Source organism: Canis lupus, chromosome 23, assembly GCF_048164855.1.
Source record: "Canis lupus baileyi chromosome 23, mCanLup2.hap1, whole genome shotgun sequence".
NCBI classification, from domain to species: domain Eukaryota; kingdom Metazoa; phylum Chordata; class Mammalia; order Carnivora; family Canidae; genus Canis; species Canis lupus.
Window position 1 is genome coordinate 3,215,461 of NC_132860.1, and position 72,089 is coordinate 3,287,549.

A 72,089-nucleotide genomic window follows, 5' to 3' on the forward strand; every position below is an offset into this window, starting at 1 on the left:
AATTATTACCTTATGTCTATATCAACTGTTCATCCCAGAAACACACTGGTCAAGTCCTGAGCTACTCTGTGTGTGCATGTGTGCGCGTGTGTGTGTGTGTGTGAGAGAGAGACAGAATGTTTCTTAATCTATTTTACTTTTAAAACAAATAGTAGACAAATTTTGCACAAATAAATTAAATCATTAAGTCATTAAAACCTTAAAATCATTAAAATGTTTTTTGCTTAAGCTATTTTTGAAGACCAACACTTGAAAATAACTTGGGATATACCAATTGTGCTTTTGTATTAAGTATGGCATGAATGATTTCTATACACCAGTTGCAGACATCCTGGAGATGAGAGCTGATGTTTAGCAGGAAGAGATTGGAATTACATCCACTACAAGCTGAATTTCTGCCATTCATCATCAGTCATCAGTGACTTTATCCTGAGACTTAGTTGATTCTCTACCACAAACATAAGTAATTATAGTTATAGAAGACACAGGGTTATCGTATTCACAGTCACTTAATGTCAGCCTTTCTTATATATTCCTATGACTAAATGGTAGTTTAAAAAATAGCTTTGTGTATTCCAAATGTCTCACATGATACTCCCCACCCAGCCACGCTGCAGCATAACATGACATTTGACCGCCATGTGTGTTTCCAGCATAAGGCCGCTATACCTTGGCTCCAGTTTGACCAAATTCAGCTCCTTCCAGAACACACTATGACAAATTGGAGAGAATCTATAATCAGCAGAGGATTTTTGTGGCTTGCAAATGCACCCCAAATTGCCAATAATGAATATTCCATAAGCAAGAAGACTTTTTTAGTTCCAAATGCTATTAGGGAAGCAAAGATTTCATCAAAAATACTTATTTTGTAAATATTTTTGAACTTAGCAAATGACTATAGAGATTAAGCAGAAAGGCTCCAAGCATGAATGCCATTTACATCCAAAGTGGGATTCTCATGTACAAGCTGACTTCAGATGAAACCTCTCAAAAACCATACTCATCTTCCAAAGGAGGGTGTTCATATTTTCCAAAGGTTCAATCTCTTGGTCCAATCAATTTTGTTTATATTACTGGAAGATTTCTATTTATAAAAGGGAAGTGTTCCTGCCAGTGATTAGGGAATAAATTGTTCACTGTTTGGAAGACAACTGACTTTCTCAGGTGGCTAGATGACTTTGCATGCTTTGGGGTTTTGCTGAAAAAGCAGAGTTAGATTAAACAACTTGATTTCAAACAGATATGTCTGGAACATTTTAGAGCTGAAGGCCTTTGAGACTATCTCACTAAGAGGCATGATTTTATTTTATTTATTTATTTATTTTTTTGAGACATGATTTTAAAGATGAGAAAACCAAAACCTAAAATTGAAGGAAATGTATCCAAATTTATGCTGTAAGTTAGGTTGATCTAACTCTTCTGAGTTTCAATCCCTCAGGTACTTCACATTAATGTAGCATTATTCCCACCACCACCCTCATTTTTGTTAGTTGGTTATTTAGGACATAATGCATACCAGGAACTGTGGTAGTCTCTGGAGACACAAAGATGTATGACAGAGTTTCTGTATTCAGAGAGCTAAATGATGTGGGGGGCGGGGGGATGGCAGCCATTGAACCAAGAGTATATTTTAAAAGCTGTTATATTCAATGTACTAGGAGAACACAGACTATGAATACCTTGGTTGGGAGGGTAGGTAAAGGGCTGATAAAGACCAAGAAGAGGACTCAAGAGTTGAGTCTTAAAGGCTCATTAGGATTAAGGGTATTTCAAGCAGAGAGGAGAGCAGGTGCCAGCAATGTGGTGCATTTGAAGGACAGCAAATAGTTGAGTGTATGATGGGGTCAGAAGGAGATGAAGCTGGGGTGCCTGGATGGCTCAGTTATTTGAGCCTCTGAGTCTTGTTTCCAGTCAGGTCATGATCTCAGGGTGGTGAGATGGAGCTCCATCTGCTGGAAGTCGGCTTGGGATTTTCTCTCTCTCCCTCTCCCTCTTCCTCTCCCAGCTCATGTGTGCTCTCTCTCTCTCTCTTTCTAAAATCAATCAGTCAATCTTAAAAAAAAAAGACTCCCTCTTCATCTTCAGCTACTTCTCCTTTCCTTTGCTTCCACTTATAGCACAACTCTTCAAATATCTCTAAAGTTTCTGAACTTTCTTGCCTTCTATTCCTTCAGCAGCATGTGCCACAGTTACTACTCACTTGTTCCTGTCTGAGATACCTTCCTTACCTGAAATCTAGGACACCACTCTCTCGGTGTCTTCTTATGATTCAGTCATTGCTCCTTCTTAGTCTCCTTTGTTAGGTCCTTCTAATCTTTCTCTTTTTTCTCTTTTTTCCTCCCTTCCTTCCTTCCTTCCTTCCTTCCTTCCTTCCTTCCTTCCTCCCTCCCTCCCTCCTCCTTCTTCCTTCCTTCCTTCCTTCCTTCCTTCCTTCCTTCCTTCCTTCCTTCCTTCCTTCCTTCCTTCCTTCCTTCCCTCCTTCCCTCCCTCCCTCCTTCCTTCCTCCTTCCTTCTTCCTTCCTTCCTTCCTTCCTTCCTTCCTTCCTTCCTTCCTTCCTTCCTTCCTTCCCTTCTTCCCTCCCTCCCTCCTTCCTTCTTCCTTCCTTCCTTCCTTCCTTCCTTCCTTCCTTCCTTCCTTCCTTCCTTCCTTTCTTCCTTCCTTCCTTCCTTCTTCTTCCTCCTCCTCCTCCTCCTCCTTCTTCCTTCCTTCCTTTCTTCCTTCCTTCCTTCCTTCCTTCCTTCCTTCCTTCCTTCCTTCCTTCCTTCTTCTTCCTCCTCCTCCTCCTCCTCCTTCTTCCTTCCTTCCTTTCTTCCTTCCTTCCTTCCTTCCTTCCTTCCTTCCTTCCTTCCTTCCTTCCTATTTTTTTATTTTTTTGAGAGAGAGAGAAAAAAAAATGTGCCTGAGCCTGGGGTGAGGAGGGACAGAGGGAGAGAGAGAGAATCTTAAGCAAGCCCCATACCCAATGTTGAACCTGGGGCTCCATATCATTATCCTGAGATCATGACTTGAGCCAAAATCAAGAGTTGAATACTTGATGAACTGAGCCACCCAGGCAGCCTCCTTCTAATATTCTTATTATATACACATTGGAGTATCTCGGAGCTCAGTGTTTGAACATCTCTATCTCATGTATTCCTCAGGTGAGCTCATTCTGTGCCATGACATTAATTACCACTTATATGCTAATAAATCCAACATTTACCTCTAGTCCCAACTTTTCTTTTTAAACTCCAGGCTCACACATTCATTTTCCTTCTGAACATCCTAATAGTTCTATTTTAAAAATATATCCAGGCTCTAACCATTTCTCACCACTTCTGTAGCCGCTATACAAGGCCCTCATCTGTCACCTGAATTACTGTAATAGCCTCCTGTCTGGTCTTCCTGCTATAACGCTGGTCCTTTTCAGTTGTCAACACAGCAGCCAGGTAAATCCTTTAAAACACCTACATTAGATCTTGTCACTGTTTCTGCTCATAACATTCTAAGAATTTTCATCTTCCTTGGGATAAGATCCAAAATTTTAAGCAGGATTTACAAGGCTCTGTTTAATCTGGTCTCTGACCACTTCTCTGACTCATCTCTTATTACCAATTCTTCTTTAGGTGATTCACTGAAGAACTGTTGGTCTCCTTGAACACATCAAGCATGATCCCATCTCAGGCATTTTTTTTTTTTTTCTGCCAGGAAGGCTCCTCCTTATGTTATCCTCATGATTTGTTCTTTTATTTTATTCAAGTTTTTACTCAAACATCATATTTTCATAGTGATTTTGCCTGACCACTCCACTTATCACTACATTACTTTCTGAAGCCACACTGGGTTTTGCTTTTTCCCTTAAAACACTTATCACCATAAATCATATGTTTGTTTGTTTATTTATTGTCATTCTCCCACAATGTAAGCTCCAGCCATGTCTTCAAATGGCTTATGGTCAGCACTCACTTTTTTGAAAGGGCAGAAGGTACTGCCAATGTGATTACAGAATGTAAAATAAAATACACTAGTGTGCCTGCTGAAAAATGATGAACAGCACCCACCCATTTCCTCTTTTCTAAAATAAAATTATTTAATTATTCATGAGAAACACAAAGAGGAGAGAAAGAGAGAGCAGAGACACAGGCAGAGGGAGAAGCAGGCTCCACACAGGGAGCCTGACGTGGGACTCGATCCCGGGACTCTAGGATCACGCCCTGGGCCAAAGGCGGCACTAAACTGCTGAGCCACTTGGGCTGCCCCCCATTTCCTCCTTTATGCTAAAGATAAGCTGTGTATATTTAACAGAATGCTATCGTGAGATTCTTTATGATGTGTTAGTGTTGACATGACACCCCTAATTAGGAGAGCCCTCAGATGCCTGATGAGATGTTGATCACCTATGCAGATCTATAAAGGCAATACTTGAGAATCAGTTTTGTGATTCTCAGTTCAACAAATTCCTCAATAATACCTCCAAAATGGGGTTGGATTGTGTGGGCTCCCTATCTTTCATCTCAAGCCAAGTGCAATGCCTTAAAAAAAAGCATACATGGAATTTGACTGGAGTTTGTGGGGGTAAAGAGACTGTTGCTTGCTTGATACCTAGAAGACTCTAAAGGTAATAGATGATGGCTTTCTAGTGTCATCAAATAGCTGTGTTGGAAGTAACTTCACTTCCACCAATATTAAACCCAAGATGTGTTTTGTTGATGATTCATTTTGGACTTCACAGACAAAGCTCACTTGGGGTCATTTTGGATTCTCCTCCAAGGAAGTCCAGATGAGTAATAGAACATCTATCCCTGCTTAAGCTAAAAAACCCTGGACTTCTGTTTTATATTTTGGGTTTCTATGAGTTTATTGAATAGTTTTGGAAGGCAAACAACAGCTTGCAAGTCACTGATTTGTTCATGGAGGAAAAACAAAAATAATCACCACGCAATTTGATACATGTTCTGTATTCAGTTTTAATAAGGTCTTAATGCCAGCAGAGAGGTGGAAACAAGAAACTCTTCCTGGGGAAGGGCTGGCAAGGTGTTCTTAAGGAAGTGAACTAGGTTTTGAAGAAAGAGAGGAGTAGAGAAAGGAGAGAGGCATTTTGAGTAGAAGGGACACTATATAAAGTCTCAGAAGAAAGAAAGGTGTAACGTTTACAGAAGAGTAAGAAGTCGTAGGGTGTATGGTTGTAGGGTTGGGAGAGTGATAGATGAGATTGAAAAGAAGGTCCCTGGAAAGGGTCACAGGTGAACATGAGGTAAACTGAATTTTTTGCAGGGTTGGGGTCTACAGTATTCGTTGATACTATTGCATGAGCCTCCTGAAGAGTCTCCCTTACTTCTAATTCTTCCTAATCCATCGATGGAAATACAACACATGACACTTTTTTTTTTTTTTTTTTTTTTTTTTTTTATTAAATCGAGCTTGTTATGATCCTTAGGATAACGTAGTAAAATCCTTAAAATGACCTATGATGTTCTGCTCGGTCTCCCTGGGGCCCGCTGCTCCAGCCTCGTGCATCCTGGGGTGCAGTTCTCTGTACTCCTGGCCTGGTGATGCCGCCTTTTATTTCCTGGAATGAGTTGTGCCACAGGGCTTTCTTGTTCCTAGTGCCTGGAATTCACTCATTGGCTGCTTTCTCCTCCCTGACCACTATCTCTACTACTCTTAGCACCTAAATTGATTGCTGTATTCCCTCCATCTCTTACCAGGACTGTTACCTCCTTGGGATGACACCTTCAGAAAATTTCAAGTGCCCATAACATATAGTCTCACTGCATCAGGTACATCTGTCATGGTTGTCATTGTACATTATTTGTGTAATTTCTGTGAGCTCCCTAGGAGAAATTATTATGTATTTTTTTTCTCACCATTGCATCTTGAGTACCCAATGCACGATTTCTAGTACCCTTACACAGTCAGTGTTCAGTAAATATCTTTTGAATGAATTCAGAGGTGTTCAGTTACATACAAGATGAATACAGGTAATGATTTTTGACTATTTTTAAAAAATATTTATTTATTTATTTATTTATTTATTTATTTATTTATTTGAGAGGAGAAGAGTGTGTGTGCAATTTGGGGGGCAGGGGCAGAGAAGGATCTCAGAGCGGACTCCCGCTGAGCCTGGAGCCAGATGCAAGGCTCTATTCCCCCCCCCCCCCCCCCCCCCCCGACCCATGAGATCATGACCCATGAAATGTAGAGTCAGACACTCAACTGACTGAGCCACCAGGTGCCCCTATTTTTGACTCCTTAAAACAAAAACACGAAGTGATAAATATTGGTTAATCTAATATGTCTTGAAAAATCTAATTCTGCTTTTTAGTATCCTTATTTAACATTTTTCTCTTCTCCTTATGCAGAAGGGAAAACATGAAACCGTTTCTGAAGCAATTTTCACGAATCAACATTGAATGCACCACAAAATATGTAAGAGAGATGATCTGCTATGACAATAAAAGTAAATACTTCCACTATGACTTTGAGCAATTCCAGATGGTCTGGTGTGGCATTTTTATGATAGCTTCTTCTAAATTACCCCTGTCAAAAATAATTTATTTTATATAAAACTCTAGTATAGGTTACACCTGAAGCATACAAAAGAAAACTGCCTGGGTTTATAATGGCAAGTTTGCTAAAGAAAATATAACATATGGTTTGAGTAATTGGATAGAAGAGTTTTTATTTCAAGACCTGAACCTAATGCTAAAAGCCAAGCCTTTGTCCCTTTATGAGGGAAAAATGTCATCACTTGGTGATAATTTTTATTATTTTGTGGAATTTAAATGTGTGACTATTTTAATTCCATAATGGGTTTAGTTTAAGCAATGTAACATGTCCTATTTGGGGGGGGGGGGTCTCTCTTCCAGGCCTATAAAGGGCCCATAAAGTTAAAATGGAACAAACTGAGGCACAGTGAGGAGATGTGATTCTTTACTTTATTCATGGAGTCAACAAATACAATAAAGTTCCTTTAATCAGCTTATAGCCTAAGAGAACTAAACAATGGAGATTCAGTCCTCTAATTAATTGACTGGCATTCCCCCTTCCTGCCTCCGCTGTGGTCTGGAGCAGTGCCTCTAGAAACTTATTTTGCATACGAATCACCCGGGAACCTTGTTAAAACACAGCGCCCATCAGGTCGGTCTGCTCAGAAGCCAAAGATTCATTCTTTCTTTCTTTCTTTCTTTCTTTCTTTCTTTCTTTCTTTCTTTCTTTCTTTCTTTCTTTCTTTCTTTCTTTCTTTCTTCTTTCTTTCTTTCTTTCTTTCTTTCTTTCTTTCTTTCTTTCTTTCTTTCTTTCTTTCTTTCTTTCTTTCTTTCTTTCTTTCTTTTTTCTTTCTTTCTTTCTTTCTTTCTTTCTTTCTTTCTTTCTTTCTTTCTTTCTTTCTTTCTTTCTTTCTTTCTTTCTTTCTTTCTTTCTCTCTTTCTTCTTTCTTTCTTTCTTTCTAGCAATTTATTCAGTTAAAAATGTAAAAATCTTAAACATACATTTGAGATTGATATAATGAATGATTATACATCCATCCTTGAGATTTAAGAGAACAATTTAAACAATATTTATTTATTTATTTATTTATTTATTTATTTATTTATTTTTTATTTGTTTTTATTCAAGTTCGATTTGCCAACATAGAGTCTAACACCCAGTGCTCACCCCATCCAGACCCTGAATAGCCGGAGGAATGCTGTAAAGGAAAACCAGTGCCGAGGGCGTCCACATGCCGGGGTTCAGCTGTACCACAAAGCTGTGGTCACCAGGACGGTGAGGTCCTGGCACAGAAAAGGACACACAGACCAATTCTGCATTTCTGACGAGGGCTGCGTGTTGCAGGTGCATGGACCACACTGAGGGGCACGGAGCTAGACGGCACTGAGGCCATAGCGTCGCCGAAGGCTGGGGAGCTGTCCCTCTCGTGGAGCCCCGAGTTCTGTGTCTGTGGGTTGGGGGGTGACCTGGACTTGCACCATGTCCTCTAACCATCTGCGCAGTCGTTTGATTTTCCCGTTCAGACTTGAGCTTCCCCCTGGCTGGTAGCCCTGACTCTCTGAAAGCCACCTCCATCCTCCGGGTCCTGGACCCTTGAGAGCCTCAGGTCCCCCGGACTCTGCAGGCCTTTGCTCTCGCCCTTACTTCCAGTCGCAGGGCAGGTCACGCTGCAGGCTGACCCAGCCCTGCGCCTGCCCCTTCTGTCTCCTTTTTCTCCCCCATCCTCAATCATCATCACCCCACTTACTGAGAACTTCAGTATGTCGGGCTCTTACAGAGGTTATGTCCTTGATGTATTTTAAATCTTAAAACAACCGTTGAGATGGGTGTTTCCAAATTTTAAAATTCATCTTATTAATGTGGCAACTGGCACAGAAAACACAATGTCTCCATTCATGTTAGTAATAAGTAGTGGGGGGGGGTGTAAACCCAAGTCTGTCCGACCGTAGCTATGGCTCCTAACCAATATTCTTGCGGCCTTCCCAACTCTTATCTCTTCCCTTGAGTTCACATTATTTTTTACTAGAACATAAGCAGATTTATTAGTGGTTGTTACAGGTTAAAGATACTATAAGCATTGAAGTCATTGTCCTTGAATCTATTACACACACTGGTACCAGAGTTTCCTCCCCTCGCTCCCTCGTTCCTGCTGGTATCTTCAAGTGCCTCAGTCACTTTTGACATCCTCCACCGTGTTGTCATAACTTACTTTCCTTCACAAACTTTCTACTCCAGCAAAATTGAGATGCATCCACACCTCGGCGCCCTCTACTAGGACCCTCCTTCCCCATTCCAACAATTAAAATCATATCACAGGGGCAGGGCTAAAATATTAGATATCTTCTTCGTGAAATATTTTTTTTGGTTTTTGGACAAAAAACACTTTTTGACTCCCTGGACAAATGTACCCTCTTTTTTACCCTCTTTTGGTGCTTACCATGACGAGGCAATGAGGGACTGTGATTTAGCTTCTAGTTAGAGACCCGAAGCAAGTCAGAGCACTAATAAAAGCAAAGCAGCTCTCTGGGCCACTGTATTCGACTGTGCCGATGAAGGAGAGAATAGGGGCTGAGTCCAGTCTAAGTCTGCATCCAGGAATCCTTCTCATTTAGAGTTTGATAAGGGACTCAAGCTCTAGTGCCCTAAGGCACCCGCTGCGTGCAGTTAAGTAACGCATCTGCTATCCATCTACCATGTACGTACCATCCTTGAATAACTGAGAAAAGAGTTGCTGAAATTATTTTTGGTGTCCTGTGGTTCAGGTGAGGAACTCCACTTGAGACAGGTTGGGAGCATGGGTACACTTTCCTAATTTATCCAGCTGGAAGGGGCACTTTTCTGTAATTTGCACAAGGCCACTCTGTGCAAGCAAAGGCCTTGCATGCCAGAGCTATATATAAGCTTAACTGCTGTGCAAACTGAAGGGGTTACTATTATTTTAATTATTATTATTGGTATTTCCCCTGGTGAGCTGTAAATCCCTTGAGACAGAGGCTATGTTGTCCTTATTTTGCTGCGTGCCTTGCCATTGCCGCTCTGTCCCTACATCTGTATTCAAATGCCTCATTCATATCCAGTTTTCATAATAAGTCTTATGTATTTTCTTTCCTCTGGTTTAAAGAAATATGACCTTGCTACATCCATGTTTTTTCTTAAGGTATTATAAATTATTTTTGAAGCCAGGTAGAACAGGGAAGAAAAAATAGGCAGGAAGCAATGATGAGACTTAGAAAAATAGCACTGTCCTTGTTTAATCTCTAACTGTAGACTTCCTATGCAAAAGGGATTGGAGGACACTGCCCTCCGGCACTTGGCACTAAGCGTGAGGAGCCTTGGGCAGCTTCTCATGTTTTTCCTTATGAAGTACACTCACGTCCAACGAAAGATGAATGGATAAAGAAGATGTGGTTTATGTATACAATGGAATATTACTCAGCTATTAGAAATGACAAATACCCACCATTTGCTTCAACGTGGATGGAACTGGAGGGTATTATGCTGAGTGAAGTAAGTCAGTCGGAGAAGGGCAAACATATGTTCTCATTCATTTGGGGAATATAAATAATAGTGAAAGGGAATAGAAGGGAAGGGGGAAGAAATGTGTGGGAAATATCAGAAAGGGAGACAGAACGTAAAGACTGCTAACTCTGGGAAACGAACTAAGGGTGGTAGAAGGGGAGGAGGGCGGGGGGTGGGAGTGAATGGGTGACGGGCACTGGGGGTTATTCTGTATGTTAGTAAATTGAACACCAATAAAAAATAAATTAAAAAAAAATGAAGTACACTCACTTTCACATGGGTACTGGGAGTTAGAATTATTAACAGGGATGATCCAATGGACTGAGATCTAGAACTAACTTATTTCCTTTTTTTTCTGGGATGAGGTGCTGGACATTTTTATACCAATGGGGCACACAAGAGGATGATTCTTAACAAAAAAACACCTTTTTTTTTTTTTTTTTGTCAACTTGTTGATGAACCTCAGTCTGGATTTAATTTAACTTAGACAAAAAATTTGGGATATCTCTTTTATTCCATATATATCTAGAATTATATATTTTACATACACACACACATACAGGAATAAGGAATGGAGTGAGCAAAGGAGGTTGAGTCACATTTATATCTCTTGTAAAGCCTCAAATTGGTTGCAAAATAAATAGCGCAAGTTTATTGGTTCAGCAGTATAGAAGCCCCTACAGATCTCTTGCTTTAGGTTCACTCCCTTATTTTGGACAAAAATACCTCAAACAACACAACTCTCTGACTCATGCTGTGATTTTTCCTGTAGTTGAGCACAGAGAAGTCCCACTTAGAAAAAAAAAAAAAACAGTCATGCCCGGTTCTGCTTTCTCTTTGCTCTGAATCCACTTTCTCGCTCACTCCTGGGCTCACTCTTCTCTCCAACACTACCTCCAGTATTTGGTGTCTGTCTGCTTCTGGTCCCATAATTTAAAAAACTCATTCCAAATTCCCTTGCCAGTGTTCGGGATTCAGGTTCCTAATTAGTGCTGAGATCTATGTACCTCCCAACTCTGCTATTTTCTGTATCCCCTTAACTTAAGCTTTGAGCAAGAGACTCAACCAACCTTTGCTCCTCAGGATTGCACCACATGATTAAGTCTATGATTAGGTGAAGGGTATTTACTTAATAAGTATCATGTTTTTTATTTTCTTCCAGATTGTTATTCTCAGTATAGATACTGATCCCAATGTATTTAAAAATAAGCAGTATATACAGGAAACATTTCAGGAGACAACTAAAGGTTTTCTTTCCACCAGAAAGCTTAGGACTTATGTATCATGAATTTTATTTTTAAGGGAAGGATCTTCCTCTCCCTTTTTTTCATAAACTCTAATATTAAAATGTCCAATACCAGAATCTCTTTGGCTTTAATCTTCTGAGAGACTAAAAACAATATCTGGTTGAGAAAGTTTGCTAATATCACTATTTTGTATGATCGTCCATAATTCTTCGTTAATAAGTCAAATTGGCCTAAGAATCATCATTCAGAATTTGAACTTCTAATACTTTTACCTACTGATCTTCATTCTATATAACAAAGCAATTTCTTCTTTCACATCATATCACTTCACATGGTTGAAGAAAGTTATATCCATATGTGTATTTAAGCAAAATACAATCTTTCTGTTCTTCAGCTGTAAAATGGGAATGAAAAGAACAGTTATCCAATAGGTTTTGTGGGAATTGATTGAGAATGTACATAAAATGTTTGAGCCTAATCAAAAGATCAACCTAATGCATGAGGTATGGTTTAGACAAGTTCGGGAATAAAAATGGATATATTACTTCTGATATAGAAATTTTACTTCTATGCAAGAAATAAAGATTTCATTGGTCAATTTAAGGATTTATTACATTATAAGGTTATATTGCTCTTGTAGCAAACTGAAAATCCAAGAACTCCTGTTTAGAATCAAAATGCATGATTTTACACTGATTCTTGTCACATTTTATATTCTTTTTTGTCCAGTTTCAGAGTTTTGAATTCTGAGACCCAAAATAATATTTTTTACTTTTTTTATTGAAGTTTATTTATTTATTTTTGTTAGCAATCTCTATACCCAACGTGGGGTTTGAACTCACTACCCCAAGATTAAGAGTAACATGCTCCTTTGACTGAGCCAGTCACCTCAACTATTATTCTTGATTATGGCTAAGCAATTTAAATGGATAATAGCTCATAGTTTGGGTCTGTGTTCCTTTAATGTTCCTTTACTACAAACTGAGACACCAGAAACCTTTCAAAGGAGGGCTCCTTTTCTCTGGGAGGCTCTGAGAAGGCTTGTCACTCTAGAACTCACACGTAGCAGGTGTAGGTTCATTGTCTATTGAGTTTCTCCTTTTACAAAGCATTTTTTAAACTGTAAGTAACTGTGCTTTTCAATCAGCAAGAAGTAGTATTTTTCCAAATAGTGATGCTATTTGGAATAATTGATCATTTCCAACTGTCAAAATGTGTGCTTCGTATGGCTGCTGAAGTCAATTTGACTGATGTTCCACAGCTCTACATTAGAGTCCACTGGAGGTATTGCTCTTAGCAGTTTTTAAAACAGAGAATTATAAAAGCAATAATTTGATTTCTGATGTCTAGACGTTCTTTCCCACATGACTCCATCAAGAAAGGCTGAGACTCAGGCTGTCCCAACCTGCATAATTTATATAGTTGAGGCCTATTTTCACTGTCAAGAAGCCAAATCCCTCAGGCAGCTTTGCCAAAGAACTGTTCCACTCATTTTTTTTTTTCATCCCTAAGGCCTTCATTCTAGCATTGGCTACTCTTATTAACAAAAAGCAGGAAACAAGCTCCTATTTGTGAGATAATGTCTTTTCTGTTAAAAGTAGTTGAATCCTCAGAGAAAATGACCCCTTTTCAAGTTGACTGTTCCTATATCCAATGCTCCAGACTTGACATTGGGGTATGCCTTCAAGCACATTTGTTGGGTTCAAGAGACTAACTGGATAGTGTTCCTGGAAAAATGATGTCTTCCTTATGGGTCAAATCCTTCAAAATAGCAATGAATATTGAAGATCAGTGGGACACTTTTTCTAACTCCTGCTACATTAGCCTTGTGGGAGAGTGGAAGTAGGAAGCTGAGAGTGAGATCCCAAATCCCAATTTAAAAATTTTAAGATCATAATTAAAAATTATTTTTATATCACAAGGTGTATGTTAACTTCCATTTTTTTTTTTTTGTTTGTTTCCTTTATGACAAAGCATGAGAGTGGTAGAAAGAGGACTTGACTGAAAGAGGACCCAGGATATAGTGCCAGCCAACGTACGGTTTTGTGAACTTGAGCTAATGAAGTTTCCTCTCTGGACTTCCTAGGTAAGAAGAGGATCCAGACTCCGATAGATTCTATAGCTCTTCCCACCTTCAGTACTTCAGAACATAAAGGCTGAGGCCTCCCCTTGAATAAATAGCACGGAAGGAGTGCAGAGAGTGAGAAAAGAAGGAAGACAAAGTTTGAGAGCATGGAATGTTTGCAGATCCTGAGAATCAGGCATGGAGGAGCAGAACAAAGGTGTAGGCTGTGTAAGCACACCTCAGCTTTGCTTCTAGCACCTGTTTCCATATGGCAGAAGAACAAGGAGAATATTTACCTGAGAGGCATGGAGAGAGGGTCTGTGACCAAACCTGCGTTTCTACCTTCCTACTTTCCCTCATTTCCCACCCGCCAGAGGGGCTGTGATTTCTGTACCTGAACAACAAGACACGTTCAGGGAAATAGGGACTACAAATGGTGTAATGCTGGAGACATAGTGAGAGTTCTGTGGCATAGTGGATGTTGAGAGCCCCAAAGGGCATAGAGGGTGCTGCTACTAGTTGTTCCATGGTTTAAGGGACCCTATGAATAATCCAAACACTTTATAATTTTTAGCCAAGAGAAACCTAGCAATAAAGCATGTCTTCTTGTGGTCATATGGTATAAAAGAGTTGGTGGATCAGAGTGGCTTGAGAAATCTCAGGAAATTTTTACACATCAGTTTCATGGAAGGAGGCAAAGCAAAGAGATGCAGCAAGTTTAATTTCAAATGCTTTTTGTTTTTGGATAAAGTTAAGTTTTATTTAGTTTTTATCTTCAAATAGCTTAGAAGTTGTCCCTCCCTAATCATCAAAACAATCTAAATCCCATAATAAATATTGATTGGGCATATTCAGAAGAGGTGAGAGTAGGGATGACTAAGAATGTGCCTTCTTGTAAGCTCTGTCTGGTACACTTATCATCCTATTGTGGACTCTTGTCATCTTGTGATGTATTGTACTTGTCTACAGCTATAATGAAAGGCTCCAAATGAATTCAAGCATCATGTTACCAAATACATTACTTACATTTAAATGTATTCCAATAAGTTTCCTCTTTATGTCCTTTGTTGGATGAAAGATATTAGATTATTTACATTCTACATATTAAGAAGGATCCCAGATTAACTTTTTAAAACACTGGAAGACAGAAGGAAAAAAAAATGTATCATTATATGGCCCTTTCTATAGTTAAGGAAAAGCAGGGCAAGGGAGAGCTCTATAATGCCTAATTATAAGATTGAAGGAAAAGGGGCCTTGGTGAATGAATTTGGGGATGCTTCACTGATTTCAGAATGTGACCCTTTATTTGTGTGACTCACAGCTCAATTTCAATTTCATAACACATGTTGTACCTATTAAGATTGTACTTTTTATATTGAAGGCAATCGGGGATGAAAATCTGAGTTGAGATCTTAAATTGAAATGTATTAACAGGAATAATGACAAATTTTATAATTTGGCTTCCCAGGAATCTGTTCACTATCCAAAAAACTATAAGATACACATCTGTGATCTTACAGACCTTAGGAAGTATTATCACAATTCTGAATCACAAATTATCTGTGGAACATGACAATTATTGACAATTATGTAATCCCGGGATCCTCAAATATACGACCTGTTACACTAATTGGATGCTATGTTACTAGTCATCATTTTAGGCAGATTGGGCTCACCCAGACATAATACAATGTGACAAGGGACTGTGTCTGTGCTGAGACCTGACACAACGCTCAAACCATGAATCCAGTCTTACTGGTGGGAGTAATTGTCAAACAAATTGGGCATCACTGAGCTCTACTAACCAGCTCTTAACGTTTTTTACTTTTCGATTCGCTGCTGTGGGACCAAGGACCATGTTTTGAGCATCAAGAGCTGTGACAGAGTCAAATAAGTGACTTTAACCTCCTCCTCTCTTGAAGCTGGGAAGGTGCCAACTGCAATTTGCCAGCTTTCGCCAGCTTTGGTGGCTGGAGATAGTAAAGCAAGGAGGGTTTCTTCTGATGTCAGCTGTGTGGCTCATATCATGTATGTAGAGACTTTGTGCTTACTACCAAGGAACTGCTGCCAGTTGGGGCTCCTGAACAGTTGGTCCTGAGTTCCACTGAGCAGGCAAATAAACTCAGCAAATAGAGACAGATAGACAGACAGAGAACAAACCCAAGACACAAAATATCTGGCATCCGGAGGAATGGTACTGCTAGAGGAGAGACAACAGCACTTTTTTTTCAATGTAAAAGATCACCTATAAGAAGTCAAATACAAAAAAAAAAAAAAAAAGCCCAATCTTTTTCTGTTAATAAACATGACTTAGGGACTAAAAAAAAAGCACCTAGTTAAATAGAAGAAGAAAAGGATCATGGTTGAGACCTTAGCTAGGGCTTGGAATAAATATCTTAAAACAAGTAAAAGATACCAAGAGTTGGATACTGTTTTGGAAAGGAGTCTCAGAGAACAGATCAGGATACCCAGCATGCTAAAATGATGCTAAAATTTCAAAAGGAGGAAAGAATAACTGAAGAAAAACAACAACAAAATATATTAGTAACTATAATGAAGATGGAGAAGTACCTAGTGAATTTTACACAGTGGTGATGATAGGAGGTAGAAAAAGGCTTTGATAAATAATAATTTTCTTATAAAGAATAAAAATCGTATCAGCATCTCATTTTCATACAACACACTGGAAGCTAGAAAATGGTGGAGTAGCATGTAGAGAAGAGCTAGCAGAAATGGTTGCAAACCAAGTATAACGTTTACTTGTGTGGATAAGAAAGAGATACCTTAAGATATTCAAGATATCAAAGAATTCATACCATTCTTCTATCCCATCTGAGGGAATATTGATGTAGGAACTCTAAACACAAAGCAAATAAATCAGAACTGAGGGTTCAGGATGGTGGATTATGACTTGAAGAGAAGGGCGATAAGCTTTCCAGCAGTTTTAATCAAAATGAGGAATTTAAGCATAAAATAAGAATAATTAAGCTAAAAAAATAGACTACAAGGGAAACCTCCATAATTGTCCCAAACCAAAAATATTTGGTCAAGTTTGAAGGGCAGATAGAGGGAGAAAGTAAGTGTCCTTTACAGATTCTTAGTGTGGGGGGCATAACTTTAATGGTCCACCTGTATTGGGGAAAGAAGAGAAATCATTGATGAGGTAGACATCTTAACCAAGGGAACAGCCTCTGTTTTGGAAAAAAAAATTAAATATGTGCCTGGTTATTATGTTCAGAAAGGAAAGTTAAGTATAAAATAGGATGTAAGAGTACAGTGGAAATCCCAAATAACAGGATTTAATGAATTATCTACCAACCAAACCAGTAGAAATTAGAAAGAAAGGCAAGAGGAAAAAGGTGAAAACCAAAGAGACAAATACACTAGGAATAATTTGACTTTCCTGGAAGCAGGGATCATGGGTCTAACCTATCATGGTAACACGAAAGTCTAGTACATGGTACACTTGCATGAACTATTTATTGGTTGAGTAAAGAAATGATAAGTATGAGGTCCACCTTCTTGGACCAGGTTAGTAATGTTTTAAGTCAATAGCATTTTAAATAAAACTTTCTAAGGGAAAATCATGATTCTTAAATGGAAGGTATTTCCATTGGTCACCCTCTGCCTTGAGCTTCATGCTTAGGGCTGAACAGCATCTGTGGAATTGCCATAACAATGTATTGAGACAGGAATTCCAGATTCCCCAACTGGGTGGAGTTGCACCACTTGATTTTCTGCATTCTGATGCTGGTATTCCACACTCGCCCCCCAAATTCTCTAAACCAGCAGCGGAGAAAAAGGACTTGGAGAAATAATTAGGATTCAAATCAGAGCAGAGATTCTTTCCTAGTTGGGTGGCCTTGAGCAAGTCAGTGAACTTTTTGGAACTTCGGTTTGATCATGATAATATGATTCAATCATGATTTTATCTGTTTTAACTCAGAAGCTATTTCTGATTGTTGCTCTTATTATCAATACCTCACTACTGCGGCTACAGGTTTGTGCACCTCAGTGATTATTGCTTTAGTATAAAGCACTGAGACGATGAAAGCTTGCCTACGTAATTCCAAAATGAACTAAAAAAGATGATATTCATTTCTTTCATTAGCAGAACGTAGGATTTCATATTTACCCACATCCTTACTAAAACTGGGTATTAAAATATTTTTAAATCTGTACTTTTATGGGTGAAAATAGAATTTTATAATGACATTTGATTAATGAGATTGAATATTTTAATATATCTATTATCCATTTATATTTTTTTCTATGATTGGTCCTTTAGTGTCAATGAATCATTTCTCTATTAGGGAATTCCTTTTTTATATAGATTTGAAGGAGACTTTTTGCACATTAAATATATGTCTCTCATGACTCATTTTAAAATAATTTTTCCACTTTGTCATTGGCCTTTAATTTTTTCCCCCAACTTTTTCTTTTAAGGTAAGTTGCAAAAATAATCCAGAAAACTACTGTATCTACCCAAACTCAACTTCCCTTGTGTTCATGTCTTACATAACTATAGAACAATGATTAAAAAAAAAAAAAAAAACAAGAAACAAATTTAGGTGTACTCCTATTCATTGAAGTACAGAATTTATCTGGATTTTATCCATTTTCAACACATGTGTTTTTTATTCCAGGATCCCACATTATACTTAGGTGTCTCTTTGGTCTCCTCTTGTCTGCCACAGTTCCCATATTTCAGAATCTTGACACTTTTGAAGACTATGCCTTTAACTTTTAAAGATTATTTTTAGACATGCTTAAGTTTTTATAAATTTTTATGTTGAATACATTAATATTCTTCTTTGTGGTTTCCACACTTGGTGTTAGATATAGAACACTTGCGAAGTAATGTCCTGCCAGAGATTGTACAAATGTTCAATAATATATCTCTTAGCACTTTTATTGCTTTATTTTAAAAATGTATTTAATTTCATACTTTCTAGGACTTATTTTGATATAAACCATGAAGTAGAAATACAATTTGCTCATCTGTTCCCAGATATCCAGACGTTTGTCCCAATACCATTTATTGAATAATCCACCTCTTATATAATAATCTATATGCCTTTGTGATTGATCTATTTTTTTCCTTTACCATTCCCATAACATTTTATTTTTTAATTTTTATCCCAATAATATTTTAATTTGTATCCTTAATAAGACATCTTTATACTGCTGCTTTCCATTTGAAAAATGTAGCACTTTTTAAATCCTATAGTGTTGCCATGTATCAATTTTAATCAATGATGACAATCAGTAACTTGTTTATATTTTAGTATTTTTTAAGTTCTTATTTAAATTCCAGTTAGTGAACATGCAGTGTAATATTAGTTTCATGCTTACAGTATAGTGATTCAATGCTTCCATACACCCCCCAGTGCCATCACAGCAAGGGCCCTCCTTAATCCCCATCGCCTATTTACCGCCCCCCCCCATACCTCCCTCAAGTGTGTTCTCTGTAATTAAGAGTCTCTTTCTTGGTTTGTCTCTTGCTCTTTTTTCCCCTTTGCTCATTTGTTTTGTTCATGACACTTATGTTTCAAAATTGTTTATAGCTATGGACAAAATGCTTATGACATAACATTCTAAGTCTTACTGGTGGATATGGGAGAAAACTTGTAATTTCAGTGAAATAATTAAGAAATGCTTTTATTTATTTTTTTCTAAAGAAAAAAATGCCTTTAGATTTCATTGAACTGCACTGGACCCATTCAGAGTGAGCAGTTGCACCAAAAAAGGCTTATTTATATCTGATATATTTTAAAAAATGAAGAAACTGAGAACAAATACTTGCAAAGGAGACCTTCACAAAGCTGTCCTAACAAGCTGCTCATAACGAGTCAGCCTGATGATGATAATAAAACTTGTGCATTCCCCACCAACCCATGCAAATCCAATGCTATAGCCTTGGTCAGAGCTAATAATTCTAAGCCTTTATACAACAGTCAAGATCTAAAACAAAGACCAGCTTAGTTGGATAATGAGTATAGGTAGGATCTTCTTGAAATACTCAAGACTTGGGCTCTATTAGAAATCTTCACTTGTCATCCTCTGCCTCAAATTCAATCCCCTCTTAGGTTGGGGAAGTGAAATTATGGCTCTTAGGAGAATAAGAAATCAGAATTAGAGCAAAAAGGGGGGGCCGTAAATAGAATTCATATTTAGCACTTTTAAATGGTTTCAACATAATTAAAGTGTGTTGGTTGGGGGAATGCCTGGGTGGCTCAGTGGTTGGGCATCTGCCTTCGGTTCAGGTTGTGACCCCAGGGTCCCGGGATGGAGTCCTGCATCGGCCTCCCTGCATGGAGACTGTCTCTCTCTCTGTGTCTCTCATAAATAAATAAATAAATAAATAAATAAATAAATAAAATTTTAAAAGTGTGATGGTTGGGTTTTCAATTATAAAAATAACCAGTGAGAACTTTTTTTCTGAAAATATAGATGATTAAAACATTTCAAATATTCTAGTATATTTAATTTGCAATTTTTATGATTAAGGGTGTTTGAATTTGTAGTTAATGGCTAAATATTAGAAAAGCCTAACGTATAAATAAATATTGATTGTACAAATGATATGTATATATTTAGTGAAATGTTCATTTTTATTAGTTAATACTTTGGATGTTAGCAAAAGTCATAAAATACTGGTTTCTTTCTATTCATATAAACTATTCAGGTATATAACATGCTTTTGACAAAGTTTTCTTAAATGTATGGGAAAATTTTTCTTAATGTACAGGAAAATGACTGGAATAAAGTACAATGAAATATGTATAGTAGATCTTATGGTAAAATAGGAGTAATTGTTATTTTTAAATATTGTTTTATAACTTCTAAGGTTTTTTTTTTTTTTTTCTCAACAAATGTATGTATCAGTCAAGCCAAGCTAGATTATTCCCTAGTAAAAAAGAACCAATATGGTTAATTTCATGTGTCAACTTGGCTAGGCTATGATGCCCTGTTATTAAGTCAAACACTAGTCTAGATGTTGTTATGAAGATGTGTTGTGGACATAATTAACATGTAGAATCAGTTGACTCTAAAGCAAATTGTGCTCCATAATATGACAGATCTCATCCAATCAGCTGAAGGCCTTCAGAGCAAAAACTGAAAATTTCTGAAGATGGATTTCTGCCTCAAGACTCTACTATAAAAATCCTGCTAGAGGTTCTTGTCTGCTGACCTGCCGATGAATTTCAATCTAAGATTCTTTTTTTTTTTTTTTTTTTTTAAAAGATTTTTAATTTATTTATTCATGAGAGAGAGAGAGAGAGAGAGAGAGAGAGAGAGAGGCAGAGACACAGGCAGAGGGAGAAGCAGGCTCCATGCACCGGGAGCCTGACGTGGGATTCGATCCCGGGTCTCCAGGATCGCGCCCTGGGCCAAAGGCAGGCGCTAAACCGCTGCGCCACCCAGGGATCCCTCAATCTAAGATTCTTATATCAACTCTTAGCTGAATTTCCAACCTACCAGCCTACCTTTTAGATTTTGGAATTGCCAGCCTCCATAATTACATGAGTCAATCCCTTAAAATAAATCTCTTCATATATATCATGTTGGTTGTTTCTCTAGAGAACCCTGACTTATGCAATAATTCCCAAATCCAAGTGGTTTAAAGACATTAGTTTATTTCTGCATCCTGCTCTATTACCGCTGTGGGATACCTAGGAGTGTGGCTTCCATGTTGTTGTCATACTCCTGTGGTAGGTAGGCTGACAAAGAAGCCAATACCTGTAAACCTGGTAGAAAAACAAAACAAAACAAACAAACAAACAAAAACCCATGATGTGGCCAAGATCCTGCCGCCATACCTTAGAGCTTCTGCCTTGGTGGGTATCTCTCTCACTCACATTTCATTAATGGTCCTCATATGGCAAAAAGGGTGAAAAGATCTCTGGGATTGCTTTTATAAGAGCACAAATCACATTCATGGGGGCCCTACTCCTCACCTTGAGGATTTAATCACTTCTCAAAGGCCCTATTTCCTAATACTGACACATTGGGGATTAGGATTTCAATATATGAATTTTGGCAGGACAGATTCTGTCCATTGCTCTTTCTTTTCTTTCTCTGCCTGTTTCTACTGTCCAACTTCTAGAATTCCTGCATACAGCTTTTGATAAACTTTATTGGGAAAGTCCAGAAGCCTAGGGCTAATTGAAAGTAAGCATTACCTCATCATGATTCCCAATCTCAAGCAACACACCTCTTTCTTCAAAGAACAAAGTGAAAAAGGCTCACACCCTACCTCTATTTTTTAAAAGAATTTTAATGTCTTTCTTAATCATCTGAGTCATTGCACAAAATTCCCTTGTTAATTTTGAAATTTCCATGGTTCACTTAAAGGGTGGAAAGTACAAGTAGCTATATAGCTATGGCCTAATTCCAAACTTAAAACTTTTTTGGTTGTTATTTATTTTTGAAAGTAATAGTAAATGCCACCGTACTTACAAGAAAAATGATATAAATCTCAGTATCAAAGATCATAATTTAGAATGATAAATTGAGGAAAAATACGTTAAGGTTTTGTATGAGATCTTACATTTTTTTCCCATATACTTTATCTCATTAAATGTCATAATAACCTCATGAGGTTGGTATTGTTACTGTTCAAGGAAACAGGGAGAATGAGGGTTATTAACTTAAGTCACACAGCTCATAGATGACTGTTCAGGGACTGGTAAACAGCACCTCTGATTCCATGCCATTTCCATTACACTAAATTTTCTGGATTAAATTCCAATATAAAACAATGATTAAACTCCATTCTTTCCAGTAAAAATGTGTGAGACACATGGTGGCAAGAAATGCACATTTGATGATAATCATGCTAATAAAACATTCGGTTCTTTATCATATTCAATAAGAACTATAATTCAAAGTGTTAATTCTGGAACCCTGAATGTTCCTCAGTCATCAGGGAAATATCTAATTGTTCCCTTATTAAACCAGAAGGCTTAATTGAAAGCTATAATGTGTCAAGTACTACCCCAGGCTCAAATGCATCATCCACATCATTCCTTCAAAATACATAAAACTAACTGGGGAGACAACAACATTTACTTGAAATAATTAATAATACTTATGTGGCTTAGGTTGAGTAGAAACATGAGGTCAACAGCTTTGCAAATCATCAAAATGTGGACAATCATGAGATGAAGGATAAAAAAAGAAATGTGATATTAGTGCTGGACCCTTACATGTTTAAATGTATCTGTGGAAGCAATTAGTAGTACAGACAATCCTCCAAGACTGAGACAAACTGCCTGCTGATTCACTAAATGATGATAACAGATTTGATGTCTAGAAGAAGGAACAAGTATTAGAACGAAGGTCAGTCCACCCTACCTGGAGTCTGAGAAGTGGGGACAGTCTTTGTGAAAGGGTGGTATTAAGCACCTGGGTTTGATTGGACATGGAGGTAGCAATGAGAAAAATTCTCTTTAGAGTAAAACAAGTGTTCTTTCCATCTCTATGGAATTGGGGGGGGGGTATCCTCTAGGACATGCTTCTCAAACCCAAAAAGTGTAGGAAGTGCTCCTGGAGATCTTGTTAAAAAAAAAGATTCAAACTAGTAGATTTGGCATGGGACCTAAGATTCTGAATTTTTAAAGGTCTCCTATGGCTATTGGTTAACTCACCACACTTTGAATAGAAAGATCTTAGGGCACAAGGGAGAGTCAAAGGAAGGAAGAAGGCTCAGGAAATTCAGGTGAGGAAAAGGGGGGGGGGTAAGTTGTATTGGGAAGTGTGTTCAGAGAGAGTCACAGCACTGAGTTTTGTGTGGCATGAAGCATCTAGATAGGAGGCAGGATAGAGAGTACAGGTATGAGCAGAGATGGATTGGCTGTGACACTGATGGGGCTAAACTTTAAGGACTATCACTGAACACAGACAACATAGGATATTTTTTCAGCACCAGTGCTTAAGGCCATTGTCTCTTTCCATTCTCACTTCCAGTCTCTTGATCTTTGTCTGGGGGTGCTGCAGTGGCTATGGATATCTTTGGGTTCCATCTAGTGGGAAATTGGCTCAAGGATATATTCAGTTTGGGTTTAAAGGTTATGTTTATGTGGCTTGCAGTCATCCCCGTATATACTTTAGTAATTGCTAGCTATCTCAGTGTAGTATGACTCAGGAATAATCCTAACTCTCAAAAGATCATGTCACTCGGTAGTTGAGAGTGAACGAGGTGGGGCCAGTTGCCATATCATGATGTGAACTTTCCCAGTGACCCTGGATGATGGAAGTATGCAGAGAGTGGAGGAGAAACAAGGTTTGAAATGAAAGGAACCTAGATCTAGTCCGAGGAATGATTTCACAATTATCAGATATAATATTTAATGCCACATGTTCAGCTCTTAATAATGTCTAGTCCGAAAGGACGGTTTCTCCTACAAGGAGTATTCTTAATAATGTAGCATATAAAATTACTAGCATGTGATAGAATGAAATTATTTTTCATAGCTTATTGTATGCAATCTGTAAAAATTATTCTGATATTGAGAAATATATGTGATAATTTTTTTCTCAGTATATCCAAAGCAATAATTTATTAAGAAAATATACATTTTGAATATAAGTAATGAATAGACTATTATTTTGATGGAAAATTAAGATAATAAGGTGGAATGAATCATATGAATAAGAAAAATAAATGAATACCTCTCTGATTTGAAATGAAATACTAACATGAATAAAAGCAACATAAAAAAACTACTGTTTTCATTTTGTTATAATGAAAACATCTAGAACACACTAATTAAAGACTATCACTAATTTAAAAATTTTAACGTCATTCACTGAATAAGAAAATTTAAACTGCCACAAAATCTCACGATCTACATGTGAGAAAATACTTAAAAGAATATTGCTGATTTTTTTTCCAAACTCGACAGGCATCTTAAAAACTTACATTGAATTATCAGTAATAAATTATCAACCATGATAGAAGAAAGGTTAACTTATCTTTCTATTCTCTCTTCAGAAAATATTACAAAAGATATTGTCATATGAAGAAACATCCATAGAGTATATAGGCTAAGATATATAGGAAATATATTTTATAATACCAGGCAGATGACAATAAAAATATGTTATATTTATAATGTTTTTGATATTTATGATACATGCCATCTTTTTATTGTTTATAATTTTTTAGTTTCTTTTCTAATTCTAAATAAGTAATCTGGTTCTTGGTTGGAGAGAGAGATCAGAGGTGTGGTACGACTCTTTCACCTGTAACCGTGGGGACGTATTACAAATGGAGAGATGGGTCACTGAGAAGAGCAGGGGTGAGCAGTGCTACGCTCACACAGTAACATTCTGACACCTGCATGTACACATGAACTCCTATGGATACACTAAACCTCAAGGTTCCGAATGAAATCTCTATGGGCAGTACTAAAAATCGTCTCTTCTAGGATTTTAATGTTTTGGGAAACAATAATTTAATAATTCAGAGCTTCAGCTTTGGCATCATAGTTGCGGGTTCCTACCTTAACTACATTGGCTATGGATTTTTGGACAAACTGGTTAGCCTTACTAGGTATTGCTTTCCATATTGCTAACATAGGGATCATAGGGTGCTTGTGAGGATTTACTTAGCCCTCATCACTATTATCTGACTTTGTGTATAATCTGTCAGTTGTCTCCTGTGAAGAAAGAAATGGAGGAAGTCCTGGAAGAAGCATAAAGTTCAAGGCAAGTTGTCTTCCTTTACCTTAGTATCAAAGGAAGATTTTCAGTAGGCAGACTTGAAGAATAAAAAAAAAAAAAGTATATATTTATATTTTTTATATTATGTAATATATATTTATATTAAATTCAAATACAGTCCCAGGACTACCAGGTTGATAAATAGGGGTAACTTTTGAGAGGATAATACAAAATCATGTAAAATTTTGGGAACCTAGCACTAATTATAAACCAGCCATATTTAATTAGGTAAAATACAAAGCTTGATTATAATGTGTGTGTGTGTGTGTGTGTGTGTGTGTGTTTGTCTTTTGAACATATATTATATCTACCTATATACATAGTTTGGACTTTGACTTAAGGTGGACTTGATTTTGAATTTCATCTCTCCTTCTCCTGCGGCCTCGGAAACTGACAGGTGTGCCTCCCAACTTCCAGAAGGCAATGTTGGCAACAACACTACATGAACACTTACCATGCCAGGCACTGTGTTATGGAAGAGCTTATGACGTGATCTCATTTAATAATTCTATTACCCCTGTGTGGTAGATTCTGTTATTATCACTGTTTTGAGGATGAAGCACAGAAAAATCAGGAACTTCCCCAAGGTAAAAGACCTGGTAGATGAAACCTAAGTTTTGACTGCAGAAATTCTGGCCCCAGAGCACATGCCCTACACACGATTTTCAACTTGGAAGGAAAGAAAGGATATGAAGAAAACAATGGAAAAAAGAAAGCATATTATGAAAAACGACTCTGTGGCCTGTGTGTACAACTTGTAACTGCTGCAAAGGCAGAAAAGGCTAGCGAAGCCTGGTCTAACAGAGGAAGCCGTCATGAAGGAAGTTACTCAAACGGATGTCTGCAGGAAGAGCCATCATTTAGATAAGTAATTAAAACAACCAAATTACACAAGTGAGTGGGAGGACATACCGCAGTCCCTTCACGGTTACATCCTGCGGAGCCAGAGCTCAGCAATGAAAAGAAACAAGGCCTTGCCCCAGCAAATATTTGGACCCAAGTTAGAGAAAGCCCATAGAAGTAGGCCCAAACAAACCATTGTTTCCCCTTGTCTTAAAACAAATGGAATGTCCTGATGCAAGTCATAAATCTTGCTAGCTAAGCTTTCAAGAGTAATAGCAATAGGTTATGTGTGTGCGTGTGTGTATGTGTTTAAGGCACCAATGGCCATTTTGTTTTTCTCCAATGGGAAATTATTTAACAATCATGCAGTGAGGCCATGGAAGAGTCTGAATCAGTTTGTGCCAAATCAAACATCAAGGAATGTTTCAGTATCAAAATGTACCTGTACTTCCCCTGGCAGCAGAGCTGTTATTGAGATATATGAGCCTGGTTGTACAAGAAAGAGTTCTACTAGTTCTGGGGAAATCATGACTCACAGTAATTCAGTCCTCATGAGATCTTGGCAGAAAGCAAGCATTACTTCACAACAGCTACAGAATCTTCAGGAGATACCTCTGTGAACGGCCAATGATGAATGGCCAATGGGAACATGGGGCTTCAATTTAGTTGAAGGGGCTCTAACTGACATAGCACACCTGTGAGTACTGCTTTTTATTTTGGGAATAGCAACAAATGTTTTTGATTCTTTGGTCCCAGAACATCTAGTTATATTTATTGATTGGATAACTGAAACAAGATGACTCTGGCATCTCAAGGCTTTGTTGAATTCGGGGGAATTTTTTTTTTTTTTTTTCAAATGTCAGAGCCAAAACCGTCACTTCATTTTGAGCTCCAAGCAAGCGGCGTATAATATGTAGCCTGACGTTGATCTTTAAACATAAAAGCTTAAATTTTCCGAGTTCACGTTAACTCTGCAATCATGCCAAGTGGGACCACCTTTTTGAGATGCCTCAGACTCGGATGAGAAGTAATGCATGGCAGATTGTCACTAAGGATATGTGCTTTTACTTTTAAGCTACATGACTGGGCTCCTAAGACTAGAATTTGACTCAAATTGTTATTTATGTCCATCTGGCTAGTGACATCTTCATAAATTCCATCAGGAATCAATAAGGAAGAATAGATCCTTGGTCCTTGAGTCACAAAATTTTAGGATTCTGGGGATTTCAAGTCCCATTTCTTCCAATGCTATTTCCCCCTACCTAGGGCAATAGTGGAAATATTTAACAACTAGCGTGGCTAGACATTGGCCATTGAGAGACAAAAACCATTTAGGCTGGGCACAAAGTAGTAACCCATGCTGGTAAATTTATTACCTAAATATCAACTATCTGGTCCACTGTTGTATACAAAATCATGCTAACAACTAATAACAAGAAAAAAATTTCCAAAGAACTCTCATAACATAATCGAGTTTACAGAGCTAGTTGTTAGCAAGTTAGCAAGTTGTTAGCAAGTGAGTACAAGAATGATGGTGTTTTACCTTCCTAAAGCAGAGAGCCTTGCATCTGAGATCTACAACTTAGAATAATGATAACGTGTGAGCCAGGTGACGGTGATTTGGCATATATTCATTCATTCACTAAATATTTATCAAATGGCAACATGTACTTGACTTTTAAACTAAACCTTGAGGGATAGGTCAACAAGCACATTTCAGATAATTAATACATATTAGTTAATTGACTTGATTATTGAATGACAACACTGTTTCATAAAGTTCGGGGAAGAGTAAATGAGGAAGCATTTGTATGTTTGAGTATGTACTCAATAGATATTTAATACATATTTGTTAATATATTGGATTTCTCCGCATTATTGCATTCTTTCTCAGTATGTGTCCCTACTGCAACATATAAAACATGTTTCTCTAGCTCACAGAGAACTTTCAATATATCTTATTTCTTTGTTTTTTTGTTTTTTTGTTTGTTTTTGTTTTTTTCAGGGGGAGGTGCTCAAAAAACTAGTTTATGGTTTCAGTAAACTGACATCCATATTTTTATGGATGCTTCTACTTAAGAGTACCTATATCATAGATTTTATCACCCAATTAATGTTCATTAGACTCTTAGCTCTAGCATTTTCCTGACTTTGTGAAAAACAAAATATATAAGGTATAGTGATGTCTTTGAATTACCTTCAGTTCTGACACTAAGTAAAACTTACATAAACAGCTAGTGTAACATTTTCTAAACTAGGTACTGGGGGATGCTAGTGGACTTGCAAGATGTTCATGGACCAAAAAGTTGGTGAAACTCTGAGTTAAACAGATTTTAAGTTATAGGACTTCACTGATCTTTTAATATCTTATGACTGCTATGAAATTCTAAAGGCAATAATAAAATATGTAGAATATTATTTTCCGAACTTATTTGGTCTTGGAACATTTGTTTTGATCAGAACGCCTTTTCCTATTTATCAGTATGCTAGTACTCCACAGGCCTGATTTGGGAAAATGATTCAAAAGCTTAGAATCAAGAACACCTGGGCACTCATCATTTCTCTGCCACCGACATCTGTGTGACATTGGGTAAGTTGCTTAACTTTTCTGCACCTCTATTTCTTCAACACTTAAATGGAGGTAATGAAACCAACACCACCATCCTCTGTTGTCCAAAGGAGGAAGTAGGAAGACAAATGTGAAGCTAATTTTGAAACGGTATACACTTGCATGCCCTTGTCAGTCAGCTGGAAGCAAATAACATGATAATTTACAGAACCATATTATCACGCCATACATCACATCACACGCTTGATTGTGTGATTCTACTGAAGCATTTCCTGTGATGATCATGAAAATCTTAAAAACATTGATTTTCATTAAAAATTAAAAGAATAGCTGTAAGTTGTCAAGGAAGGATATAGAATGCCTATAAATGTATCAATACCTGCATAAAAGGGATCTCGCTTTAGCAATTTGATAGAAAAGCTTCAGAAGCAGATGTCCCATAGTTCCTAAATAGTTTCACACAAAATTGTACTCATATGTAGAAACAAACAGCATGATGTAATTTTTGGATTATCTTCATAAAACAATGTTAATGTGTTTCACTTAATTCCCAATGCATATTCAACTAAGATTTTTTTTAAATCAAAAGACAAGATGTAATAGTTTTAAAAATTCTTTACAGAATTATGGAATAAGGCCAAAATAGTTAGGCATCAGTCCTTTGAAATACAGTAGAAACATGTATGGGATGAACAGTTTCAGGAGAACATACGCTTTTCTTTCAGTGTGTCACACGGCAAATGCTTATCTTTACTGGTGTGTTGACTTGGCCTTTTAGTTTTCTCCGTAGTCTTCCTGGAATGTTGTCATAGCCCAAAAGGCAAACCAGTACAAAGATAGTGTGCTTTCCCCCAAACAAGTGAGTGAAAGTAAAGGTTAATGGGAAGAGAAAGAGGCCTGATGGGAAGGGTCAGGGATGCTCAGTGGCCAGAATGAGTGTAATGGAAGCAGACAGTTCAGCTTTGTCCTTTGGTGCCACAAAGGGCAATACTAGTCTGGGACAGGAAGTCAGCATGCTGCATGAAGATTCAGGATGATTTAGGAAACCTGGCTTTCTTGTATTCAAGCTATATGGTCTTGGAGGCAACCCACATTTCCTTCTGTAATACAGGGATTCTATTATTTACCTCAGAGCTTGAAAGAAGTATTACATGAAAAGGTAGATCAATAATAGTGGCTGGTATGTAGTAGTCATTCACTATACATTCATTTTAAAGCATATATTGGGTAGAGAAACCCTTGCTTTTTGACCAACTAATGGATGGTACCAATATTCTTGTTATTCCTAACATTCACTTTATATACCCCATTTTAATGAGAAACCAGTGCCTTTGAAATCCTTGGAAGCAACAGAAAAAGAATGTAGGAGTGCAGTGTTTACTATGAACACTCTCAACACTTTCTTCCTTTGCACATGTGGGACCTCCAGACTGGATTAGGAAGCTCCCTGTTTGGTTCTACCTTTTGAGACCACCCAGAAGCTCCAGCTGGAGTAGTCAACTGTGGCTCATTTTCCCTGGATTGGGAGCCAAAAGGAACCTATTACACATCTGCTCTCCTCTCTGTCTTGAATACCTAGTCTCTTTGTAGTGTAATTCTAAGAAATGGACCTAAAGTCTGAACCACATGTCTTAAAGATTGTCTATCTGTGAGCTTTTTCCTCCTGGCTCTAGCCAGAGACTCCTGGGCCTCTCAAAGGAATACAAATCACTTTCTTCAATTTTGTCTATCAGCAACGTCTGTTTAGATGTTTTCCATTAAATTGATCATATCCAGAAACAAATTAATATGTTTTCATAATGCTAAAAGAATCCCCAAATCTTTGCAATTTAACTCATTAAAAACTCTATCCTTCCACACAGGTTAATATTCAGCTACCCTACTCTTTTACCAAAGATACAATCAGAAGGCAATATCATGCATTAAAGCATCTTTAGAACTTTGAAGTGCTACAGATCTGAGTCAAATTGCAAATTCACTACTTACTATTTCTATGACACTGAACAAGACACTTCTTCATGTCATTTTCCTAATTAACACAGGAAGATAACAGCCTCTGTCATAGGACTGTTGTAAAATGAGAAAATATGTGTAGCGTGTGAAGCAAAATGCCTGTCATAGTAAATCTTCAATTACTGTTACTTATAATAATTAGCATGCTTTTATGTTTAAAAATCAGGCATAGGAAGACAGTCAAATGTAAAATTACCTTTGGATATTGGGTTGGGGGAAAAGAAGGGGTAGCCTAAGTTAGAAATCAACTAATGAAGAATTCATTTTTGGAAAATAGATACAGTTTTGGATAAGAATTCTCAGAGGCAAATAAATATATAATGGAAAGTAGCTGGCTATTTCCCAAGAATTCTCTAACTTTCCTTTGTATTTCCAAAGTATTTTTAAAAAGCACATATAAAGAGGATAGTTCTCCAACTCAAACACTAGATACATTGTGCTGACTGAATTATTTCAAAGATAGTTTAGAATTGTATTTTGTTGGATTTTTTTTTTTTAGATTAAGAATGATGTCAATGACTCTTAACAATTCTGTTTTCTTGTATTTGTGTACATGTCTCTTTTGTCTTTTCTCATGCATTTAAGAAAATTATGCTTGCATTCATGAAAATTGGGAAGCGAAATGAGGCCAACTATTTTTCTAGATTTAGTGAATTTGCTAACATAATCAGAAAGATCTTTTAGCTTAGTTTCTTTTTAAGTAGATTTCTTGCAAAATTGCTAACTCTGAAGTTAAATTTCAGTCTGGTTGTTAAATTGAAGATATCTGTTAGTGTGTCTGAAATGCCACTTTCATAAACTTTTCTTCTTTACTACAACTGAAAATCAGAAATTTAATAAACATTTTTAGATATTCTCATATATAGTTTCTTCAAACCCCACAACTAAAATCTAAAAGTTTGTAAGTATCAATGTAATATTTTCAAGTTTTCCATGGTTAAATTACATTGAAGATATATGATCCCATAATCACAATTCCTGGATCTCTAATTATATAATGGCTATGGTTAGTGGAATGGAGACTAAATTTTTTTTTTATTTTTACAATGCAGTTTAGAAATATGATGATTTCATAGATACCCAATGTTGCAATATATACAAGGGTAGAGAAAACTATTTGGATGTCAGGTACTAAGAATAAGACCTCACCTAAGACATTCAGACACTGCAGGTAATTTTTCTATACGTTTCATTTGAGTTAATTCTCCCGTTTGCTGTATTTAGACAAAGATACAGTCAAACTCAAACTGCTCCTGTGTGACTATTATTGGCACATCAGATCAATTTAGGCCATGTTAAGTCCATAGGCTTCGTTTCTCATTCTACATTTTGCAAAAAAATAAAAAATAAAAATAAATAAAAATAAAATGTCATGCTCAGTCTGAATGTTTAGTAAAGATATCCTTGCATTTTTGCCCTATTCCTTTCACCATGTCCATATCCAGTGTAAAGAGAACTTTGGGAATTAAAAGATTTGAAAGATATGACCTACTTTTCTTCTAATTATTTATCTGTGGAAAGTAAAGAATAATCAGTAAGTCATGTAATCATAAGTATAATGTACCCCTAAAATTACAATCTATGTCATTTTTAAAGAATTTTAAGAATAACCTACCTTATTAACAATCAGCACAATGTCTCTTCAAAGTAATTTGATCTATGTATTAGGAGCCACAAAACTGCATATTTATGGGCCAGTTTTTTAATGTCCTGGAAATGTATAGCCTATGTAAGAGCAAATGACACTTGCTAGAATATATTTGTTATAGCATTATTTACATTAGCAAAGTTTGGAAAACAATAAAATCCCTAATAGTACAGTGGTTTAGGTGACACATGTTCTTCAATTTAATGAGCTATAAACAGCCACCAGACATCGTAGTCGTTAAGTTACTACAAAACATGTAACATGCCTATATCCATGACAAAATGTTTGTTGTTTGCTATGGAATCAAAATATTATTTATTTATGTCCACAATTCTGAAACAACTTGTATAAAGAAGAGAATATAAAATTGAAGACAGTTACTGTATTCAAGTTACGGATTATAGGCAGCTTTCCTCCCTCCATCCCTCCCTCCTTGCCATTCTTTCTTCCTTCATGATTTCCTTTATCATTATTAAATGTCATTGGTAAAACACATAAAAATTAGGGAGGGAAAATAATGTATTATCCTTCCTTAAAATATCTATATTAAGGGGATCCCTGGGTGGCTCAGTGGTTTAGAGCCTGCCTTTGGCCCAGGGCATGATCTTGGGGTCCCGGGATTGAGTCCCACATCAGGCTCCCTGCATGGAGCCTGCTTCTCCCTCTGCCTGTGTCTCTGCCTCTCTCTCTGTGTCTCTCATGAATAAATAAATAAAATCCTTAAAAAAAGATCTGTATTAAATCTACACAGGAAATGGAAATTGATTTGCTTTATCAGATAGCACCAAGTTTTCTCCTACAATATTCTATATTATTATAAACTCAAAAATGTCTTTGCCTAAATTATTCATATAGTTGCCTTTATTTTTCATGCTAATATCTCTGGATAAAAAAGAACCAGCAATCAGGCAAATATATACAAGCAATTGATCAGGATAACATTCTAAATTAACTGTTTCAAATACTACATAATACCAAATTAAACCAGATTATACAGCAAATCCAATGGACAAATTAGCCTTGGAGGAGATAGTTATATTTAAGGTTGATACATATTTTCCAGAACAATTAGAATGTTTTTAGTCTAAGGATGATTGAAAAAAATGTGAAGGCTGAGTTCCAGATATTTGTAACGTATCTTATGTTAAAGTCTCCTAATTCTCTATGGCTATTCACTATATTTTGTAATCTTATTAGAAATTCCCAATTTAGGAGCAGGATATTATGGAAAATATGTTTGGTAGGGGAACCAAAGAACTTATTTCTTTTTTTTTTTAATTTTTATTTATGATAGTCACACACACACACACAGAGAGAGAGAGAGAGAGAGAGAGAGAGAGAGGCAGAGACACAGGCAGAGGGAGAAGCAGGCTCCATGCACCGGGAGCCCGACGTGGGACTCGATCCCAGGTCTCCAGGATCGTGCCCTGGGCCAAAGGCAGGCGCCAAACCGCTGCGCCACCCAGGGATCCCCAAAGAACTTATTTCTAAACCCAGTCTGGCACATACTCTTTCACTGATCTTGGGCACTGCAATAAATCTCTCTGGAACTTGGATTTTTCAATTATGAAATTAAAGAAATAGTCCATAGTCACCATTTAGGTTTCAGGATACCATCAGTTGTTAACAGGACTCCAAAATAAAGACCTTATTTGGATCTAGTTTTTCCCATGGATGAAGTATGGCTACCTTCTTAGTTCATAGGAAGGTCCCTGGGACAAGGAGTATCTCTCCTTGTCTTAGAGACTAAAGTTCTTTAAGGACTTGAGTTGATCAAGGCATATTATTTTCTGAAAGGACTCATTAGCTAATCAGAATTTTAGCAGGTATGAGGTTTCTGATTAAACTATCTCTTCTCTTTGTCCCTTAGCATGAGTTTGGCACCCTGAGGTCCCCAGTATGTGTATATCTATCTATACATATACACATAGGTACACACACCCACACATACAGAGAACCAGGCTATAGGGCAGCAGCAGACTGACGGCAGGCCTTGTGATGTTGAGGATATAAAATTTAACAGGAAATGTGATTGGAAAGAAGTGGAAACACCAAGACAATACAATTCATTCAAAATATTGCCTTTTACTGGCTTTTTTCCCATCTAAAACACGAGAGTCTGATTATTTTGAGGAACAGCTTCAGCAGATCGGAATAAGAACACTGGATTAGGAATTCTGTAAACACTAAAGTTGTCTCAAGGATTTTCAAAACAAGAAGGGCGCTTAATCAGGGATATTATTTGTCTCCAAAATAAAATCACATCATTCTGTCCCTGGACAGAATAATTTCCTTTTGTTTCCCCTTCAGCCTAGGCTAATCTTTGACTCCTGAATACATTTTATTTCCAAATTGCATGAAAATGTGTTGTAGAAACATTCCCACAACTTGCTTTCTTCCAACTTGGCTCCCTTGTAAAGTAAACAGCCTATTTTACCTTAAATGACTGTAATAGTAAATGCCTGGTTGGCCTTGAAGGACAGGCGGGTTGTATGAGAAGGTAGCAATTATTTCCTTACTGAAAAGGGGTTTTACTGTTTTCTTTTCCTAATCCTCCATGGATAAAATATTTAAGAACCCTGATAGAAATAATAGATTACTTTGAAATCCTTCTGGCTTCGCCCCGTATATTTACATTATGGTGTTAACCAGGCATTCTGGAATCGGGGAACTCATTAAACTTTTAGGATTTCATTCTCACCATTTATGTTTTTGTTTCCTATTTGCCATCTCCTTCTAATTTTTAAATTCACCTAAAAACCAGATGGGGAAGCAAACTGAAAGCTGGAGTTCCTGTTCACTGGAAAAGTTTTCACAAGAAAAAATGAATTGCCTCTAATTGCTCCAGCATTGCTATTACTTAAGTTTTATTGGAGGAAAAAAAAAAATTGAAGGTAAAATCCCATAACCATCAACTATTTTGTTTAAACAGAAGCACAGAAGTTAAATTGATTAATTATAGTTTACTGGCTTTCCTCATGGTTGATTTGACTAATTCAGCAAGAATTTTTCCCCCTAAATTACATTATATATGAAATTTCTAGAATTTACTAAATAGTTATATTATCTTATGAGTTTCTTTCTACACATACAAGCAGTACCAATAATATACGCTAGATAAAATGAATAGTAATAGACTGTTAAGAATCACATCCAACTGTTTAAAAAATAAAATTTTATACAAAATAATTTCTATCAAGATCACAAAAGGCAAATTTCAGAACAGTATTATTCCATTTTTGTAAATATGCATGCAAATTCTTGAATAAATATTTGAACACAATACTTGAATAAAATTACGAGTGGTTTTAATTTTGGTTTTGTGTTCTAAATTGTCAGCATTGTAAGTGTACCACTTTTGTAACAATTAAAATTTTCATTTAAACACTAAGTAAGGTCATTACTATGTTTGGAAGTTTTTGCAGCTGTTTTATATTTCGTCATATGTAGTCTTGACTGAATTAAGCAAACAGATCAAGGAGAGAAAAGTAGTCATCTTTACTTATAAACCAAAATGTATTTATTACTTCCATAACTTTCTAAAATACACTATTGCATGTACTTTTCCTCTGTCCCTCACATTGAACATTTCAAATTTTTCACATGCATGTTTGACATCATTGCTTATCACCAGGAGGAAAGACTAAATGAGAATGCTGGTCTTTTGACTATGGGACAGATGTTTCACCTTGGACTCTGATTTAAGAGAATTATGTTGTAGCGTTACACAAGTTTGACCAAATGTTTTCCCCATTGATCAAGATGGCTACCCTACAAGTGTGGACCTAGGAAAACTCTCTTCTCAGGATAGGTCTTTCTTCTACTGATGGAGCTTTCATTAAGTCATTATCATTTCAGGTACTTCTATCTCATAAAATTATTGTCAGTTAATTTGAGTTTCATACTTCTTTTTAAGTGAGATTTGCATTTGAATTCCAATGAAAATTAATCACTTTTTTAAAAAAGTCTTATTTGAAAATAATTTCAAACGTGTAGAAATGTACGATTAGCACATTGCACATCCAAATACCCTTGGAATACCAAATTCACTGAGTGTTAACATTTTTGCCCCCATTTGCTTTATCATTTATGCTTTCTGTACCCCCAGATGAGCCTAGTTTGTTTATATCATGTCCTTTTACTCCTCCGTACTTCAGTGTATATTTCATAAGGATAAAAACATTCTCTTACATAACCATGGTTCTCAACTTCAAGAAATTTACTTTGATACAGTACTTTTTCCTGTATAACAAATTCCAATTTCGTCAATTCACTCAACAATGATCTTTATACACACCAAGCTGTGTGTTACCTCAGTGTTAGGAAACTGCTTCTCATTCATTGAGGAAAATTATCATAAAGACAACCAGATGGGACTTTCTGTGATATTTATGATGAAGAGGTCCACTGTATTCTGAGGCGTTGCCTTGATGAGGGTCTATAGCAGAAACTTGGGTTGAGTCTTACTGGAAGTAGCTGTGTGCCTCCTGAATACCCAGGGACATTGAGCATGCGCTCATGTTTCCTTTGGCTACCAAGAAATCTAAAGCCAACTGGCAACTCTTAAAAAGAGTATATGGTTTGGTTTTAGTACTATCCCCAGATTTATTATTTGTTTTCTCTCATTGTCTTAGCTCAGGCTGCTAGAACACATTAACCAGAGTCTGGGTGGCTTATTAACAACAGAAATGTCTTGCTCACAGTTCTGGAGACTGGAGTTCTTGAGACTAGAATAGTTGGGTTTGTAAGAAAACCTTTTCAGGATACAGATTGCCAATTTCTCCTTGTATTCTCATAGGGTAGAAAGACGCCAAGCTAGCTTCAGGCTAGCTTGGTGCTCTTCTTATAAGGACACTAATCCCACTCATGAAGGCCCCATCCTCAAGACATAACGACCTCTCAAAGTTGCCACCTCCAAATACTACCACATTGGGGATTAGCTTTCAGCATATGAATTTGAGGGGGACACAAACATTAGGTCCTTAACACTTTCCTTTTGTTCCAATGTTCTCATCTATTAACTTTACCCTTAATACTAATTTTTAAACTTCCTTAATTTCTTCTAGAAGAAAGTCTGCATATAAATAAACAAAAAATGAATTAAAACCATCCATTCATCCATCCATCCATCCATCCATATATACATACCTTCATACATACATACTGGGCAAAGAAAAGGTCATGTATGTAATATTGTAATTAGACTTTAGACAAATAAAGAGCCTCCATATACTAACCAGATGTCTGATGAATAGCATCTCCTTACATGCCCCTTTCTCTCTCAGCTGTTTCCATTTCCAGCAGAAAGCAGGTGCCAAAATCACATCCTCTCAGAAGGAGCTCTCTCAATTCTCTTACTAATCTCGGGGTTCCCAGGAACCCATGGGAGCCAATTGCCAACTCTACAAAGACACACACACATGACACTTAGATGTGTAGACATACCAAATTCCCCTGACAGTTTGGTAAATATGGTTTTGTACCATTTTTGTTGCTAAATTTAATTCACTTTCACATTCCAGACCCCTTTTGGTGCCTGGCCTCGTTCATACCATGAGCTGCTCAGTGACGGCTGAAGTCACACTTGTGAGCCAACTGCAGGAAATGGAGACTTTTCAGGCTTCCATAACAATTCATTGTTTTGTTCTCCTTTTTTCATTTTGAAAAACCTTTTTGTTCAAAACCCTAAATGAATTTAATTCAATCCAAAACACTTTGGCAGTTAAAATATCTGCTAGGTCAGATATAAAAATGTGATATTTAGAGAAAATTTCCTTGATATTCTTTACCAAGCAACTCTCCTTACAGGTCAAGGTGTTGTTTCCTGTGTGGGAAGCCCCAAGCTGACTTACATAGAGTTGTCTCTGTGTGCAATAGGGGATCTGAATGGTTATATTGATCCCTCACTTGGGAATGGATTTGACAGTTTAAAAAAGTACAGCCACACTCATGACTCCGCCTGATTTTCCCAGGAACCCGGTGAGATAATCACAACATGAGTGATGATGCCTATTTTATAGATGAGACAATTGTGATCCAGCGAGCTGAAAGCTGCCTGAGATCAGGAAAGATCTGCCTGTACTTTATTTGTTCTATTATAAACCCCAAACCAAACTCATCCACTTACCCATTTCACTGATGGCATTGCCATGCTTTCCGTCTTCCAGGATAAATAGCTTAGATTAATCTTCAACTTTTCCTTCTCTGGAACTCTCTGCCCTTTGTGGAGAAGCCAAGCCCTGTTGTCTCTGCTTCTGAATGTCCCTGCCATCTGTTCCTTCCTTCTGTCACTTCATTACCCTCTGACTGCTATTGCTGTGTTACCGCGGACCTAAGTTAGACCAACCATTTTTAAACTCGTCAACCTACTACAAGCTTCTCTCTGATTCCAATACAAATGTTTTGCCAGAGTCGTCTCTCTATCATACATCATTGTGACCCTCTTTGCTCTAGAATCTATAATGGACTTCTGCAAGTAAAAAATTCAGATCACTCAAGCTGCTAAGAAGAGCCCTCAAGTATTTATATTCAACTTTGTTTATAATTTTATTTTCAAATATACCATACATTCCCAGCCTGTAACTTATATGACAACCACCATATTTTACTTGCTATTCTCCAAAAGCACTATTAATTCTTTAGCAGCTCCCTCTTCACTTGAGCTACTCATCTATTTCTCAAAACCCATCTTCATGGATTCAGCTCAAATATGCCTCCTACAAGGAAAGCTCCTCTACATCTCCAGCTGGGATTCATCTCCTTCTCTCACATACTCCTATGACTGACTCTTGGCCCAACCTCCATTTTGATACTCATTAGAACCTAAAATTTTAATAATTATTTCTGTGTGTCTGTCTTACAAGCCAGACTACAAATTCTGTAAGGGTCTTTTTCCTTTGTCATTCCCTGCATCCGTGTCAGTGCTTTGCATTAGTGAGCATTCACTAATGTTTGCCAAATCAAATTATTTGAGGACCTCAGGAGTTTGGGTGAAGGTATTACCTCCATTTTTATTAAAATAATGATGTCACCTCAGAGAATAACACATTGACCACGGGCATCCAGTTTACTTTATATGTAGTTATGTTATCAGAACAACAAAAGGCAGAGCAATGTTTTGAGAGCCTGGGAAAGGAAACAGGTGAATTGGGAATGAGAAGATGGGGTGCCCATAGTATTTTGCACAGGTCAGGACAAAGAAAAATGGCCTTTCAGGGGATACACAAGCTTACAGAGAAAATGTGATGGGCAATTAAAAGGTTAAAGGGAAGGAAAGAAGAAAGCCAGCAATTTTTGTAAGCACTAATCTTACACCAGCCACTTTAACCTAGGTTTATATTTAACTCTCAAACTAGGCAAGAAGAGAAGATGTTCTCATGCCAGATATTAACTCATCTAAAAATAGGTGGAGACTCAAAGAGGTTTAGTGGGTTTGAACCCAGGTACACCTGGCTTTAAAGCCGATGGTGTTCTCTGCCATTTTGACTTGGATAAGATGGATACTCAGGAGGGGATGAATACAGGCACCATAAACACAGTAGGGGATGGACTATCGAGTGTTAATGTGAAACTTATATTTAATTTATGATTTTGCCTTGGTTTCTTTACTTTTTATTTTGAAGAACTAATGCAAGTATATTCGGACAGGAGAAATCGACCTCAAATCAGACTTCAAATTCATATCCCATTAAGCTTCTGCTCTTTTCACCATAAAATGCCTTCCCAGGGGCACCTGGGTGGCTCTGTGGTTAAGCGTCTACCTTTGGCTCAGGGCATGATCCCAGGGTCCTGGGATCAAGTCCCGCATCGGGCTCCCTGCATGGAGCCTGCTTCTCCCTCTGCCTGTGTCTCTGCCTCTCTCTCTGTGTCTCTCATGAATAAATAAATTTTTAAAAATCTTAAAAAAAACAATAAAGCCTTCCTATTTTCAACTGTAGATTCTGTAGCTTGTTTTGGACCTGGGGAAAAGTGGAGTGACGGTGAGAGAGGTGACTTTTTATATAATTACTTTCTTTTATGGAATGAACTATGGTGTGAAAGCTAGTCTTGCATCTTTTAGATCATAAATCTGAGTGGGGCATGCTGTCTTGGCAAAAACCGGTAGCAATGTGCTAAGTGTTTATTGCCAAAAGCAATAGCATCATGACAGCAGATAATTATGAGCAGTGCTAGTGAGCAGTCCTGAGAAGAGAATGTTCAGAGAAGAGAGCAGGAGCTCTGGCTGAGACCAATCTGATTCTCAATCACTTGTCTCTGATCTACTTTTAAGACCAATCCACTTTCTTCCTTAAAAAGCAAGGGTTTTGTCTGGGGTGAGAAACCCCTTGAAAGTCATCTGGAACCAGGAAAAAAAATGATGTTCAAGGATGAAGAGGGTCTTTTTTTAAATACTAAGCCCAAACCATCTTCATACACCCCAAAACCTATAAAAAGTGTTGGTATTCCAGTGTGGGTTTCTGAGGACCCTTGTTATTTAGGGTCTTTCATCCAGTTTTTGCTCGTGATTTCCAGTGGACACATTTTTATTAGGTGCAATAGCTGGAGCTTGCTGTCTCTTTCTCTTGGTCTGGAGTCAACTTATGAATGAGGGCAATTCAACCTCCACAGCATGGTTGGGAGAAAAAAATCTAATGAATTCAGGCTGTGAGGGAAAAATCTGCTCTGGGTCTCTCTTTCATTGGGAAGGGAGAAGAAAGGAGGCAGTCAGGCTGTTACCTGGCAGTGTCTGGAAGCAGGGTGTCGTCTGGACATAGGGTTTCCTGCTGGAGTTAAAGAGGCCCTCTGTTACATAAGACCTGGCTGTCATTGCTCTTTAGGCAAAGCCACTGCCCGAAGGCCATAGCCCAGTCCTGTTTTCCTGAGCCTTTGCCTTGGCTTGTCAATGCTTAGTTCATCTTAACAAAACACTCCTGTTTACAAGTCTTTATTTTATCTGAACCCATGCCCTTCCTGTGAGCAAATTTCTCCAAAAGTAAATGAGGCATAGCTACTACCAGAACATTTCGTTGATCTAGCCTCATCAGGGATTTCTGTATTCTAGCAAGTGAATTGTCCACATAAATCATGACTAACCACTTGATCTGCACAAAAAATTTTATTCTGAGAAGATCATGGTCTTTAAGAGTATTACCTACTTATTAAAACATTTGGAATGTTACTCTACACTTTCCTGGATGACCCGAGATCATAATTAAATGTATTGATTTATTATGGTGATTTCTTTAGGCAGAGGTGAGAGGCACAATATTTAGTAATAGTAAATAATGGAACTAACCAATCAGAATGGGTGCTGGCCATGAATAAACCATAGGGCCTAATTGGTGAGCACTTGAAGATTATCAGCCTTGTCCTTAGGGATCAGTGCCCTCTAATTAACTACCCCCTACCTGACAAGCATTTAACAAGTCTTGACTTATTTTAGTTAATTTAATCCAGAGGACATTATGATACAGGTAAAATTATTTACATTTTCCAAAGGAAAAAAGGACTTAGAAAGGTCAAGTAACTGGCTTAATGTCACTCAGGTAAGTGGCCAAGTTAACATTTGAAGGCTCCTTACCTGCCTGACATCAATGTCACCTACCACACACTGCTTCGTTCATTTCTCTTATCCTTAATTGTCTGCTATGGAGACATTGCATAGTCAAGTATATTAAATTGGTAGTCTCATTTGAACACCACATGGTTCTCTTTCCTTTATTATTTTGTTAAACAAGCATTTTATTGATTGCCTACAATGTGCCAAGCAGAGAAAAACCAAATGGCCCATACAGTGACTTGAATCCTGGTTTTACTAGTACAATGTTCTATACCAACCCTACTCAGTAACCTTTACAACTTTGGCCAAATGTGAATGTTGTAACCTCTCTTACAAGATGGAATTGTTAGCCTTTTGCCTAATGGAGACCATTTGGGTTTTACTTTCAATTTCATGTTTAGTGGATGAGACAGTTGGAAGGCTAATTCTGGATAAGCAGGTTATTGATAAAAGTCCTGCTTTGCTTTTGGCTACCTGCTTGATTCCTTTCAACCCGAAACACACAGTTAAGGAGAATGTCCTGAGCAATCCATATCCACTGGTACCAATACAGGTGTGAGGAAAAAGTCTCTCTTAGTCTTAATTCATTCCATGTGTACTTGTCGAGTGTCTACTATGTGTCAGACACTCTTATGGGAACCAATCTTGATATTTATTTCAGGTCTGATTGTGCTATCCAATCACTGTTCTGTTTGAAGCAACATTTGTACTTGTGTAATTCATATGCCTGCTTCAACCCTTTTTCCCCAGCTAGAGCCAAGGGCAGCATGAAGTCTTTGAAGCAGAGTTTACAGCCTTGTTTTTCTAGTACTAATATAGCATGCTGTTCTCATCACAGGTCTGATTTGACTATTGACATGGTGACATTTTGGAATGTTTTCTCAGAGAGCCAGCATCAAAAAGGAAGCAACAACAACAAAAAAAGCACAAAGAGTTCAGAACAAGTAGTTTCTGTCCAGAAAAGTCTACATCAAGGAATTCACTTCCTTCACTGCCCTAAAATATAACTGTTTGGCATTATAGGACAGGGTTAGGTACTTTCTGAAAAAAAAAAAAAATTGGGGAAGCCTGGGAAGAATGTGAGGCTGACCCTATCACTACTTTTTTTTAGTTCTTCAATGGCTCCTTGCCATCTTTTGGTTAGATACATGATCCTTAGCAAGACATTTAAGGTCTTCATGATTCTATAACCCTCCATTCTTTCAGAATCAGCTCAAGAATCACCCCTCTCAAAACAGATCTTTCTGGATATCCATGCCCCAGCAAAACTAGCCAGTCCTTTGTGTTCTTACTTCACTCTTCAATAACGTTTATCATGCGGTATATCAGTATTGATTTAGCACTTAGGATCCATAGCCAATTGCACGGGATTTAAACTTGATTTCCACACTTAATTGTTTGACTTTCAGCACATTTCTCAGTATCTTTGAATGTTTGGCTCAAAGATGTTAAGACATTTTTCTTTTTATCATATGGTTTTCTTGTCAGTAGAATGGGAATAATAAGAATGACAATAATAATATCTTTCTAACAGATTTGTTATGAGGATTAAATGAAATAATATTGATAAAGTGGCTGTTATAGTATGTGACATATAGGTCGCAACAAATCTTACCCTTTTTTATTGTTTCATGCCTATTTTTCCTACTGGAAAGTGAATTTTTCAAGTGCAAAATCTGTGACACCTATATTTGTATTTAGTTTCTGATGATGATCTTACCTCATTCATGGATAAAAGCTTCATAGAATAAGGTACGATTCATTATGAGCTATATTATTTAAGACAACACCAAATAACAACAAAATTTTTTTTAAAAAGCAATAAAAGTTCACTTTTTAGTTCTGTAGAATTCCAAATACATATTTCTTTTTTCTCCCCAAATACATGTTTCTAATCATCAGGTATCTTTCCTCAAAAGCATGATACAGAAATGTAGGATCCTTCCATCATGTAGCTCCTTCATCTACGTTACATAGTTTCCAAAATATTTATGCTCATCTGTATCTAAATGGCGAAAGGGGAAAGAGCGAGGGACACTTGCATCTTGATCACCTTTGCCCAGAAGTAAAATACCTCACTTCTGCTAACATTCCATTATAAAAAAACACGCCTTTGGTATCAGAGTTCCGTGCCATGGGACAGGTGAGCAATCAGAAATTTCTAAGTTGGTTGTAAAGGGTTCTCAAGAATTTGATGAGTAGAAGTTGATGGGAAAGATATTCCAGGAAAAAGAAAAAAAATTAGTGATAGAAGAAAGTTTAGGATTAGGGAATCATTAAATTTTGGATTTCAGCAGAAACATAGGATACAGAAACATAGGATACATACTAGGGAGTACAAGAGATAAGGATAAGAGGTTGGACATACTATGCACTCTTTGTTATGAATGTTTGCTTGGCATCACACTCAGCTTAGAAGTATGGGACTCCATCCTTTTTTTTAAAATTTATTTATTCATGACAGACACAGAGAAAGAGAGAGGCAGAGACACAGGCAGAGGAAGAAGCAGGCTCCATGCAGGGAGCCCGACGTGGGACTCGATCCCGTGTTTCCAGGACCAAGCCCAGGGCCGAAGGCAGGCGCCTAACTGCTGAGCCACCCGGGTTGCCCAGACTCCATCCTTCTAAAATCTGGCTTCACTTACTGCCTCAAATTCCAAGGTGCAATTAGAAAGTCTGAAAATGCCTGAGTCCATCAGGTAATTACTGATTGTCCTCATTTTAAGTAGGATTGCCAGATTTAACAAATAAAAACTTAGGATGCCCAGTTAAACTTGAATTTCAGATTTTAAAAAAACTTTCTTAAAAGTATAAGTAAGTCTTATAAAATATTTGACACATTATACTAAAAAATTATTTGTTGCTTATCTGAAAATCATATTTAACTGCATGTCCTACACGTTATCTGGCAACTCTAATTGTAAGGACAAGAGGAGATGTCTAAATCATTTTCCTCTTAGTTATAATGGTGACTCTCTATACTTTTTTTATAAATTTATTTTTTATTGGTGCTCAATTTGCCAACATATAGAATAACACCCAGTGCTCATCCCATCAAGTGCCCACCTCAGTGCCCTGAGAACTCTCTATACTTTTGATGAACTTTTTAGGGACTTTCCCCTTTCCCAGTCAAACTTTCTCTTTCTTGTTTTATACCAATAAATCATCCTCTGTCGAATCAATTTTCTTTCAAGTTGACTCAAATGGTCAAAACTAGAGATGCATTATGAAGAATCACAGTCCCAAGATAGGCAAGCCCATTATATGATAGGACTGCAAGTAGGGACTACAAATTCTAGAGATGGTTGTTTTCTATAGAATCTGACCTTTTAAGAGCTCGTGCTAAAGGCTAGCTACAAAGCTATAGTCCATTGACTAGATCAGATCAATATGTTAATGATGCCAAGCTTTTTTTTTTTTTTTTTTTTTTTTTTTGATGCCAAGCTTAATTTGCCTGAGATGGGTCTCATTTTCTCCTAGACCAAGCTATATCTCTAATACGAACTAGTTATACTGTAAATATGTAATAATAGTAAGGCAGTGTTATTATAGTAAGAGGAGTAGTAGTTGTATTTGTAGTAGTAATAATAGCATCTTTATTGATCGCTTAGTATAGGATGACCAATTCTATAACTGTTTCCTAAGAATTATCTTATTTAATTGTATTAAGATAGACTTTGTTACAGAGAAGTTAGCTGACTTTTCCAAATCTAAACTGCTAGTAAAGAGAAAAACCAGGACCACTGGGTTAAGGAGTGGTGTTGGCCAGCAGGTAGTAGGTGACTGGATCAGTGAAAACTACCTCCCTACGGGGGCAATGACTCAAAGCATCAACTCTTTGATATTGAAGCACGGTGTTGGAGTGAGCCAATAGACGCAGTTTCAAATACTGCTTTTGGGACATCCCAACTGATACTTTGGGTAGCCTGTTTGACTTCTTTGTACTTTTCTTACCTATGAAAGAGAATTATGATAGCTAGTTTATACATTTACAGTTTAAAACTATTTTATGCAAAGAACCTGATATAACCTAGACTTAAAAAAAAGCAACTCTACTATTTCTCTACTTACTCTTCATTCTTTTGTGTTCTAAATAAATGATAGATGTAGAGTAACAAATATCATTGTGAAGACTAAGACATAAAAGAAATATAAAGGCAAGCACTCTTCAATCCTTGTTACTGTAAAAATATCATATTCTTTAGTTTTGTTTTCTAATGGAATGTCTATATCTGTCTTCCCTAGTGACTTGGGTACTTGTTCCAAACAAATCTAAACAAGGATGCCATTTTTTGGATAAGCAATAACATGATTTTTGCTTTGAAAAAAATGCTGATATCACATGCTCAAAAAATCACTGGGTATCTATCCTTTGTTCTTGGAACACACCCCATGCACACTTGGTTTGTTTCTTGCTTGGGCTGTTCTTACCTTTTCTGCATATCTACCCTTTTGTTTAGTTCTTGCTTCAAGTTTCACTCCACAGAATGCTAAGTGTCTCTGAGTGCCAATCTTTTCCGACCACTTTTTCAAGCTCATGTAAGAAACCATAAGTTAGCATCTTGTTATTTTGTAAAACCCATACAAATACAGATGATTGGTAGAAAGAGCTTGGAGTTTAGAATCTGAGTTCCTGTTGTTTCACTTCTGGGAAACTCAACAGATTCAGTCTTAATTATCGTTTCCACAGCAGTATCGGTGTTTATACATTAGAGACATTTGATAAATACTTGCTCAATTAATGATTACTATAATTAGGTAACTAATAGGTAGCAGTGACTAACATGTAGTAAATGCTCAAAATATTATTTTCTATTTTTACTATGACCATGATCCTTACATGACTATGCAAGCTCATAGATCCCTCACTGGGAGGTGAGCTTAACACTATAGGCTTCCAATCAGATTGGCCCTGCATTCCTCTTACAGTGTTGCACTGATAGATAGACCTCCAACAAGAAGCAGCGTTTACGCCCCCCGCCCAACCCTCACACGTGGTTGGACCATGGTAACTGCCTCAAGCAACGTGCATATCAGAAGCGCCATTATGTCTTCCTAGCCTGGCTCTGTCTCATTTGGGACACGTACCTCAGAGCAATAAGTCAACATATGGAAAGTCTTGCTACCCTCAAGCCCGCATTCTGGAGAGAATATGTAAAGAGAGTTGCCCAAGGCGTCCCAGCTGTACTAGGCTCTAATCTCCTCAGGCCAGGTATCAAAACTGTGAGTGAGAGCCCTCTGTAGGCTACCAGCCTCAACCACTGTCTAATTACAACTTCATTAGGGACCCCGAGTCAGAAGGTCCCTATGGACTTGCTCCTAAGATTCCTAACCCACAAAGTTGTGAGTGATAACAAGTGATTATTACTGTTTTAAGTCAATAAGTTTTAGGGTGATTTGTTGTGCGGCCATGGTAACAAAAGCAGGGCAACTGGGGCAAAAAAAATTCTGTAGCCCAGTTAGGTCCAAACTGTCAGATGAGCCATGTCTTAGAACATTCCATCCCTTAATCGAACTGACCACACTGTAACGGGCAGGCAGGGACCCTGCCCAGTTTGTGAGGTTTCCATTGCTTCCTGGGGTTGTGGCAACTGACGAGGTCTAGTTCTGTCTTGAAAAACTCATGTCTCTGGAAGAATAAAATACACTTTTTTCTGAATAGCTTTTCCAGTAATTAAAGTTTTATTTCCACATCCTTTTTAGTAAGTGTAAAAATACATTCCAAATCACTCTTTCCCTCAAAGTAGGAAAAGGAGGGGTGAGGGAAGTTGAGTCTATATGTCTCCAAATAAATGTAATTACCAGCCCTGCCTTCACTGAGGTCACACACCTATATGTGGAGGGCATAGGAGAGGGGAGGGGGATTTGCACATCTGGATTATATCAAATCATATTGGTTGCAGCTTGCAGACTGCAGTTTCTTGCCAATTTCTCGTTACTAATCCCTTGGTACCATGAAAGAAAAAAATATTTCTAAACTCTTCATAAACTGGAATTTGGCAATAGCCATGGTGGACAATGGACAACCCAGACTTGCACCATGTTAACAAAACTCCCTTTTCTCACTACCATAAGGTGCAACAAAATGTGAGGTCTACACACGTGTGAAGAAGTAAATAGAATGGCTTTGCTCCTGGTCGTGAGTAATGTGAATGAAAACAAAAAGTGCAAATCCTAGAGGGGCTGAGATCAAGAAGCACCCCCCACCGTCCTTCGGTGGGAAAGGTGTTGAACGGTCCCTGAGCCCATTTGGAATTGCACCAGAGGAAATTGTTTCCTGAGGCCTTGGTGTGGCAGGGCAGACACAGCACTGCTGATAAATGATTGTCAGTCCTGGAATTGATTGAGGAAAGCAAATTGGAGCCCATTCTTTTTCCATGTGTTTTACCCTGACAGTGAGTAGAGTCAGGAAAAGAAAAGTCCTCATTTTCAAATGCAGTGTGGGCTCTTGACATCAGGAATTGGCATAAACTCATAAATCTCAGGACAGAATTGAAGTAATGGGGAAAAAAGTAGGTCCCGTTTTCTACCTCTTATCTTTAATGACTACACATTTTTGGTTTATGGTTGATGCTTGAAAGCTTTCTAAAGACCTTTCACCCTACACTATTTCTGGACTATACAACCAAGTACTTTTGAACAGATTAGTACCCGATGCTCTAAGTTTGGTCATTCAGTGTTTTCCTTTATCCTTAATTGAATCATGGTTGGGAGGATGGATCATAGGTTTATCCACAGATTCCCCACACCCTGTCTACTTGATCAGGCTTCTTAATTTCTCTGTGCCTCAATTTCCCCATCTTTGAGGCTGGGGTAATATGTGCCAATTGCAGAGTATTTTGTAAGGGTAAAGAAAAATGAAGCACATAAAGGATCTAGAGTAGTGGCTGGCACTTAGTGCTCAATAACTTTTAGTTATTATTCTTATGTTCAACTGTACACATGTTATCTCTATACCCACATAATTTTCTAGGCTGGCTTTTAGTCTGTTTTCTTATTTTCCTCCCTATGATGTAGTGAATTGACTATTGCCACCTGTGGCATTTGCTATCACAAGTCATTGGTAACAACAAACCTCCTCCTCCTCCTCTTCCCTTTCCTTTAGTCTGAAAGAATTGGTCTTCAGTATAAAGAGGTGTTTTATTATTAATTATTATTATTATTATTATTATTATTATTATTTTCAATCCTACTAATGGTATTTAAAAACCAATTCTTTAAAAAACCAGCCAACCAAACACAAACCTCTGGATATGATTGAAGAGATAATTACTTGGTCATAAGCTCCATGAGGCCAAGGACCATGTTTGTTTTGTTCACTGTCTTAGAGTACATATAATCCAACAAGAGCAGCTTTATTTTTCATGGGGTTTTTGCTGTTATTGTTGTTATGGTTAATTACAGAGTAAACCAGCCCTCTTATAGAAATGGGAGTTCTATCAGTCAGTTCCATCACAGCATAGGTGGTTTACTCAAACTGCGTAATTTGAAGAGAAATTAATAAAAGCACTAATTTGAAAAATGTGGGTGGGGGTTAGGGAGCATGATGCACCTAGTGCATTTGTTCATAGACACCAAGAGCAAAGAGCTGGGACTACCCATTGACCTAATGAGACCAGAGCATAACAGAGTTACTAGGAGCCAGAGACAGGGTACTATATGGAGGAAGAGGCCTGGCAGGAACCTTGGTCTTGGTAGAAGGACACAAGCAACCCTTGGAGAAGTGGCAGGGAATCAACCAAGGAAATGAATATCCCATCTCACTATCTCCTTACTTCTGGTCTCCAGTTGGTGCCTCCTACTGGCAGAGCACAGCTGGAAGCCAGAGGTTAAGGGAATCCAGGCTATTTTCTCTTAGGCTTAGGCTCCGGGAACACAGAGGAGGGAGGGAGAAGCATGGAGATTGGATCTGAGAAGCAAAAGGAAGACATCTGGCAGTGGATCAAATATTGCCACTTGTATGTATTGTGTGTCTTCATACCCTCCAAGTCTAACTTATCCCACTTAACCTTCAGGCACTCATCCTCAGTCTGTCTTCCAAGGAGTACTCATGATGAGGAAGTCACAGCTTTGGTTAGTCTAACAAATACTCAGGGAACAAGTAACAGCTCTTGACCTCATGAACCTCTCACCTACTCGGGGGAGACAGTCATGAATAATTGCAATGAATGTTTAATAATAATTGAATGAATAATTGCAATCCAATGTAATAGGTAGCAGGCAGGATAGAGTTGGCATTAAGCACTATAAAGAATAAAGAGAATGACTGACTTTCTTTTCTGGTGAGAGGCAGAGAGGTCAAGAAAAGTTTTATAGATCAGGTGACAATTACAGTGGACCTTGAAGAACAATCGAGTCCCACGGTTCCTTTTGCCAGGGATGTTATTTTGAGCTTTACTTCTTTTATCTTAAAAGCTCCCTCTTTTTTTGTGGTAAGCAGCTTCTGAGATGGCTTCCAATAATTCTTACCTTCTGATATTCATGTCTGTGTGAGATCCCCTCCCCGTGGTACAGGCTGATGTAATGAACAGAACATGGCAAAAGTTATGGAAGGTTGGTTACTTCTGAGAGTAGGTTACAAAAAAACCCTGGCCTCAGCTTGCCCTGTCTCTATCTTTCTCTCTCCCTGAGGAAATCTGGCTACCATGTTGTAAGCGACTTTATGGAGGTGCCCTTGTGGCAAGGAATTCAGGTGTGCCAGGGCCAAGAATCCAAGAGGACCTGAGGCTTGATAAATGCCACATGAGTCTGGAAGCAAATACTCTTACTGTGTTTTGAGAGATGACTGCAGTTCCAAATGATAGCTTGGTTGTAGTCTTGTGAGAGACTTCAGGCCTAGTTGCCAAGCTAGGCTGTGCCTAGACTCCTGACCCATAGGGACTATGAGATAACAAATGTGTGCTGTTTTACCCCACTAAATTTCTCAGGAATCTATTTTTCAGTATTACCTATATTTAACAGATAAATAAGTCTGTAATTTACTCTACGATTGATTCTTGGCACTGTATATCCTACAGATTTGGACAAATATATAATAACATGTACCCATCCTTCTAATATTATACAGAGTATTTTCATGGCTTACTCATCCCTTCCCTTGACACCCAACCCCTGATCTTTTACTGTCTTCAGAGTTTTATGTGTTTCAGAACGTCATATAGTTGGAATCATACAGTATGTAGCCTTTCCAGATGAGCTTCTTTCACTTCGCAATAAAATTAGACCTAGATCAGAGATGAAACCATCTCTGACCAGACCTAATCAGAGTGTCCATATTTATACAGATTGTATGCAAATTAAATATTTATATATTTCTTCAAAGAAAGAAGAATTTTAATGCACTGTCATATAACCCTATGGGTGTGCCTGTCGCTCTCATTTACAAACAAATCTGAGCATGATCAGAAATTCTTTTGTTGAATTTCAGGTGTAGTCTACACCGTTTTATTCAAAATTTCCTAAGGTAACTAAACATCTCAGTTTGCACATGGCTATTGCAGATGTAGCTACAAAATCCCTTGTTGTAGGAGGAGTCCTTGGTTTCAGGCACACTGGGTGGATTGCTCGTTCTACGACAGAGACCGGCAGCACTGGTGTTACCTCGGAGCTTGTTAGTAATGCAGAGTCTTGGCCCCAACTCAATCCTACTGTATTAGAAGCTGTTTTAATAAGATCTGCAGGTGGTTCATAGGCACATTAACATTAGAGAGAACTGTTCAAGAAACAACAGTTAAGAATCTGCATACCTGAAATCTAAAAATCCTCAGGCATTTTAGGAAATATTTTCAAATGTTTATATTTTTCATGCTCTTTACTCCAACACAAGCTTAATCAATTTATGGGCAGATCTTACTTGTCCCATCAGGACTTAGTTCATTATAATTATTCTTTGAAGTACATAATGTCAATTGAGAATTAGCTGTTTCAGGGGCAGCCCGGGTGGCTCAGCGGTTTAGGGCCTGCCTTTGGCCCAGGGCGTGATCCTGGAGTCCCTGGATCGAGTCCCACTTTGGGCTCCCTGCATGGAGTCTGCTTCTCCCTCTGTGTCTCTGCTTCTGTCTCTCTCTCTCATGAATAAATAAATAAAGTCTTTTAAAAAAAACTCTTAGGGAATTAGCTGTTTTAGCTTCATTAACTTTCTGTGTGCATAAGTGTATGTGTGTGAGTGTGTGTCTGCTTTCTAATTAATTTTACTTTTTAAAAGATATTTTAATTCAGATACAGTTAGGTCTCTAGAAAGTGATAATTAAACTCACTAAAACAATCACTATAAAAGCAAGTCACTATATTAAAGGACTAACAAATCAGTGAAACTACCAATTTTCTTCTGTATTCTGATAGTTTGGAGTTTGAAACAAATCATTGAACTTATCTGGACAAAGGGATGTAATTTTTCTAGCCCACTTCTTACTTCTTTGTGTTAATGATTACCTGATTTTATTTTTTCTGTTAATGATGATCTGATAATTACGCTTCATAAAGCAAGTAGTCAAAATAATAAATTAGATCATTTGTGTATAATAAGAGTTCTTTGTAGGTCCTCTCAGCTCTAACTGTCATCTAATCCTACAGATTCTTTTCTTTCCCCTTTTGGAAGGCAGCATCTATCTACAGCAGAAAATTTAGTTTTTAATGTTTTCATTTTGTCGTCTCTAATGTACTTTTCTTTAGCATTGTGGGTTTTCTGCCTCTGCTCTCAGATGCACAGAATCTCTTCTAAACCTCCAGAGTTTGTTAGTTTGTTTAAATTGGCATAAAATACTAGAAAAATTCCAGCAAGTCTCCCTGTGGCCACTGTCCAGAAACAAAGCCCAGATTCACCACTGGCTCATTACCTGAAACCTTCACTGCTAAGTGGAACTGCAGGGTTGACTTCAACTCAGGAATGAAAGCATGGCTTTGTCGAGTAATTAGCTTTTCCTGGCCTTTGCTTCATCCATCTTCATCTTCATTCTATTTTAACTAAAGTATTATACAGTATAACTTTGTTAGACTTCCAAGGAAAATGGTACTGTCAACATACTATAAGAATCATAAAGATTTATTTATTTGTTTGGGGGAGAGAGACAGAAAGAGAGGGAGAGCACGAGCAAGATGAGGGGCAGAGGGAGAGGATCTCATGCACTGAGATTCAGAGCCCAACATAGGGCTAAATCTTATGATCCTGAGAACATGGCCTTAGCTGAAACCAAGAGTTGGATGGTCAACTGACTGAGTCACCCAGGTGCCCCAGCACACTATAAGATTTAAATCAAGACAGACTGCGTCTGCCTTTACTGTAGCATTAAGGCCTGAATAACTTAGGGAAAAATCACAGGAGTTCAATGAACCTCAGTGCCCCTATTCATAAAACGAGTAACAGTAAGTATATCGCAGAGCTGTTGTAAGGGTTAAATGAGTAAGTGTATGAAAAGCACAGAGCGCAATGCCTCAGCATATGTTACTTTCCTCTTCCTAAATATCACCATGGTGGATCTCCATGGTATTTGTAAAATGATAGTACTTAGAGTTCTGAAAATAAAAGTAAAATAAATCTATAATTATGTACATATGGATAGGCATATGTATTTAAACATGTTCATGTGTTTTCTACAACTATAATTTATTTGCACAATCTTTTCCTAGTCTGCTGCCCAAAATATTAAATGTCTCTGGGGAAAGAAAATAAAACAACACATGCTCTGACTTGTCCCAGGCCAATTTCTTATTTTTCAGGCAGACTATATAAAAATTACATTATTTTCATGGAATATATATAAGGATACATGGAAGCTCACACGAGAGCCTTACTCAGTCTTGAGTACCGATCTACATTCTTTTCATATGTATCGTGTGATGAATTTCCCCTTGACACCATGCAAGACAGTGATTTCAATTTTTACAAAGATTTAAACATATATTTTACTGTCCCTTTTCAGGGGACAGCATGGTCAATGGATTTGGAGCCAGCATACCTGCCATTTACAACTATTTGATCCCGGGAAAGTAATTGAATCTTTCCCAGCTCTTATTACAGTAATAAATATAAATCACATTAATGTTTATTGAGTGCTTACTGTGTCCCAACCCACATATATTTATAATTTAGTTTAATATTTACGATGATGAGGTGGGAATTGGTAGTAGACCTACTTTATAGATGACAAACTGAGGCTCAGTGAGGTTAAGTGCCATAGCCTGGGTTTTGCCAGACAACAGGCCCTAGAGCTGGTGTTCACAATCTGTGCTTCTGTGTCCTGCACTCTACTGGTCTCCACCAAATGAGCACAATAGTTATATTTGCCTCCCAGGACTGTTATTGGGAGCTAATGAATGCGGAAAAAGATTAGTATAGAAGATTAGTATTTCTATAAATCTATACTACACAGTTATGAAAGTGTTGGTTCTTGTTAGTTTAATTAAAGGGCTCTGGCCTCTGAAACTAGAGTATAAGCTACAATAATATCATGGAAAATTCAAGTAGTTAAAAGCCGTGCAGCTCCACCTTTCCAGCATCTTAAAGAATTGAGTATTTCAGACATGTTGGTTCCCTAGCCAAGGACCATTTTCAAAAATTTCTTTATTATAGAATGGCCTCATTTCCTCTATTAAGATCAAAATACTAGACACAAATTTCTATTTTTCTTTCATCGCAAATAAGGATGGTTGTATCAGTTTCCTAAAGCTGCTTCAACAAATTAGCACAAATTTAGTAACTGGAAGCAATAGAAAAGGTTCTTACATAATTAAACATACTCTTTTTATTTCATCCAGTAATATCACTTCTTGATATTTACCCAAATGAAATGAAAACATTTGTTCACATAGAAACCTTCACACAGACATTTATAGCCACTTTATACATAATTGCCAAAAATTGGAAACAACCAAAGATGTCTGTAGTTCAGTAGTTAAATGAAGAATTGTGGTATATCCAGACAATGGGGTATAATTCAGCACTAAAAAAGATTGGGTTATTAAGCCATGAAAAGACATGGAGGAAACTTAAATGCATTATGACTAAGTAGAAGATGCCAATCTGAAAAGACTATATACTTGTGATGATTGATTTTGTGTGTGCACTTGACTGGGCCCAAAAGCATCCAGATATTTGGAAAAACTTATTCTGGGTATTTCTGTGAATATGTTTTGGGATGAAACTAACATTTAAATCAGTAGACTGAGTAAAGGAACTTTCCCTCTAGAGTGTGGGTGGGCCTCATCCAGTCATTCAAAGGCCTGAGTCAAACATAGAGGCGGACTCTCCCTTGACTAAGAATTCTTGCTGCCTGATGGCGTTTGAACTGAGATATTTTCCTTACCTTTGGACTCAAAATGGAAACATCAGCTCTTCCTGGGTCTTGAGCCTGCTAACCTTTGGGCTGGATCTGAACCATTGGATCCCCTGGGTTAGCTTGCTAATAGGCCCTACACACTGTTGGGATTGACTAGCTCCATGTGAATCAATGCCTTACAATAAATCTCTCTCTCTCTCTCTCTCTCTGTCTCTACACACACACACACACACACACACACACACACACACACTATCCATACACTATTGATTGTGTTTTTGTGGAGAACTCTGATGAATATAATAGTGGTGACTCCAACTGTATGACATTCTGGAAAAGGCAAAACTACAGAGATTAAAAAGATCAGTGGCCAGGGATTTGAGGGGAGGAAGGGATGAAAGAGGGAGCACAGAGGATTTTTATTCTGTATGATACTACAAAGGTGGGTACATATTAGTAAACGTTTGTCCAGACCCATAGAATGTTCAACACCAAGAATGAACCCAAATGTAAACTATTGACTTGAGGACGTGTCATTATAGCTCCATTGGTTGTAACAAATAAGTACCACTCTGGTGTAAGATGTTGATAATAGGGTGGCTATGCTTGTGTGGAAGTGAGGGATACATGGGAACTCTGTCCTTTCTGCACATTTTGCTGTGAACCTAAAACTTCTCTAAAAAATAAAATCTTATTAAAACACACAAACAAATAAACAAACAAAACACAGAGATTTATTCTCTCATAGTTCTGGGTGCCAGAAATCTGAAATCAAGGTTGACAAGAAGGCTGCCCTCCATCTGATGCCTCTAAGGCGGGATTTGTTCTTTGCCTCTTCCAACTTCCGTAGCTATGGACATTCCTTGACCACTAACAGAGTCTCTCTATTTTCAGTCACATCCACGGTCACATTGCCTCCTCTTCCTCTTTCTGTCTATATGTTTCTATAATCCCCACCACTCCCATCCCTTGCCATGGAATTTCCTTCTTTACCTGGATAAAGCAGAATGATCTCTCAAATCCAAGACGCTTAATTACAGAGCTTGCAAAGATCTCTTTCTCCAAATCAGCTAAGGTTCATAGTTTCTAGAGGTTTGGGCATAGAAATATCTTCTAAAGGCTGCTAATCAGACAACTACAATGGCTACTTACCGGATCCTGGACAATAGGCCTCAGGGAAAGACTACTCATTGACTTCGATGGAAGGGTTTCTCTTTTATTTTTCCTTTATTTATTAAAAATAAGTATTCTTTTCTATCTTTCCATACATTTGTAAGAGAACAAGATTCCAGGAAAAGCAGCAGCCATCTTGGGTCCAAGAAGTGACAAGCCTTGAAGACTTGGTTGAGCTGCTGAAATAAGCCTGAAATCACAGACCTGTGAATTTCATTCTAAGTGAGGTTATAAACGTCTTTACAGTTTAAATGGTTGATAATTGTGATTTTTGTTACTTGCAACTGGAAGCATCCTGACTTAAAATGGTGAAATGTGGATATAATATACAGACAAAGAAAACTTGTGTGATATGCAAAAGAGGACAGGCTATGAACTCTATGAAAATAAGTAACTGAACTGTGAAGTTACCTGAAGAGAGTAGTTTTGGGGTTATTCTAATAATACAGATATAAATAATCATATTTTTCTTTAGGAGAAAGAATGAAAAGAAATAGCCTAGCTGGAGGTAAGTAAAGTTGAAACCACCATCCAGGCTGCACATTCCATCAAGTCAATTAGAACTGTGTTCACATGAGTTTACATATCAATTATACCAAACATAAAGTATCCCCTGTCTTGCTTCCAAACCCACGGATCACATGGGCAACCTTGGAGGTCTTACTAGGTACGGTAGCAAATACATATATTCATCCAATTGAAAAGTTTGGATTTTTAAATATAGCAACATGTGAAAACTATTGTGAAGTGGACAGAGAGTGGGATAGCACTGCATAAGCACAGCTGGAATTGGCACAGATCTTGTGTAATAAAATGCCAGTCAGTCTTCTGCTTCTCCTCCAACCACCACTGGCTCCCTTTGCAGTAATGAAAGGGTGACCCAGACAAGTTCTCTTCTGCGCACACAGCCTGACATGCAGCCAGGGGAAGTTTGTGGAGATGATGAAATAGCTCCATTGTGAAGCTCATGGAGTCCTCCCCTCAATGTGATTAAGTGAGATTTAATTTTGATTGCTGTCAGATTTTATAGCTTTCAACACCTGCAGCTCCCTGGTAGACTTGAGGTAGGTCTTTTGTAAAATTATTTTTCCTCTCCCACATCTACAAAACAGAACGCTTTTTCACTAGAGCCATGGTAGGTCGTCTACTTTGCAGTCGACAGGTCTTTGACTTGACTTAAGTAGGTAAATTAGCTCCCCGGTATGACATGGTGTCTTTTTTTCTTGTTGCCCTTTGTCCTCCATCTCTGCTCCCCAAAGCTATCCTCACTCCTCCACATCAAAGGATATCAGTGTTCTTGCCCCAGTTAGACTTATGAGGGATTCTCAGGGGCTCAGTCCCAGCATCATGAAACCCTGCCTTTGCTGATGGGGTGGGGGTCCTATACCACACCTACCAGCCCTAATGATCACCATTCCGATCACAAAAACATATTCCCGTAGTTTTGTTAGTATGTGAAGAATAGTCTGTGACCAGTGTCAAGTTTTGGGGCAGAAAACAGGCAGCCTCTGTTTCAGAAAGATATGACATTTACCCAAGACCAATGTCTTGCCTTAATACTAGCTGGTATTCGCTGAGCGATATTATGTCTCCTTTAAATTGCATTCACTCTACTTAGTAGAGACCACATTTATCCATTTGTTAGCTAAGCAAGTCGCCCTTACAGGTCAAATCATTCAACGTAGCATCAAATAACTGGTAAATAATGGAGATAAGGTACAAATTCAAGTTGGCCTGTGCTTTTAACTTCTATGTCTCCTCCCACTATTGAGATGCTTCCTGGAGAGACATTTATGCTATGGTTGTGCCTTCCTAAATTGCTCACAAGGAATCCTCTCCTAATCCAAGCTCCATAAGGCTTGAGAGTAGCTCATGTAAAAATCCCAAACAGTTAAATAATTGTTAAATGATGTGATGTGAACAAGTTGCAAAATGTACTAGATACCTTTAGGTTTCCTAAATAAGTGAAACAATATTTTTTTAAAGTTTTTCTCCCATGAATATGCTTTTAAAAAACAATCCCTAAGGAAAGAATTCCTACTAACTTGTCAAATCAGAGGCTTAACTTAATACGAAAACTTGTTTTAATTAAACCTATATTCCTTTTCTTTGAATCCTAGACACTGACCTAAACCAAAATGGCTGATCCAAGTGTCACAGAACACCCCTCCATAGCCCTGTGTTTCCTGGGATGCTTTATAGCTAAACACTCAGAAACCATGACTGGGACTCTCCTGTGCTTCAGGAGTGGGCTTAAGTTGACCTCAAGTTCAGAGATCCGTTTACCTCATTGGGACCTTTCTATAAGACCAGCCATCCCCTTCTGTGCAGGTGTGAACATTCCTCTAACATTTGAAGCTCTTGGGAACCTTTCAGATGTTGGAAGAAGCTCCTTGAATTTTTTGTTTGTTTTTGTTTTTTAAGAGCAGAGACTGTGATTTTCCAAGTGTCATTGACTTTGCGTGAATCTTGGTACCTGAGTGCTTGTCACTGTTCAATTATATGTGTGCTGGTAGGTGTGAAGTTGGGGAATTGGACTGTTTGAGCATAACATTTCCTACCAGTAACTGATTTTAAGAAACAAAACCAATTCTATTGAAATATTTTATTAGAAAATATATCCCATAGTTTACCCAATTCATTTTAGGCCTTTTAGCCAGCAAAATGTTTATAGTTCTGAGTTGGATAAAATAAAATCTTTCAGGGATATGTCAGTGTTTCCATTACACTCCTTTTTCTTATCCCGAAGTAGCACAAGTTTATTAGTGTGTCCATAAAAATTAATATTCCACTGAACCTGGCACCAAACCACAAAGTAAATGTTTACACATCCTTTCAAATATTAACTCAGTGGTTTCTACAAAATGATAGGCCTGCCAGGCATGAAAATTCTCAATTCATAGCCTTTCTCTGCTAATTCAGCTGGGCTATTCTTTCAATGACTAAAAAACAGCACCTGAGATGGACAGGACGTGAGAGAAGGAGTGTGAGAAAATTTTATTAATTATCCAGAAGCTTCTAACATGAGGTCATCCTGAAAAGTGGAAATTATCAAACCAAGCATGCAAAGCTAAGCATGTTATTTGCACCAAAACACATCTCTGGTCTCTCTCAACTGCGTGTCATCTGTCAGGAAGTGGCCTGAGGGCCAACCCACATGTGGCTGCTGTGGGGGTGGTGCTTGGGACACAGTTGCAGATGAAGTGCTGACTAAGCTCCCAGCTTATCTGGTGACCCAAGGATGGGGAAGCCAGGCCTCCATTGGTGTGTAAGATGTTAGGTCCATTGTAGGAAGGCTGACAAAATGATTCTCTGGATTACTTGACGGGGCGGGGGGGCAGTGGCAGGACAGGAGAAAGGAAGGTATAGTGAGCTCAGGCGTAGACACAGAGAAGAACCAAGACGCCTGAATCTCTTCTTTTGTCAGCCTTATCCTGGAGCTTAAGAATGAATTCTTGACCTTAGTTTTGCCCCCTTAACTCTTCCTATGACTCTAAATGCTTATTATAATTTTTTTTAAAAAAGTATCAGAATAAGACATCTTATTTGATTCAAGACCTTCCTCCATTACTTGCTAGTTGCTTGGTTTGATACTTGATAATACTAAGTGCCACTGCTTTTACATGATTAGGTTCAGAATCACATGAACTGGCTCATAGAAAACTATTTGGTTAATAATAATGACAGTAATAGTAATAATGATAACGATTTATTACATACCAGGTAAGGTTAAGAATTTGGCACAAAATGTCTTACTTAATCTGTACAACACACATCTAAGCCATTTTTGTTTTTTAATTTTTCATGTAAAAGATCAGAGGCTCCGAAATTTTTAACACCTTTCCCAAGATGCTCATCATTCCCAAATTGACCTATAGATTCAGCAAGCAAAATCTCAGATGGCTTACTTTTTTTTAGCAGATGTTGACAAATTGATTTTAAAACTAAAACATAGCAATAAAGACGACCTACAATAGCCAAAAAAAATTTGAAAAAGAAAAAAGAAAAGCAAATAAAATAATTTAGGTGAGATGCCCTATCTGATTTCAAAACTTACTATAGAGATACAATAATCAAGATTGTGGCATCGACATAGGGCTACACAAGCATCAGTAAAATAGAAAACACAGCATAGAAATAAACCCACTCACATATGGCCATTTGATTTTCTACAAAGCAACAGGGCAATTTATTGGGGGAAAGATAGTTTGCTTTGTTTTGTTTTCAAATGAAGTAGCAATAACTTTATCCACATAGATAAAATATACTTTGACTCCTATCTCATATCATAAAAATAATGGAACAGTAATTATAGATCTAAATATTAAAAATAAAGCTGTAGAACTTCTAGGAAAGAATCTTTATGACCTGGGGGTAAGCAAAGTGTTTTTAAAATAGGAAGCAAACACACAAGAACCCTAAAAAACCTATGCGTGTAAACTCAAGTTCATCAAAGTTAAAAACTTATGTTCTTCAAGACACTATAAAACTAATGAAAATGCAAGGTACTCTTAAGAAGAAATGGTTGCAATACACATATCTAACAAAGGAGTTGTATTAATACAAAGGGTTTGTATTAAATTAAAAATAGGGAGAACTCTTTCATCTCAATAAGATAAGCAGATAGTCTAAGTATTTAAATGAAGTTCTAGAACAACCAAAACTCATCTGTGGAATTAGAGACCAGATCAATAGTTGCCTGGGATTGGAAGTGGGAGATGATTTACTGAAAGAAAAAAAAAAAACAAAACTTTTTTTTTTTTTTTTTTTTAAGATTTTATTTATCTATTTGACAGACAGAGAATACAAGCAGGGGGAGTGGTAAGAAGAGGAAGAAGGATAAGCAGGCTCTTCTCTGAGCAGAGAGCCCAGCACCCTGGGATCATGACCTCAGTTGAAAGCAGATTCTTAACCATCTAGGCACCCCGAAACCTTTCTATAATAATGGAGATTTACTATTCCGTGAATGTAGTATTGGTTATACAAGTGTGTACATTTGTTATAATTCATCCAAAAGTCTACTTAAAATGTGCGAATTTTACCGAATGTAAATTATACCTCAAAAAAGATGTTTTTAGCATTGATCAAAAACGGTCAGCCATTTGGAAAAACAATATTTTGAAGTTTATTTATTTTATGTCTGTTGTCATACATTGTTGAGAAGGGAAGATTCTACATAAATGAGACTCAAAAACAACTATTATGGTGATGTCATCAGTGGTGACCTCATTCGTAGAAGAGTCAGAAGGAGGAAGTTTTGAAAAAAATTTAGTTAAGGTCTTTATGTTTAGTTTATATGTCTATGGAATATCTAAGGGAAAATGTCCAGTAAATAGTTAAACGTGTGGGTCTGGAGGTCAGCAGAGATATCTTGGCAGAGTATGTTGATTTAAGGGTCAGGAGTTCAGATGGTAAATAAGCCATAGACGATGGGATCACCCCTAGAGATTTGTGGTAATAAAACAAGAGGCCTAGGACAGAATTACAAAGAAGACACAACTTGGCGGATGGGTGGAGAAAGCAATGCCTGTGAAATAGTGTGTTTGTGCAGCTAGAGAATGAGGTGAAAATCAGGAGAGTAGGTTGTCCCAGACAGTAAAGGAAGGGAGATGCATCAGTTCAACTAGCATTTAACTTAACAAAGTGAGTCACGTAGGCTCCTGAATTCTTGGGGGCGGGCAGTACCATCCTGCCAGGTGCCAGGAAGAAACAAAACCCAGATACGAGTGAATGCCCCTGACATCTGTCATGCTTTGTAGCAGATTCCCTTCTCCTGTTCTAAGCCCAACATACCATTCCTATCCTCCACTGCTAAATCTATCTTTGCTGGATTCCATGACTCTCTAGTCTTTGTGGATAATCTACTCCCCTTTTTCTCTCTCTCTATATATACATATTTGCTAACACTTGAAACTGTGCTGTGCTGCAAAGTATCATGCTTTTGGCAGGGTTTTATTGAATTGCTCATCCACTGATGATATTTTCTGTCATCTTTATTATTTAGAATTGAACAACTTTAAGGTTCTAATATACCAGTTTTATTAGGGTCCCTGGAGGGAGAGCTTGGACAGACATAAGCCTAGTTCGTTATCTTTAAGTGGACACTTAATAATTACATTTAACGTATCATTTTTTCCTTTTATGCTTATTACTTTCTGTGCCTTTGAATAAGAAATATTTACCCACCCTCCAGATGCAAAGACATTTTCCTAAAAGCTTTGTAATTTCAACTTTTAAGTGTGAGATATGATTCATATAAAATTAAGACCAATTATGATCTGATGTAGCAACGAAGTTTCAATGTTTTTCCATATGAGATTATGGGCCATTTGTTGAAGAGCCCTTCCTCACTTCATTTAGGTACCTTGACTGTAAAAGAATGGTATATTACTGGGCTTTTTATTCCATTCTATAATCTCTTTGTCCATTTTTACAATGGCACCACATGCTTTATAGTAATACTTGAAGACAGAGAGTGTACGTTCTCAACCTCATTCAGATGGTAAAAGATGCTGTTATGGAACTGAGATTCCCTGGTAACAAGAGAAATGATAGAATTCCCAAACAGCAGAGACCAGGTGACAACACTTAATGATTAGAGGCAAGGTAAGCATGATTCTTATAATGGGCAGGAAGGTGCTAATGGCCTTCGGAAGGTCCTGCTCTATAAGGATCTATGGCTATGCCTCGGAGAGCATGGGGTTCCTAAAATCAAAATAGATGGAAAGGCAGTAAGAGTCAGCCCCCTCAATAACAAGTCATAATTTATCACCAATGTTTAAATCCTGGCTAGTTCTATTCCTCAGAACCCATCAGCTGAAAGAGAGATCCCATCTCCTTAGTTGTGATTTTCCCAATCCTTCCCCAAACAGAACATTTGACCATTTAGAATGGGGAAAGGTAAAGGCTCAGATTTTTAAGGTCCACTTGATACAAAGTCCAAGCTGATATGAATACCCAGGGAGCCAAAGTGCTGTGTGGTTCTCTTGTGAGAGTAGAGATATATGAGAATCAGGTAATAAATTGATTTCTAATACTGGTTTATCTCACAGGGGGTCTACAACAAATAAGGGTGCACCCACTGCTTATTTCTCGGGTTTCTGAACATATATTTGGAATGGACATATATGGAACTGGTGGAACCCACACATTGAATTCTTGGCCCATGGAGTAAAAGCAATTTCAGTAAAAGCATTCTTATACTGGCTTAGAACCATATGTAGCTCATTAGTCAAAACCAGCCTTGTTGAATCCAGGATAGAAACTTCCGGTCTGGCTTCTCAATGTAGATGTCTATTTTGAGATCTCATAACTCAACCCAGAGACATTATTTAATACCTAATTTCTTTATTTTTCAAGATCCCTTTGAATAAAAATCTATTTATCATGAATACCAAGAAATAATCACATGGTTATTTTGAGGTCTAACTAGACATTACTTGTCAAGAATTGTGAGGGGTCTGGTTTCATCCTGCTTGTAAGGTAACAAGTTAGACTACCATAGTTTCTTGGTTGCTTGAAGAAGACATATTTTTAGGTCAAAGTTGCATTCATGGCAGAGTCACATAGCGTGAATTTTATTTTTGTATTGGTTCTTCTTGCCCTCCAATTCCATGGGAGCAAGATGGTATAGTTCACATGGATTCTGCACACATAGTTGGTTTGCACCACAGCTGAGGAGCTCTGAGCTTAGGAGAGCCCAGTTAACGCACTCCAAGCAAATCCGCCTGATAGCTGCCTTAGATGGAGACACTATCCTTAACAGTAAGCAAACTTCTCCTCTGCTCTAGAGGAAGACATTATCTTTATTAAGGCTGCTCACTGTACCGATATCCTTGAAAAAATTATCTCAGACAAAAGGCAAGATATGCAGAAACACGGAGAATTGTTTTTCTACATTAGTATATCCTTCTCTTTCAAATTTAAAAAAATTTAAGAGATGTATTTATTTATTTTAGGGTGAAAAAAGAGAGTGCAGAGTGGGGGCAAGGGGCAGAGGGAGAGGGAGAAAGAGTCCTAAGCAGACTCTGTACTGAGTGAGGAGCTGGACGCGGGGCACAATCCCCCTACCCTGAGCTCACAACTTGAGCTAAAACCAAGAGTCAGCTGCTTAACCAACTATGCCTCCTTTTTCAAATTTTAATAGAAGAATTAATATATTTCATGAGACCCAGGGCTATTGATAGCCTCTGGATTTCTGAGACATTTTTTATTGAGAGGGATCCTGCTCATAACCATCTCAGCCCCACCCCTGACAAAAAGGCAGGTACTCTCTTTATGTAAATTTTTGCATTTCTCCAGTACTTTACAATCTTTCTATTCTTACTTTTACAAATGCCCTTGGACCAAATTTGCACGCTACATCAAGATGGAGATTGATTGTGCAGCTGAGACCACCACTTTAGGTCCCAAGAGAGTCCATACTGGGTTAATGTTGATTTATTTATCTGTCATGCCATTATATTTGAAAACTCAACCATCGAATGAGGGAGAGATTTTCCAAAGGAACCCTCAGATGAACATCACATTTTTTTCCCCCAACCCATTTCAGCCAAGGGATAAACTGGCACCCTTTCTGACATGAGCACATCATGGAAAGAACATCAGACCAAGATCCAGGAGACTCATGTTCTAATCCCGTTTCTTTCATTAGCTTGTTGTGTAACCTTGGACAGCATGTGGCACTTTAGGTAGCACAGAATAAGAATCACTTATAAACAAATCAAGAAAAAAAAAAGAAAAGAAAGAAGTTTTGACAATTTCAAATTACATATCTGGAATAAATTTTAAGATGATTTTTTCCTTAATAAGCAGAACAATATTCTTCTATGTAAGAAGCAGATCATTTTACTGTGGTCTTCTTTTATACACAAACAAAGATCAAATGAAAAATATAGACATTCCAAGATTTTTCTAAACCTCTGTGGAATGACTCAATCTTTTATGCCATATATATATATTAGGCCATAGACGTACTATCTTAGAAGTTTTAAATAAAAAAATATCAAATTTTATATTTTATATAATGTATTTGAAGTTTTTCCTTTACTTCAAAAATATCTATCTTCCCTTCATTATTCCCGGAGTTGCCACTCTACATTGGTCTAGAAGATTAACCATTAATCTTTTAATTGACTTCCAAGTTTTTGGCTTGTCTCTTCCAAGTTTTTGGCTTGTCTCTAGTCTCAATTTGTCCTTTCAATTTAATCTCCTTTTTTAAATTTTTATTTTTTTTAAAGATTTCATTTATTTATTTGAAAGAGAGAGAGAGAACCTGCACACACGAGTAGGGGGCAGAGGGGCAAAGGGAAAGGGAGAGGGAGAAACTGACATGGGGTTTGATCCCAGGACCCTGGGACCATGACCTGAGCCAAAGGCAGAGCTACCTGGGTGTCCCTGAATTTAATCTTCTTAAAAGTTAAACCACCTCTCTCGATTGGATCAAGTACAAACTATCAATCCTGGAATTTCTTTCTTTCTTTTTTTTCAGTCCTGGAATTTCTAAACTAAGATTATTTGGTCAACTTTCATCTTCCTCTATACCAAAAGGAAATTTTCATACCAGTCAGATGAACACACTTATATGTGCCTTGAATACAACACTTTCACCTCAACTGTTGTATCTTTCTGACTTAGAATTCTCTCCTCCATTGTGTCCACCCATCTGACTTCGACCTTTCCTTTAAGGCTCAGCTCTATACCACTCCTTCTTTGAAACATTCCTTGATTTTTCTCCAATATTTACAAAGTTTTTGGCCTTTTAATAAATATTTGTAGCATGAGAACTCTAACATGAACCACAAACACTTTGGAATTTTTCTTATTTTTCCATAGGTTGGGATTTTTTGAGAGCAGGCTCTTAACTGACTTATTTATTTCTCTTCAAAGCCTCTAACCTCCCTGGTTTTTCTTGATTTGATTGGTTGCATGTGACTTGGCCTGTTTTTCCCCTTCCTTTTACTATCCACCATAACCAAGTTTGAATATTCTTTTATTGATCTACTATATCACGGAGGTGATAAAGGGTGGTACTGCTTCAGTGGACTGGACCAGGAGTTATATCCTAAGTTTACATTGATACCTTCACTTATATTTTCAGTAATCTAGGTAAAAAATGAGTAAAGGTTTTTAGATACAGCTGTTTGAATTATTGGTTAGTTTTGAAATTACAGGGTTTTTTTTTAATTTTATTTATTTATTTATGACAGTCACACACACACACACACACACAGAGGCAGAGAGAGAAGCAGGCTCCATGCACCGGGAGCCCGGCGTGGGATTCGATCCCAGGTCTCCAGGATCGTGCCCTGGGCCAAAGGCAGGCGCCAAACCGCTGCGCCACCCAGGGATCCCCTGAAATTACAGTTTAATAGGAAATAAATCCAGATTAAAGTAGGTTAACTAGAAAACCAATAGAGTATCTATTAATTTATTTATACAATCATTACTTCCAATAAACTCATTTTTCAACTGAATTTCCTTTTTTTTTTTTTTTTTTTTTAAAGATTTGTTATATATTTTAGAGAGAGAGCGAGAGTGAAAGAGAGCACATGTGCACGCTTGAGCAGGGTGGGGCCGGGGGTGGGGGGCAGAGGAAGAGGGAGAGAGAATCTTAAAAGATGACCCCCAGATGGATGATCAATGTTTGTGGAGCCCAATGTGAGGCTCCATCCCATGACCCTAGGATCACAACCTAAGCTGAAGCCGGGAGTAAGTCACTCAGCTTACTGAGCCACTCAAGCTCCCCTCCATGTGCCATTTTCATTTACTAGTCACTTTGATTCTGTTTAGCCTGGTATGAAATATTCCCATTATGCTAGTGGGTTTTACCATGAAGCATGCTATGAATTAAGAACCAGGCAATAATTACTGATTAATTTCAGCCAAGTCATGTGACCAGCCACAAAGATTATTTGCTAGCTTAATAACCTTATTTAACCCTGAATCGGTGCCCAGAAAATATAAAGTTATAACTCATATTTCCAATTGTGTATGGCTTTCATGAGTCAGTCAAGCCACAGGAAGACATCCACTCTTCCTTTATATTCTTTTTTTTTTTTTCTTGCCAAATTTCTTGTTTTCTTATAGGTTTTTTGTTTGGATGAAAGTATTCTTCAACATTTTCACTGGTTGTTACACTTATTTCTACCTTTTGAGGAACTTGTTCAATTAATTTTTTTTTCATCAAAATAGCAAATATGAATGCATCTTCTTAATGAATTTGGGAATTTGTGCAGCTATATTATGATTTCAAAGAAAAATCAGATTTTTAATCATTGGGGGATTTACTGAAAAACGTAAAGAAAAATTATTTCTCAATACTTTGCTGTTTTTTATCTTGTAATTGTTTAACATTAATATTCTTGTTTTTCTTTTCACATGTGACATAATTTTGAAAATTCCATTTTTGATTTGAAAGATCTCAGGGAGTATTTGATTTCTTTATGAGAGAATTGTTTAATAAATATTTTGTTTAGAAAGTATGATATTGAAAAAGCAACTTGAATGAGCCACATCATTGTACCTTTAATCTGTTAAAAATGGTATAAGTGAAAGATAATGATAACACACAATGCTGATGAGGATGCAGAGAAACTGGACCATTTATATACTGCTGGTTGGAATGGAAAACTGCATAACTACCTTAGAAAATAGATTGGCAGTTCCTTTCAAAACTAAAAATGAACTTACTGTATGGCCCATCAGTTGCACTCTTGGGTATTTATCCTCCAAGATTGAAGACTTATTTTCACACAGGAATTTATACACAAATATTTATGATAGCTTTATTTGTGATAGATACAAACTGGAAAAGTAATTTCACACAGGAATTTATGCATAAGTATTTATTTATTTATTTTTTAAAGAGCACAAGTATTTATAATAGCTTTATTTGTGATAGATACAAACTGGAAAGTACATCAATCACTCATAAACAGACTGTGGTACATCTATACCACAGAACACAGCTCAGCAAAAAAAGGAACAAATTATCAATATGTAAAACAACGTAGTTGGACCTCAAAGAAATTCTACTGCTAGAAAAAGCCAATGCCAAAAGGATATATTGCATGATTCTATTTATGTTACAACCTAATTATAAAAATGGAGAACAGATGGACTGGGGATTTCCAGGGGCTAGGACTGAAAGGAGGGGATGGGTATGGCCAGAAGGATAACACCAGGAGCCCTTGAGGCAGTGATACAGTTGAGTATGTTGATGGCTGTGTGGTTACACAAAGCTACACATGTAATAGAATTGCATAGGATTATACACACACACACACACACACACACACTAGTTCATATAGAACTACTGAAATCTGAATAAGTTCTGTGGATTGCAGCAATGCCAATTTCTTGGTTCTGATTTGCACTATCCTTTGTGAGATGTTAACATTGGGAAAGATTGGCGTAAGTGTGCGTGGGACTTGGCATACCTTTCAACTTCCTGTGGGTTTATAATTATTTTTAAATGAAAAGATCTGAAACTATTTATATTGAAAAACTTTTATTTTCCATAGTGTTATGTTAATTTCCTTGACCCCCACCTAAAATATACTCTTCTTTTCCCTAATAGTTAGAACTTTATTGTTTTCTTTTTCACATTTAGTTCTATGATCTATATGGAGTCAAGAGGTTTTTTTTCCAGCTTTATTAAAGCACAATTATAAAACTCATAACAATGGAATAGAATGGGCTGTGGGGTGGGGGAAATGGGACTACAACCTGTCAGTTACAGGATGGATAAGTTCTGATGATGTAATGTATAGCATGGTGACCATAGTGAGTAATACTGTATAATATACTTGAAATTTGCTGAGAGAGTAGATATGAAACATTCTCATTAAACAAATTTAATAATGTGTGGTGCTAGACATGTTAATTCACTTATTTATGGGAATCATTTCACAATGAAAATACATAGCAAATCATCAAATTAAACACAGTTTTCTTTTGATATGAAGAATAGAAAACAAGTTTTATATCATGTCATACAATATTTTATTTTTATATATAATTATTATTGCAAAAACTATATTTTTTGTATTAAAAGTAAATTCAGACATCGTAGAAGAGTAAAGTAAGATTTCTATTCCCTAAGGAATTTAGTTCAATTTCCCAACAAATCACACATTTTTTTTTATTCACTATTGAGTGTCTAGTTTGCATGGTTTTGTAAATCTGTACAACCCAGGATAAGCAGGGAAATCTATCTTTGCTTGGACACAGAAAATTAACAGTAGCCAAATTGATAAATAAATAATTTCAGACCATGAAAAAGTTATAGAGAAAATAGTAGTATGAAGAGTAATATGTAAGGTAGGAAAGAAGCATTAAATAGAATTGCCCAGTAGGGCCTCTTTCAGATGATATTTGACCAAGACCTGAATGAAAAAAGGAGCCAACTAGATGAAGATTTGGGATTAAATCTGTTTCAGGCAAAGGGAACAGGTAATACAAAAGATTGAAGTGGCATTCAGTCTGGCATGTTCCAGGAATAGGAAGAAGTTCTCATGGCTGGGATATAGTGAAGAGTGGGTTTGGGACACAGAGGCTTAAAAAGGAATCAGTGACAAGGCCACATAGGTCTTATAGACAAGGTGAGCAATGCGGATTATTGTAAGTGAAATGGAAAGCCACTAGAGAATTTCAAGCAGGAAGATGACATAAATTTTTTTTTAACTATTAAAAATCAATTTGGTTACTACATGAAGAATGGACAATATAGAGGTGAGGAAAAGGGAGCAGTGTGGGAACAAAGAAACAAGCAAAGAGCCCAATAATAAAAGTAATGGTAACTCGGACCAGAGAGATAGTAGTTATAAAAATATTGTAATAGTCCAGGGGAGAAATATGAAGGCTAGGTTTAGGGCAGTAGCAATGGTGACAGAGACGTGGACTTTCAATGGGGAGGGATGTAATAAATAGAATCAATTGGACTTTTGGCTAATTACATGTGGAAATGGGGTAAGAGAATGAAGAGGTTAGGATGACTCTCAGGTGACTTGCTTGGGTGATTGGGTGGAAGATATTCTTAACCACTGTAAAAAATAATAACAAGAAGAGCATATTGGTATCTAAGAGGGCTGATCAACAGGTTCCATATTGGGTATATTGAGTTTAAATGCCTAGAGGGTAAGCAGATGAAGTTGTATGGTGAGCAGTTGAATATATGCATGTAGAGTTCAGGAAAAGACAAAGATTGGAGCTATTTATTTTAACAATAGTAGCATATTAATGTAAATTATGTAAAAGCATAGCTGTGGGTCTAAGAAAAGACCAGTTGGCTTTAATACTGTGTCATGTATACTTTGAACATTACTGGTGATAGTTAAGTGATATTTAAATTTGGTCTGATTACAACTATGGATGATATACACCCCACCTACATGTACATTCTGTTCTCAGTCAGGTCTTGCTAAATTACCTTGGACATGAGACTAGCAGCTTTTTGTGATCAAAATGCCAATAAAATTTTGAATTTTCTTAGGACAGTAATGAGGACAAGGAACACACATGATTTGTTTCCTCAAGAAAAACTATGTTGCATGGACAACTGGAATACTGTATGTAGACTAAATTGATGACATCTTTAGGATATTGGGAGATGAATGAATTCTTTTGGCGGGGAGAGATCAATGAATTCTGAAGAAAGTCTCATTCTAAAATATACCTTATTATTGGAAGACAAGGAAGATTAGACCCAGAGATTAATGGGTTGAACCAAAATCACACAGTAAGTAAATGATAGATTGGAGAGTAAGATCCAAATCTCCTGGTTCCTTATTAATGCTTTTTTTTTTTTTTTTAAGTCATATAACACTGCTGGATAAGAATACTGGAAAGTCTAGTTTATAAGGTCAGGCTAAAATAATTAGAATTCTTCTAGATTGGAACAACCTAAACCAAAAGGACAATGGCCAAGATTATGAAATAATATTGGGTTTGATAGGATAGGGTCAGATACTGGAATGTGAGGCATAAACTACTATACAAAGGAATATTGTGAACAAAGGAAGGTATAACTGGTCATTTGTCTTTATTATTGTTCTCATATCCCTGTTTTCTATTGCAATGTCTTATCCATCTGGTTCCTGATACTCTACCTCTGTCACAGAACAAGAATCTTTTCATTTCTTAGAGTCATCTCCTATTTTGGGCTTTACTATTGACTTAAAACTTTAGTCTCAGAATAGGGACTGAAGATCTTGCTGGCTTTCCTGGTCTGACTCCCCAGAACCCCTGGATTCTTCACCATCCCCAAATACTATCTTCAGTGATAAAGATCAAAGATTTAGATTAAAAATTCTAAGATATAGGACTCACAGGTATCCCTTGAAACTCAGAAAAGATCAATGTAGGGCAATTTAAAGACCTTGGATTAGCAAATTTTATTTATATACAACAATGATATAGAAAGCAATCTTGGGGCATTACCTTGAAGACTCAGTAAGATATTAAATGACTCCATGTAGCCTCTAACTAAATAGCTCTGGATACACAATCACAAGAAATAAAAGTAAGAGAAAAAAATTATAATGAATAATTCTGGAAGGATTCCTATGTGCCAGTCACCACGCAAATCATTCTCATATAAATCATTTAATTTAGTGTCAGAAAATATATAAAAACATTACTATCCTTACTATATTAATGAGGAAACTGAGGATCAAGAGTTAAGCGTCTAGCTTGTGGTCTCTAGCAAGTAGTTCTTTTTTTTTTTTTTTTTCTAGCAAGTAATTCTTAAATGATGTAGGAAACGGCAGATCCTGAAAGCTCCAGAACAGAGGAGTTGGATGAACCATGGAAAGAAGAGAAGGCCAACAAATAACAAATATAACGGTACGAATATATTCAGACACTAGTGCTCAGATGTTCTCCATCTTTGCTGATGTCAGAAAAGGGAAATTCACTAAGCCTCAAGATACTGGTGTCCAACAGAAGGCTGGATTTTCTAGCAGTTAGGCCTCAAGATGCTAGAATGAATAACTATGAGA

At 37.3% G+C, this 72,089-nt stretch overlaps 1 long non-coding RNA gene across 1 annotated transcript; it reads right to left on the minus strand.

Moving 5' to 3' along the window:
• Nucleotides 1-10,483: 10,483 nt before the first annotated feature.
• Nucleotides 10,484-38,371, minus strand: LOC140615370 (uncharacterized). Its single transcript, XR_012016041.1, has 4 exons — nt 38,231-38,371; nt 37,341-37,505; nt 14,327-14,437; nt 10,484-11,629 (listed from the first exon to the last, which is right to left on the minus strand). It is a non-coding gene; the product is annotated as an uncharacterized lncRNA (long non-coding RNA).
• Nucleotides 38,372-72,089: the final 33,718 nt, after the last annotated feature.